At 55.9% G+C, this 52,909-nt stretch overlaps 1 protein-coding gene across 3 annotated transcripts; it reads left to right on the forward strand.

The window, feature by feature from the left end:
- Positions 1-4,321: 4,321 nt before the first annotated feature.
- Positions 4,322-41,649, forward strand: PDGFRB (platelet derived growth factor receptor beta). 3 transcript variants are annotated; one of them, XM_036314250.1, is made up of 24 exons: positions 4,703-4,771; positions 16,284-16,372; positions 20,095-20,140; positions 21,230-21,553; positions 22,071-22,337; positions 23,043-23,170; positions 23,286-23,451; positions 23,959-24,151; positions 24,827-24,942; positions 26,255-26,378; positions 26,754-26,965; positions 27,782-27,876; positions 28,823-28,955; positions 29,466-29,570; positions 29,933-30,043; positions 31,530-31,689; positions 32,529-32,686; positions 33,239-33,357; positions 34,740-34,862; positions 35,730-35,841; positions 36,254-36,353; positions 36,933-37,038; positions 37,896-38,128; positions 39,755-41,649. In XM_036314250.1, exons 2-24 carry the CDS (start codon positions 16,352-16,354, stop codon positions 39,936-39,938), a joined length of 3,336 nt encoding a protein of 1,111 aa, XP_036170143.1. In that variant the 5' UTR covers positions 4,703-4,771; positions 16,284-16,351; the 3' UTR covers positions 39,939-41,649. The 3 variants fall into 3 exon arrangements, with proteins under 3 accessions (XP_036170145.1, XP_036170144.1, XP_036170143.1); XM_036314252.1 differs by lacking the exon at positions 16,284-16,372 and having other exon boundaries at positions 4,322-4,771; positions 21,234-21,553; XM_036314251.1 differs by lacking the exon at positions 16,284-16,372 and having other exon boundaries at positions 4,634-4,771.
- Positions 41,650-52,909: the final 11,260 nt, after the last annotated feature.

Genomic DNA, 52,909 nt, shown 5'->3' on the forward strand with positions numbered 1-52,909 from the left:
TCCCCATTGGTCCCTGTGCTCAACTAGACAGCCACCATGCTTAGTGTCCAGGAGGGAAAGGGGCAGTTCCCCCTGCATGCTGCACCTGGCTCCCCAGCTGCAGGGATAAGGATCTTCCTGCTCAGGGTGTGCAGTGGGGAGCACACTGAGCTAGAGGTCAGGTGTCCTGCATTCCAGGCCCTTTCTCTCTCTGCTGACCTCATCTAAGTCCCCTCTGTGCACTGGGCCCCAGTTCCCATGCCTGTACAATGGACTCACTCTTAGGACTCTTGGGGCCCTGATATCTATCCAAGATGACTGTGCTGATGCCTGGGACATGTGTGCTGCTTCCTTGGCCCAGGAGGAGCCTGGGGTGGGGGGTGAGGGGCTCAGTGCTGGGAGCGTGGGAGAGACAGATGTGGTGGCCGCTGGCCCTGCCTGAATGAGTGCTGAGCAACCTCCTGAGAATTCTCCCACTCAGGCGCCCTTTCCGGACCCCTTGTCCGCCCCCCCCTCCAAAGCCCGCCCCACTGAGAACTGTGGCTTCCGGCTCTCACAGGGTCGGGGGGGGGGGGCGGGGAGATTGAGGTGGGGATCAGTTCAGCCTGGTTCCCTCCTTCAGGGAAGAGCATGGGCCTGAGAGTATAGACAAAACACTCATTTCCAGTCCTGGTGGCACACAGTCACTTGAGTCATTGGGCCTCAGTCATCCCGGCTGTAAAACAAGGGGTTGTCCCAGCTTCCGGAGGACTTCCATGACAGTAGCTACATAAGAATCCGTCACCTTGTGTGGATTTTTCTTGCTTTTCTCTGTCCCTTGCATAAAGTGCTTGCTGTGCATCAGTTATTTAGGCCTCTCAACAACTCTGAAGTAAGCACTTGTGTCCCCATTTTACAGCTGAAAACACTGAGGCTGAGACAGCTCAGATCAGGTCATTTGTCCAGGCTCCCATGGCTAGGAAAAGGCAGATCTGGGCTGGAACTGCCCACATCAGAGCTCCCCTTGAGCGTGCCACCGTGCAGTGGGGAGGGGAAGTACTGAACCCTAAAGCTCAGAGCTCCTCTCTCCCTCCGCTCCGCACCCCACTGCACCTCGGGCAGTGTTCCCCACACGCTATGCTCACCCACTGTCAGCCCAGCTTTCCCCAAGACAGGGCCCCTAGCATCTGGGCAGATGGGATACTACTAATGGCTCCTCCTGTTCACAGTGGGGCTGGGGCCATGCTGACCACCCCAGAATGTCGGTGTTGTATGGCCCATGGGCACTGCCCACTGCCCACCCTTCAGAGTGCACAGAGGAAACAGAGGCCCAGTGAAGGCGAGCTCAGCCCAGAGCACACAGTGATGGGCTGCAGCCAGAATGAGGGAAACCCACTATTTCAATCGTAACACTTCCAGACACTGTATTAAGCCCTTTAAATGCATTGCCGTTGCTTCACTTTCCGGAGGAGCAAACTAAGGCTCAGGAATCTAAATGACTTGCCTAAGACCATGCAGCTTGGCGCTGCAGAAGCTGGGATTTGAACCCAGCTCAATCTCTAGTTTCTGAACCTGCCCTGTCAGTCATGACCCTTCTGCCTCAACTGTCCAGCCCTCAGAGAGCGTCCTATGGTGTTCTGTGTGACTCTGCACCCCCCAACCCCATCTCAGCTGAGAGGAGGTGTAACCGCCCTGATGCCTGCCAAGGGTTAATGGTAATAGGGGCTAAGTGATTCCAGATGGGCCAGCCGGGCGGCTGGGCTGGCCGGAAACTGGCGGCCGCCAGCTTCCCAGGGGAGGCACCACCAGCCACCCCCTCCCCTCTCTGCTGCATCTCTGGTCCCCAGCTGTCCCCTTGCCCTGGGGCCCACAAGCCTCCTCTCTTTAGCCAGAGTCCAACTCTAAGGAAGCTGCAGACAGAGCATCCCAGGGGCCTACCAGCGCAGTGAGTGCCCTGTACAGTTGGGGAAACTGAGGCTCAGGGAGGACAAGGTACAGGCCACAAGACAAGTCCTCGGCTAGGTCTCCTGACTCCCAGACTAGTTTGGGGGGACTAAGGATTGAAACACCTCCTACTGCCCCTGAGCTAAGCTGTCCCAGCAGATGGACCAAGACTTCAGAGGTGAATGACCAAGGCAAATGCCAGCAGGGGGCGTTGTAAAGACTGATGGAGTTTTGGGCACAAGAAATCCCTGTGCGGGCTGACCCTATGGTCTTTAAAGTGCCCTGTATTCCCCTATGACCCCGAGGCCACAAAGCTGGGCCAGGCCCCCTTTCTTGGAGGCTGTCTTGGCCCCCACCCTGCAGCCTGGGGTCAGTCTGAGACCCCTCTCCCTGTGTGGCCCAGCCCAGATGCTCTGCTGGGCAACCCCCACTGGGACAAGACCAAGCAATGACTGTCCTGCCTTCTTTCTAGGTTATCCCTTCCGCTGTCCTGTAGTTGGCACAAAATCCCAGCTCAAGCAACCCCCTGCCCCGTGAGCAGGGCTCGAGTGAGTCCCAGGATGGGACGAGGGTAGGCAGAGGAACAGGCTCTGTCTAGTGTGACCGGGGACACTTCCTTCCCCTCTCCGGACTTAGTGTCCTTGTGTATAGTAGTGGGGTAGGGGGTGATTCAGATCAACTCTCTAAGCCAGTGATGGCGAACCTATGACATGCGTGTCAGAGGTGACATGCGAACTCATTTTTTTGGTTGATTTTTCTTTGTTAAATGGCATTTAAATATAGAAAATAAATATCAAAATATAAATCTTTGTTTTACTCTGGTTGCAAATATCAAAAAATTTCTATATGTGACACGGCACCAGAGCTAAGTTAGGGTTTTTCAAAATGCTGACACGCTGAGCTCAAAAGGTTCGCCATCACTGCTCTAAGCCCTTGTAAAATGGTGCCCGGCATGGCTCAGTGGTTGAGTGTCAACCTATGGACCAGGAGGTCACGGTTCAATTCCCAGTCAGGCCATATGCCTGGGTTGCGAGTTTGATCCCCAGTGTGGGGTGTGCAGGAAGCAGCCGATCAATGATTCTCTCTCATCATGGATGCTTTTATCTCTCTTGCCCTCTCCCTTTCTCTCTGAAATCAATAAAAATATTTTTTTTAAAAATTAAATGATGCCCTTTGGCATCTAAGGGCCAGGCATTTGTGACTAGAGTCATCTTATCTGAGGAGGTGAGGCTGGGAGAAGTGAGGGGACGAGGACCCCCAGCAGTGATCCTGGAGGAGACCCTGGTGGGGGGGAGGGGAAGGCAGGAGGATGGAAATGGAATATAACAGGTACTCGACATACCTGTTGAGTGACTGAATGAGAGACAGAGGAAGGGATAACCTAGAAAGAAGGCAGGGCAGGAGAGCTGGTCTACACTGCAGTGTGGGTCTTCCGCGGGGTCAGGTCACCGTGTCTGTTCCAGCGTGTCCCTCACGAGACCTGATTTTGCTCCAGTTCTGCCATTGCGGTGTGAGCTTGGGAAGCTCATTTCTCTCCTCTGGGCTTCAGTTTCCTCGTCTACCAAACGGGGAAAGAATCCTTCCCTGGAACGCCAGGAGCTTTGACATAATAGAAGGAAATATGTCTTGAAATCTGAAGTATGCTGGTGACCTTAGACAAGTATTTCTCCCTTTCTTCACCGGTTCGCCCCTGGGCCTTGGTTTCTTCTTTTGAGAAGTGATTGATAATCTTGGAAGATCTTTTCATCTTTTCCAAGTCACCCTTTCTCAGAAGCCCTCTCTGATTTCCTCCAACCTCAGTTAGATGCCCCTCTCAGCCCCCTGCCCTCCCTTGGAGTCCCTGCCTGTACGTTGTCTCTCTCCCAGCAGCCTGGGCGCCCCTGAGGTCAAGGACTGTATCCTACTGGCTACTGCATTCCCAGCACTCAGCACAGTGTCTGGCACATAGTAGGTGTTCAACATACCGGTTCAATGAATGGATGTTGAGTGAATCAACTGTATAAGTGATCAGAGCTCTCTTTATAGGTGGGGAAACTGAGGCACAGAGAAAGGACCCGCCCCCAGGTGCTGTGGCAAGGGGAGGCTGCCACCCGAGACAGGCATTAGGCTAGTGGGGCTGGGGCACTCTTTAATAAAAGTGACTCAGCGGCTGGCGTGGGCTGTGGAATTTCTAAACATCCCCTCACATCCTGAGAGAGCAGGCGGCGGGAGGGAGAAAGCAGAGGGAAAAGAGGAAGAAAAACAAGAAACTTGGGGGAAAAGAAAGAGAGGAGGAAAAAAAAACTAAAATTGAAAACAGACACACGCGGCGTCCACCCTCCCAGCTCCACCCGCCCCCCTCTTCTCCAGCTGGGCCAATCAGAGGCCGCCCTGCAGCCTTTCCCCCTAAGTGGGGAGGGCAGGGAAGCCCACAATGGTGTGAGCTCTGGGGGCTGCCAGCCGCCCGCAGTCCCCGCCCGCCCCCCGTCTGGGACCCAGGATCGCTCAGTGAGGAACTTGGACTGGGAGAGGAGGAGGACAAGGAGAGAGCTGGGCCTTTCTGACCAGCACCCCCCCGGGGCAGCAGCCTGTGTGGAGCGACACAGACAGCCAGACCCAGGGCGGCCCCTCCTGGCTACCCTGCTCCTCCCAAAGGATGCTTTGGGCGTGAGGCCACTCCTCACCCCGCAGCCCCCCACTCTCTCCCCTCTCCAGAGGCTCCCAGAGCCCACAACGGTCCTTTCTGCCCTCCTACCCAGCGGAGCGGCTTCCCCGCTTCTGGCCAGCAAAGACTTTCTGATAACAGGAGAGGGCAGTGAGGAGGACTTCCTGGAAGGGGTGACAGCCCAGCGCCTGGACCTTGCCCACACCAGAAGGCATCAACAGCAAGGTAAGTGCTCATACAGGGGGGAACCCCAACTCCTTGTCCTGTCCCCCTACCCCAGCCTGTGCCTTCTCAAGTAGGTCAAAAATGGAAAATATTTTTAACAAAACCAGATGGGAGGAGACTGGAGGCTGTGGGCAACATCAGGGATGGAGGAACCAGCTTTCTCCTCTCTCCTGCTTAGGTGCTTCTGCGGGAGAGTGGCCCAGGCCTCCTCAATCCTGCTGCCCCCTGACCTCATCAAATAAACCCCAGAAGTTTCTCGGTGCCATGCTGAGTGGGGGTCTCCAAAGCACAGCAGCGCCTGTTGGAGGTGGGGGCTGCTGGGAGGGGAGTGAGAAGGAAATTGGCAAGCAGGGCACACGGAAAGGGGACCTAGAAGGGGACAGGGGACCTCAAAGCCATAGCCGTGTCCCTTGGCCCAAGCCTTGTCCCTAAGAATCTGTCTGGCTTTAGGCCAGTAGGGCGCCAGGCAAACTCTGGGGATTTAAGTGGATTTGCAAATTTTCCAGATTCCTAAGATGTCCTTCCAAACCCCCAGTGGCTGGGAAAGTTCGAAGGCGAGGGGGCTGGGGCTTGGCAGGCCGTGTTCACACAGCTGGGGCTGGGGGTCAGGGACCGGGCCCTCAGATCTGGGGGCCCCTCTGTGAAGAAGGGGGATCGGCTGCTGGGCCCTTCCCCCTGGTCCCAGGCAGCTGCTCAGGCCTCCAGGCCAGCTGCCTCCTTCCACGGCTTCTCCACTCTATCCTAAAACAAAAATTGGATCACAATTCCGCTGTGCATCTTCGTGTAGAAAGGGCCTGTGGAAAGCCCAGCCTCCTAACGGTGCTGCCCCTGATGGACACTCACTGCAGGCCAGGACTATGTGGAGTGCTCTATAAGTGTGATCTCGTGCAATGCTAACCAGCAGCTCCCGCCTTACGTGCAGGGAAACTGAGGCTCACAGCAGCAACACGACTACCACACAGCAAGTAAGTGGCAGAGAGCTGGCACGTAGTAAGCTCCCTGCGCTGTCACTGCAAACTTGGTCCTCGTGTTCCTGTTCCTTCCAGTCAGACCCCAGGATTCCCCCCAAGGAACTGGCACAATCTTGCCTGTGGACACGTCCTGCACTTTCCCTTCAAGGAGCCTTCCCACTCCACCTCCTCCAGGCAGCCTTCCCAGGTTCTTCCAGTCTTCCAAGTGCTCGCCATGCCCTCCTCACTGGTGACTTGTTGCTTGGCCCTTTCTTCCCCTTTGTGTTCTGTTTGCATATCAGAGATCCTTCAGGCCCTGGGCTTCCCCATCTTGTGTTCTGTCCCTCATGTCCTCCTATCAGCAACGGGGCTAAGAAAATGTCCTGGTGAAAGGGAGGAGGGACTGGCTGAAGAGCCTCTGTTCTCAAGTGTGAGACTGGAACCCCAGGCCTCCTGCCCTCCCTCAGGTAGCCTTCCAGAACACCATGCAGATCCTCCAGACTGGGTTTGTCTATGTCAAACCTGGAGGGGTGTCCCTGCCCGCATCTGTGATCCCACAGCGCACAGAGGCCTCTAGCGACATCGTCTGAAGTCATATAGCCATCCTGGCCTCCACAGCACTCGGGGACAGGAGGACCATGTCGGTCACTGTCATTAAGTGCCAACCCCATCCAGGCACAGAGCAGGCCTTTGGATCAGTATTGTTCCCCCTGCTTTGCCGACAAGGGAGCCAAGGCTGAGAGAAGCTGAGTGACTTGCCCAGGGTCACACATTAGAGTTGGTATTGAGACCACGGTCTGTCTGAATCCAAAAGACTTAAGTCCCTCGCTACCCTGGTCAGAGGGGAGCGTCGCCCTCTTCCCACAGAACCTCTCCTGGCTCCAGCGCCAACAGCAGCAGAAAGTTCTGCATCGGGCCTGACCTGCTCCCAGGCCCACCTGGCCCTGGCTTGGTCCTGAATGAGGGCCATCTGGTCAACACCCTCCCTTCAGCAGTGCTCAGGCAGCCCTCCCTCCTCTGTGGGAAGAAGAGCTGAGACTTGTAATTGCCCACAGATGTGGGGCAGCGGGAAGCACCATGGATTCAGAGTCAGGAGACCTGGCGCTTGCCCTGGCTCAACTCAGATCCATTGTGCGGCCAACCTCAGGCCCGTGTCTTCTTTCTGGGCTGCATCCGTACCTGGAAGGCAGTGGGCACCGTGGGTAAACAGCGCCAGGTTTGGGCATCCGCTGACCATGCATCATCCCCCATTCGGCTTCTGGCTGACTGTGTGACCCTGGGCCAGTGCTCTGCCCCTCTGGCATTGGTCCCCAACTCTGTGAGCAGCAAGGCAGTGTGTGAGCTCCATGAGCTAACAGTGTAGGTAAGACTGTCAGCACGGTCCCTGCACTTCATGGGCTGGACCCAATGTCATTGTCTGGGCAAGGGCCACGCTCTCCTGCCTCCTGCACAGAACAACTTGGCTATGAATTTCTTCTGCAGTCTGCAAAGGGCTATGCCCCTGGGAGGGACCTGGCCACCAGTGGCATTCTAAAGGCTCATGCCATCTTCCAGGCACAGTCTGTCTGAGACCAGCTGCCTCTCGGCTGAGGGAAGGGACTCTGGGTGTTTTGCTCAGGACAGGCAACTGAGTCTGGTAAAGAGAGAGGAAGGAATGAGAGGGTCCCCAGACATCCCTGAAATACACCCCCTGCCGACCCCCCATTTTTTGCACATGGTTCAGACCCTGCAGTCAGTGGACCTGGGAATGGAGGAGACCTTCCTCCACTGCTTTCTGCCATCCCCCACCCCCACACACACCCCATGAGCCTCCCCAGAGGCTCCTTGGCTGGAAAGCAGTGTGTACAGGAGGATAGAACGGACGAGCCCTTTCCGAGCACTTCCATCATGTTTTACATCCATTCCCTCGAAGGTCACTGCCGTCTTTCTCAGCTCTCAGAACAGGCCGGCATCCAGTAAGTGCTTAAATATTTGCTGAACTAATTTAATCATTACATCAACCTCCAGGAGTAGATCTAAACATTCTCTGGGTTACAGATGAGGACATGCCCAGAGAGGTTAAGTCAGTTGCCCCAAATCCCACAGCGAGGAAGTTGTGGAGCTGGAACTTGCACCTGGGTGTTTCTCACTCCAGCGCCCTGAGGAGAGGCTGGGTGGGGCTTGGGTCCCCGCTACAGATCCAGCATAAACTCAGAATGTGCCTCCGCCGTGGGGGTGGTCACCAGACCCTGAAACTCACCTCGGATGCCGGTGGGGGAGTCAGTCCCTCTCTAGGCCTTCGTTTTCCCAATAGTAAAATAAGGAAGTTGACCGAGACGATCTCTAAGCTCCTTCCAGCCCTAAAACAATTCCAGGATTCCGGGCCAATGCAGCCCAGGTTGGCAGCCGCACCGGCCCTGTTGTGTACTCAGGGATCATGCATATTTAACTTCACGGTGGAAGCGTTTTTTCTTCCCCTTTTTCTCCATGTTACAGAAAGTGGTCGGGATCGATGACCACTAATGGAAAACTGTTACCTGCAATAACTAGGAGAACTTTCGGACAGTTAGGAGCAGCCTGTTAATGCACTCAGTTTCCCAGGGAGCAGAGCCCGCGTGCCCATTTTCCCGGGATACTGAGGAGGGAGGGTCGGAGGTGCGCCTGTTAGGGTGTGTGTGTGGTGCTGTGACCTCATATGCTCTGATTTCAAGCGGAAGTAAGGCTTTGGCCAATGGTAGATGGACACCCGGTGGGGTCCAGAGGCGAGGGAATGGATGCTGAGACGCACCTCTGGTGTGAGGATGGCAGAACTCACACACTTGTTGATTCCAGTGTAGAAGTCCACCTCAAGTCCCTCCTAAAACGTCAGGTCCACCTCACGTCTTGGGAGGTGGGGGCAGGAGAAGTCTCAGGCAAAGGGCTTCCTGAACCCTCAGGCCCAGGTCTCAGGCTCCATCCCGCTTCCCAGATGCTTTCTGGGCACCCCGCCCCCAGTCTAAGCAATCAAAGTATATTGCTTGAGCTGCATTGATACCTTCTCTTCGCCTCACTTCAGACTTCAGATCAGCGCTATTTGATGTCTCAGGTACCTTTCATCTGGAGGCACCAGCTTCTCCGCCCTCTGATGGGAAGGGCTGTCCCTTGGGAGGTGAGGGCAGCAGGGCCAGGGGGTCAGACAGTTCCTGAAGGTCAGAGATGAAAAGGATGTTTGTGGCCACTGTTCAACTTCCTTATTGTACGGGTGGGAAACTGAAGCCCAGAGAGGGGGAATGCGCCTCCGGTTATAGGATTGCAGCATAGCACTGAGCCTAGGGCCCAAGCTGCAGGCATGGCCTTTGCTCTGCCACCGAGAATGCTCAGGCTGCAGCTCTCCCGGCCACGGCCACAGGGCAGAGCTTGGGTTGAAGAGGAGCAAGGCCATTCTGACAAGTGGTGGGAATCGCCCTGGGTAGTTTTTGAGCCATACAGCCTTTGGTTACGTGGCTTCTCCATTCTGGCCATAATTTCCTTTTATGTAAAATGGGGGGAGGGCCAGGGAGCAGCAAGGTGACCCTAGAGGTTCCATCCAGCTCTGCCCTTGGCCCCTGAGAGCCCCTGGCAGGCACAGAAAGGGATAAGCAGACTGGTGGGTGGATGGAAGGCCTGATGGACAGGCGGCCTTCCCTGTAGTCCAGGGAGTAGGGGTGACTTCACGAGCAACCCACCAGCGCAGTCACAGAGGCCTCCATGCTCAGAAGGGTCCTGCACATGAAATCCTTCATCCTTTCTTAACAAGGGGCCCTGCATTTTTGTTTTGCTCTTGGCCCCCACAAATTACATAGCTGGCCCTGCCAGGGAGTTCAGGCTGGGTCTGAGGTGGCTTCATCCCCACACTTGGTCTCACTGCCTCCTGTCCCTATTCTATCCATGCCCTCTCACAAAATGCCAACCTGTGCCTGCCTCTCTCCTAGGGGAGCCCCCTCCCCCCATAGTACTTGGAGTTGCACCGTTATGGCTGCCCAGCCAGCAGCTAGCCCCCACCTTCACTATCAATGTCCTGAAAATTGGCTTCCTTGTACATTCAGGCAAAGCTCAAATCCTGGCTTGGCACCCCAAATCTTTCCCAAAGTGACCTCTGTCCTCTTCCCTGCCTGTCACCTACCTCTTCATGGAGAAGCCCCAGTTCTAGCCTAACAGATACCTTTCTGCCATTTCTCCCAGATGCCTTGAGATCGCCCACTTCCCTCACCCCTGTGGAATGCCCTTCCCTGGCATCATCCCCCCAAAAACCTAAACCTGAAGGCCACCCCCTTCTCCATTGCAGTCATCGTAATCATGCTAGTTACCATCTACCGAGCACCCATTATGTGTCAGGAGCATTTCATCACCGTCTTTAGCTCTCACAGCAACGGAAAGGGAATCTCTTCTGCCATTTTCCGGGAAATTGGAACTCAGGGAAGTTAAAGTCGGTGGTCACACAGTTGTGAGGCAGCAGGACTGGCACTTGGTCCTGGGTTAAGTGGCTTCAAGCTGGGGCTGCTGCCCTGACTGGGCTGGGGTCCCATGCACTTCAGTGTCCTGGGTGGCATCAGGCACAGCATGCTGGCATCAGGGTTCCATGTGTCTGTCTGCCCCCTCACCAGCCTGTCCCATCACCTCCCTGGAGGAGGAAGGTCACCCTCGCCTGCCCACCCCAGTTCCCCATCCTGGTGAGTTCTGACTGATCAGGGCAGCTGCGGCCCCAGGCATGAGAACCAGAAGAGCTGACCCTGCCTAACCATTTGACCTTTCATGCTGTGTAAGCATTGACTGAGCACCTACTGTAACCCTAATCCCTTCTTAGGAACTTGGAGACATCCCAACAAATTGTGAGGTAGGTTTCCTCATTTGTGGGAAATCAAATGAAGGGACTAAGACAAAGGTATAAGAAAGAGCTTGCTGACAGACAGTTGGTTGGAAGGTCGTTCGATGTGGGTTCTGGTCCTGGCCGGGCCTCTAAGCCCCTGAATACCTAGGAGGACTACCCTGCCCCCACCCGGCCGCGCCTGCTGACAACACCAATAACAACAGCAGCGCCCCTTCCTGAGGAGCCCTTCTGGGAGGGGTTTCCTGCGTCTCATTTATCACATGTATCCCTTTGCTGACAAGCCTAACCAGCAGGGTCTCGGCCGTGCACTCGGTGCCAAGTGAGTGAGTGAGTGAGTGAGTGCCTCTCCCCTGAGTGGATAAAGAATAATAATATCGTGACCACTGACTGCAGAGGGCTGTATGCCAGGCCCTGCTCTAAGCATTTTTCTTGTATTAACTCATTCGAGGCCTCCACAAGCTCCCACTTTCAGATCAGAAAACCGAGGCACAGAGAGGCTGAGGACGAGTGAATGGGAGAACTGGGGTGAATGACTGAAGAGCCGGGGGCAGGAACAGATGCCGCGAGACGACGAGAAGGAAGTGAAACATGGGAGCTTTCTCCCCTCCGGCTCTGCTGCCCAGGAGGGCTCTGAGGGGAATCTCAATGCTCTATAATTGGCACCAATTAATAGCCAGCTACCCGGGACCGTTTGCGGGCTCCGGGCTGGTGGGGGAAGGCCACGTGCTGGTGGGTCAGTCCCAATGGCCTGAGGCCTGCCTGCCCCTGCCCACTTGGCTCTGAGAACCCATTCTATTTGTGGCCCCCACCCCTGCCCAGGGCTGATCCGGGGCTGGCAGCAGCCCGGGGAACAGAAGGTTTGCTTGTCTGTGCCTGCTGCACCCCCACCTCCTCCCCAGCCTCAGCCTGGGACCCCTCTCAGGGGCTCCTTTGGCTGCCAGGGCCTGGCGCTCTCTGTTGCCATGGCACCGCCGGAGATGAGGCTCTGGGGGTGGGGTGTGAGGCAGGGCAACCGAGGGATGGCAGAGGCCTGGATCTCTGGAGCTACAGAGAGAGGCCCAGGCCCCCTGTGAACAGTGGTAAGGAGTGCTGGGGCCCAGCAGGGGCAGGCCTGGACCCCAGCACAGAGGGCCTATGGCAGAGCTGGCCACGCACCCTGCCCGACTACTGGGTGCTCCAGCTCAGAGGCCCTTGGAACAGGCCTCAAGGCAGGCCAGGGCCCCACCGGCACTGCCCCTGTGCCCCAGGCTGTCCTCAGGGAGGACTCCTCTCCTGCACCCGGGGGCTGACCCTCAGGCTCTGCGGTGAAGTTGCAGAAAGGTTCTGAGCTCTATCCCCAGCTTGACTTTCACATTCCCGGGTGAGCTGGAGCAGGGCCCTGGTCGCTCTGCACTGCAGTGAGGGGAGGGACAGGGCTCCGAACTCAGGGTCCTTCCATCCCTGAGAGCCTGCTTGAGGGTGAACCCACGTGGGAATGTTTCTCGGGACACAGACTTGCTTCTGGGTGGGAGACATGCAGGCTAGCATGGCAGTTAAGCATACAGGCTTGGAGTCAGACAGGCCTGAGTTTGCATCCCAGCTCCATTGCTTATTGGCTGTGTGACCTTGGGCAAGTTACCAAACCTTTCTGAGAGTGTTTCCTTCTCTGTGGAATGGGAACAATGATTGTACCCACCCCACAGAGTTGTTGTGAAGATAAAACAGAACCGCTGGGCCATCTCATTTAGCAGAGTGCTCTGCCCCAAATTAGTAGGGGCATCGGTTTGTTTTCAGATTGTGGGGCATCAGGACAATGAATGAGAAGAAAGATGTCCTGGGTTGGTGGGGTGGTTGGTGGACAGAAGCAGGACCCGTGAGTAGAAGATACAAAGAGACAAATTGTGCTCAATGTAATGACAATTTCTGAATAGCCTAGCGTCTGAGGACTCTGAGCTGGCCAAGAATGGAACGGGCCTCAGGTGAGGTGGTGAGATTCCTGTCACGGGGAGATGTGCAAGTGTGAGATGGACAACCTCTTAGTTTGCAGAGAGGGTGGGGGAGATGTGAATGGGGAGTACTTATGGCCCTCCCAGTTCTCAGGCTGTGGAGCTCTATGAAAGATGGCATGGCTGTCTGCCCCCCTGCCTGCCAGCGTTAGCCTCACTCAGATGAAAGGAGAGCCTCACTCAGATGAAAGGAGAGCCTCACTCAGCTGAAAACAGGGTTAAAGGACAGGGCTGCTGACTCGTGTATTGAGCTGGGACTGTGTGCTGGTCATCTTTGCCTCTTGCCTTAGAGAGGCTGTCTCCTGGGCGTTGCACCTGTGTGCTCTGAGGTCAGTCTGCTCAGGATCGAGCACTGGCTTCATCACTGGCCAACTCCGCAACCTTGGGCGAATGGTTTAACCTCTGTGTGCCTTACTTTCCTCATCTGTAAAATGGAGAGGCAACACTGACCTCATGGATTGCTCTGCGATCATTCCCATAAAGGGCCCAGCCCAGGGGTGGGTGAGATGAACTAAGTCAGCGGTAGCTATTATTATTCTTGTGGTTATTGTCAAGGTCTTTAAGTCCTTATTCTTTTTTGAAGGACCTGTTGGGGGCCTAGAGGGGATCCAGAGGACTCTGATCCAGGGATCCACTGGGCCTGGGCAGAGCCAGGCCATTTGGCCTGGAGGGTGGCCGCGGGGATGAGCAGGGAGGCCAGCGAGGCGCCTGAGGAGGCAGGAAGTGCTTGCTCTGCAGCAGGTGGACAGGGGCGTGCAGCTGGCCTCTCTTCCTCACGGACCTCCTTCTCAGGCTGGTTCCCAGCCTGTGTGGGAACCCAGGCCCCCTCCTCTGGGTCACCAGCGACCATGAGGCACACACTGAGTGCTTTCCCACGAACCGTTCCAAGTAGCGGGGGCCCGCACAGCTCCCCTACCCCCAGCGCTCACACTCTAGCAGTTGAGGGGGTGTGCAGCAGGAGGAGGGGGCTCAGGCTGGGGGGATCAGTCCGTTCTTTATCAGCCTGGATCCGATCCAGACAGATGTTTCATTTTATTCTGAACTTCCAGAAAATAGGTCATTTTTTTCCATTGTCTCCCTAGGGAGGCCTCCCGGGGAGAGGAGCACGGAGTGAGTGACGAGTGTGGGGGCCTCACATGGGCCCTGGGGAGCTGGGAGGGCAGCAACCTCCCTCCCTCAGTCATGATGAGCTGTCTGCAGGGCCAGGGCGTGAAGGTTCCTAAAGGCTGGGCTAAGAAGCCAGCCTCTAACAGTGGTCCCCCTTACCCACGGGGGATGCATTCCAAGCCCTCAAGTGGATGCCTGAGACCCCGGATAGTACCGAACCCTCTCTATGCTGTTTTCCCCTGTACATGTGTACCTATGAAAAGGTAATTTATCGATTAGGCACCATGAGAGAGTAACAACAATAACTAACAGTAAAGTAGAACAACTGTAATAATACACTGTAATGCAAGCTATGTGACTGTGGTCTCTCTCTGATAACTGATCTGAGGATAACGGAGGCAGCTCCTAAGTGACTAGTGGGCAGGGGGCACGTCCAGTGTGGATACGCTGGACAAAGCGATGATTCACGTCCTGAGTGGGATGGAGGGGGGAGGTGCAGGATTTCATCGTGTTACTCAGAACGGTGTACGATTTAAAACTTGGGAATTGCTTATTTCTGGAATTTTTCATTGAATATTTTCAGACTGTGGGTAACAAGCCGCGGAAAGCAAAACTGCGAGTAAGGGAGCCAACTGCACCTGGGGGTGATGGAGCGCCAGAGGAGGGCCAGGGAAGGGCATGGTCAGAGGGTGTTTCAGAAAGGCTGAGAGGTGAGAAGAGGTGGGAGGGGACGAGCTGGAGGTGAGGAGAGGGGTGCAGTGGGGCAGCCAGAGGCCACTGCGCTTATGCTGGAACGGGTAAGGGTAGGGGGTCAGAATGATGGTCCACGAAACTGGCACCGTCCTTATACCCACTTGGACTTCCAGGACAGCTAGAGTCCGTGCCAGGCTCCAACTTACCGATTTCTGCTACTTTGTTTGGGGGACCTGGCAGGTACCTGGCAACGTGAAGGGCCTCTGGCCCAGCCGCAGTGGGCAGGTCAGGCCTGGGTGACCGAGCTGCATCACTGTGACTGGACCACGCTGCTCTCCCTCTCTGGCCTCAGTGTGATCCTGGGGCCTGTGGGAAGATTCATGTGTAAGGGTGGAATGCTGAGCCTTCCCTACAGATAGAAGTGGGGCATAGGATTGAGGGGGGCAGGTGGGAGCCCCACAGCCTCAGCCCCTTCCCAGGTTTCTACCTCCCACCTGTCACCGAACCTGCTCTCCTGCCTGGCTCCCATGCTGCAGGCTCACACCTGCATCGCAGCCCACTCCGGGTAAAGCCACATGGGCCACATGCTGCCGTGTCCAGCCTGTGCCGCCGTCACTCCCGCACTCTCCCAACTGCTGGCGGAGGACTCCATCTCTGGCTCCAGATGCCTCTTGCCCCCACACACTCCCAGGCCTGGAGTTGGCTGCCTTCTCGGAGCTGAGTCATGACATCCTGGCTAGGGCCTCTCCCCAGCACCCCACCCCACCCCCACCCAGCATTCCAACTCAGCACAGCTGCCTTCTAGAGCAGGGTCCTGAGAAGTGCTCCCAGGACAGCCCTGCCCATCCCAGGTACAGATGGGGAAACTGAGGCCCAGAGAGGGGCAGGTCCACACTACAGGTGGGTGACAGAGCAGAGACTAGAACCCACGTCCCCTTACTCCCAGCCAGGGATCTGTCCCCTGAAGTTTGTCCCAGAGGCTGTGAAGTGCCCCTGGCGTGGAGGAGAGAGGACTAGCCTGCTGGTCAGGAGGCCGAGTCTATCCCGTTTCTGCCAGCATCTTCACAAGCCACTCCTCTGACACGTCTCCAATCCCCGCTTGGCTGGGATGGTGCAAGAAACGTGACTTTGATATAAAGGTCTGTGCATAGCAGAGCAGGGGGGGATCCTGCCTGGAAGGAAGGGGCAGCCGCTGTCATCTGAGCCCTGGGGCCTTGAGCCACCAGACTCACATCTGAGGCAGGGCTGGAGCAAGGGCTACCCAGTCAGGTGAGCTTCGGCTCCCCACCGGCCACCTGAGCCCAGTCAGAACACTGGGACCTGCTGCTGTCCTGCTCTCAGGCTCAGTTTCCCCATCTGTACAATGGGGCTGAGGAAGGGGGCTGGATCGGCAGACGATCCCCGCGGGCGTGGAGCTCTGACATTCCAAGACTAACCCCACGACCCCATGCCAGGCCTCCTCCTCCCTCTGGCATCTTATTTATTCAGAGCATCCCTGGCACCCCCTTCCTCCTCAAGGCAGGGCTCCCCCCACCCCCATCTCAAAGCTATTTCTGCCCAGCCTGTTCCCTGCTGCTGGAGTGAGTGTCCTTCTGTCCCCTCAGGTGGCCACAGCCCCTCCGTAACTTTAACCAGCTCACTGGCAGCTCTTCATCCTGCTCCTCCGCTTCATTCTCATCTTAGATTGCCCCAGCATGCACCCACCAAGCCAGCAGCAGGGGTGGGGCTCCTTTATGACACCTCTCCCTCCAGCCCCCCAATATCTCATCAGCAGGTCCTGCTGTTCTCAGCTAGATGAACCTCAAACCCATTTGTTTCTATCCGTCCCCCCCCCCTCCCCCCCGCTCCACCACCCCCGCCCCACCCCTCTCCCCCCGCCGGCTCAAACTAAGTCAATAGAGAAATGCTGGTAGAGCTCTCACCCTGGCTCAGTCTCTGCTCTCTGTTCCTAGGCAAGTTCCTTAAGTGCTCTCTGCCTCAGTTTCCCATCTAAAACTGGAATGATCACTGTATCTAGCTCATGGAGTCGGCCGAGGAGCAAGTGAGTCAAACGCATGTTGGGTGCAGCACATTCACAACACCCTGGCTTTGTGGCCTGTCTGCACACATATGGATGTGTGTTCAGAGGAGTTCAGGGTCCCGTGTGCACATGTCCTGTGTGCATGTTGTATGTGCACAGGTTGTTTGTACATATTTGATTGATGTGCCACACATGTGCACTGGGAGAGCACACAGGCAGTAGTCTGCTATGTGTGCATGTGCTGGGCACAGTGGGAGCTGTATGCATGCGTGTTTTGTGTGGACGTTGCGTGCACATGTTGAGGGTCTGCATGAGGGCGGGCACACACATGGTCCGCTGTGCACGGCTGTGTTTCTGAGGAGTGTGTGAACGAGTGCGTAGGCAGGAGTCTGTGCTGTGTGCGCACGTGCACGCGGTGCGCAGGCCTCTGCCACTGGCAGCCGTGCAGGCCCCCCTCCCCCCCGCCCCCGCCCTGCCTGTGTCGTGGGAGCCTCAGGACCCCGAGGGAGAGAAGCTGCTGTCGGCGGATGTGGCCAAGATGGACTGGATTTATTTAGATTAAGGCGGTGGGAAAGGAGTGGAGACTCATGTGTGCAGGAAGGAAAGAAGGCTAGGGCTCTGAGAAAGGCTCCCCAAGCTTGCTTGCTCCCCTGGACTTGGGGTCCTCACTTTGCTCCCCCAGGGGGTCCCTCTGATTCACTTTGAGGAGCTGGGCAGTTACTTACTCCATCCTTGGACCTCTGACCCCCAACCTGGCTAAAATAAAAGAAATCATGAGGGCTCCCTGGCACACGGCATTCTTCTCATGAGCAAAAGGGGCTCCCTCTCTCAGTTTCAGGGGCCTCCCTGGGCATGAGAGTTCGGCAAGTAGGGGGATGTCTGTTCCCTGACTGGGACTCCCACCTTGTCCCAGGTATCCCTCCCCCTGAAGAAGGGAATTATTGCAGGCAAGCCCCCCTCTCCCTCAAATCAGCTCTCTGGCTCTCTCTGGGTAGCTGGGCCCATGGCAGCCTCTGGGAAGCCCGACGAGGTCCACAAGGCGTTGGGTGGACAGCTAGGGGTGTCAGGGGCTCATCTGAGATGGCCCAGGAGGTCATGTCCATGTGCCTCAGGCCACACTCTGGTCTGTCCCAGGCCTGTGGCCTGTGGTCCATCCCACCCTTCCCCTGCCGCCTCCTGGATTTCCATGTCACCACTTTATCTGAAAAAATCAAGCCCAGAGAGGGAAACAACTTGTCAAACCTCACACAGCAAGCTGTGACTGAGTGGTCGGGGAAAGCAGTCCTTGAAGAGATGGTTACGAATTCTCACATGACTCCAGCCTCAGAAATGCAGCCCCTCCTTCTCCTCAGCCCCCAAACCACCCCGCTGCGGGAATTACAGTGACATGAGCCTCCTCCTGGCAGCTTTAGGGCAGGGTGGCTCTTGGAGATGGGCCTTTGTGAGGGCTGCTGGCTCCTTGTATGGATGGAGAAACAGAGTCGCAGAGCGAGCTAGAGACTTGCTCCGTCTCAGGGGGGTCTGAGGTCCCTGTGACCAGAGCCAAATGCCCATTTCATGAAGAGAGAAGCCAGTCCCAGATCCCCAGGAATCCACACTCTCTCTAAGGTGTCTCCACTTTCCCGAGCTCCTCTGACCAGCCTCTCTATCCTCTCCCCAGCGTCCAATTCTTCCGCCTTTTTGCTGTGTGACCGGGCCATGATTCTGTCCATCTTTGAACCTCTGCTGCTGGTTCAAGAAGACCCCTCCCAGCTGAGTCTCAGAAACTCTAAGCCGCCCCCAGCCCAGGCCCAGCAGGAGAGGAGCCAGGGTCAGGGGCTGCTGGCCCAGGGGGCCCAGCCCACAAAACCCAGGCTTCCAGAGCCAGGCCAGCCCCAATTGCAGTGACCTCCCATCTCCAGGCCAGCCGACCAAATTCCTCCTTTAGAATAATAAACAGTGCGGCCAGCCAAGGAGGCTGAGAGGGGAGGGGCAGGGAGGCTGAACTGACCCCCTCCCCCAGCCTCGGCTGCTAATGATTTTCTTTGGCTGAGATCTCTGGCAGGAAGGGGGGAGTCAGAGGGGCACCCACCGAGGGGCAGATGGGCCTCTGTGGGGGCTGCTGGCTCCACCATGGCGCTGCTCCCTCCCGTTGGAGGAGGCCTGGCATCCAGCTGGAGGGGCTGGGGCAGGAGGGATGGGGGAAGGAGGGGGTGCATCAGAAGGGCTGGGTTTTCAGCCTGGAATAATTGGGAGAGGGGAGCAATGAGGAGACCCTTAGGCAGGCTGCTCTGAAGGGATCAGGAGAAGGAGGAGATGAGTAGATTCACTCACAGAGCTTATCCGGGTGCTGGGCAGAGGGAGACTGGGTGTCCACAGGCCAGGATGCTTACCTCTGCCCCACCATTGAGTAACTGCAGCTTTGTAAGTGGTACACTCAGCATCATCTCATGTTGGGAGCTGGAGACGAAGGCTACAGAGAGAGTGATGGTGCAGAAGGTAGCCCTGCTGGGGCTCAGACCCGGACCCCAGCCTTGGACTGGAAACTAAAGGGGTGAGGGTGGGGGTGCAGTGGGGATGACCTGGGTGTGGGCTGAGGGGCAGGCCGGGCTGGGCAGCCACTCAGAGAAGTCAGCAGACCCACAGCCCCGGGAGGCTCCTTGTTGCCTCGTCACGTGGCTACTGCCCACATTTCTCGCTGTGACTCCCATCTGCTTCTGGGCTCCTTCCCGCCCATGCTGCAGGCGGACCCTTGTAAGCCTGGCTCTTGGTGGTTGTTTGGGATCCTTGGATGCGGCGGCCACAGGAAGAGACAGAACAAAGACGCTCCCAATTCAGCCTGTCTTTCAGGGAGTGTCCCGGGTGCTGTCGCTTTCTGTCTCCATCATTGTCTCCTCTCTCTCCACCTCTCTGCGTCTTCGTCTCTCTCCACCTCTATCAGTCCAGGTCTCTCTGTCTCTCTCTCAGACAAGCTCTGCTGTGTGACCTCGAGCAAACTTCTTTTTCTCTCAGAGCCTCAGTTTCCCCATCTGGACACTAGGGATGGGGTGGGTTCAGCAGTCTCCACAGACCTCCCAAGGCTTACTGTGCAGTGGGGCCTCCCCGAGTCCCAGCCCCCGGCCCCTCTCCCCTGGGCCTCCCTGGGCAGCTCAGGACCGAGGGTAGGGGGCCAGGTGTGGGGGTACTCCCCCCGCATTCCACAGCCCTGACTCCCCCGCTTCCCTTCCCACAGCCACCTCCACTTCCTGTTGTGCTTGTGGAGCTGTGGGAGTTCTCTGGGTTCTGGCTTACCCCCTCCTTCTCCTCCAGGCCTTTCATCACACTTTCCCAAATATTTGTCCTGGCAGATAAGAGCCTGGTATTGGAACTGTCACCAGGAGGACAGGCTGTTAGAGCTGGTGGGCCCCTGGACACCATCCAGTCCAAGCCCTCCTGCCCCGTGCTCCCCCGCCCCCGCCCCCGCGCCCTCCCCCCCCCCCCCCCCGTATATATAGAGACACTAAGGCCCAAAGAGAGGTGGGGGCTCAGCCAGAGTCACCACGGAGCGAAAGAAGGGTCCAGGCTCCTTGAGGCTGCGCCTCGTGCAGCGGGAGGGGACCCATGGGCAGGGGAGACCCCTCGCCATGGAGCACGGGCAGCCTTTGATTTCGGCACCATGGACACGAAGGCTCGGTGGCCCAGGCTGGGGCTCACTCTGCAGGGCCCAGGTGCGAAGATGCCCCTGCCCTCCCCGGGCTCTGACTGGTCCCTGTTTAACTCTGCAGGACACCATGCTGCTTCTGAGTGCCATGCCAGCTCCTGTCCTCAGAGGTAGGTAGACGGGGGCCTGGGAGGGGCCAGGGGGAGTCACTAAGCAGGACCCTGGAGCTGGCAGGGTGGAGCATCAGAGCCTGGGAACCCAGGGGCACTGCTGTGCTCTCAGCCTCAACGTCCTGCCTTTCTACTGCCCACCCCTCAGCTCACTAACCCCAGTGGGTGCCCTGCTTGCCCAGAGCCTTTGGCTCAAATCCTTGCTTGGCCTTCCACCCCCATGTCCCTTCACCAGCTTTCCCACCCAACTCACTAAGCGTCACCCAGCCTCCCATCTCTTCTCAGCACTTGCTGGTATTGGTCTGGCATCGGTCTGGCCGGCCTGCTTCCGGTCTGGGACTCCCCACCCTGCCTGGACCCCTCATTGGCTGTGCACTCCCAAGTCCTGGCTGGGCTTCTCTCAGCACACCCTTCCCTCACTGCCCAGTACATGTCCTCGGCTCTCCAGGGGCTGGGCAGCTGACCAAGCAATCAATGGGCATTGGCCATCGATGACTAGGTGACAGCTTACTGAGGATGGCTGACTGGCTGGGGGGTGTAGGGTGGCTGACAGAATCCTTCCCCAGGGGATGTCAGCATGGGAAGTGGAGCCAGTCACTTGGCAGCCCCCAACTCCCATCCGCCTGAGTTCCCAGGGGTCTCAGCATCTTTCCTGCCTCAGTCTGCCCCACTCTGAGCTACCTTGCCCCTCCCTCCCCAAGCAGGGCCACCTCTGGGCTTTGGGCAGAACCTGGGCAGCTGAGGCAGCTGTAGGGAAGAGGCTCCGAAAGTGACCTGGGAAATAATGCAGGAACTGGAGGCTGGGAACGACTTCCCAAGGATTTCCTGCTGCCTTTGTGAGAACAGGCCCACAGCCTGAGGCTGCCTGCTGAGGGACTCAGAGGCTGGGGGTGGACAGGCACTGAGGTCAGAAGGCCAGGAGGCCCTGGGCCCGGGCGCTGAGCGAGCAGGCCTCCGCACCATGGGTTCCCGGCTATGTTTGGATTCGGGAGGTGTGGTGTTCAAGGGCTGTGCGTATGTGTCAGCTCTGGGGAGAGGTGCGGAGGCTCCTGGCCTCTGACATCTTACCGGACGCCTCCTCTCCCAAAGGCAGGGCGCTGCTGCTGCCCCTGCTGCTGTTGCTGGGACCGCAGGCTTCCCGAGGTCTGGTCATCACCCCTCCGGGGCCAGAGCTTGTCCTCAATGTCTCCAGCACCTTGGTTCTGACCTGCTCGGGCTCAGACCCGGTGGTGTGGAAACGGATGTCCAAGCAGCCTCCGCAAGAAATGGGCAGGACCCAGGATGGCAATTTCTCCAGCATCCTGACGCTGACCAATGTCACTGGGACAGACACGGGAGAATACTTTTGTGCCTATAATAGCTCCCATGAGCTGGAGGCTGGTGAGCAAAAACGGCTCTACATCTTTGTGCCAGGTAAGGCCCCCGGCCTGTGCTCCCGCCCTTACTCCTCAACTGCAGGCATCTGGGAAGCTCAGAGGGTGCTTCAGTGACGCGGGGACATGCAGCCGGCTTAGAAATGCAGACGAATCGTGGAATCCAGCCTGGCTCAGCCCAGGAGTATGTTCATTCCCACCCCTTGGTCTGAATATCCATCTGCTCCCTGGCAGCCCACCCCATTCCCGGCTCCCAAGGACTCTGCATTCTCAGCTGGTTCCAATACACTCCCTCTTGGCCTCTACGTCCCATCGTCCCCATTCTCCACGCGCCAGGTACCAGCTGCCCTTCAACTGGGGGCTTCCCCACCCTGGTACTGTCCACATCAAATGTTAAAGCTCGAAGGGACTTCCGAGAGCATCCTTATTCTGTAATGGGAAAACTGAGGGCCAGAAAGGGAAATAGGCCTGCTCAAGGTCACACAGCAATTCTGGGGCTAGCCAGAAACCCAGCTCCCCCTGACCCTCCTTTTTAACCCCACCCCTACCCCTGGCAGATCCCACCATGGGCTTCCTCCCGATCTCCCCCGAGGAGTTTTTCATCTTTCTCACGGAAGTAACCGAGACCACCATCCCATGCCGAGTGACGGACCCACAGCTGGTGGTGACACTGCATGAGAAGAAGGTGGATGACCCACTGCCCATCCCCTACGACCACCAACGTGGCTTCTCTGGGACCTTTGAGGACAAGACCTATGTCTGCAAAACCACGATTGGGGACAAGGAGGTGGATTCTGAGCCCTACTATGTCTACAGCCTCCAGGGTGAGCCCCCTTTCTGGCCTCACAGAGGTATAGTAGGACCGTTCACAGAGGTATAGTAGGACCGTTCACAGAGGTATAGCCCTTCCCAACGTGTGTGGCTCCGTTTTCCACTGGATTATCATTACAGCCTTTGAAGGCAGGTCACGTTTCTCCGTTTTACAGATGAGGAAACGGAGGCTCAGGAAGAGGATGGAATTTGCCCAAGGTCCCTGGGATGTGTTAGTGGCAGAGCTGGGTGGTATATAGTTGTGGGCAAAGGCACAGGCTTAGGAGCCTGTGGGGTTTGAATCCCAGCTCTGCCACTTCCTGCCTCAGTGACTGTGCCCAGAGCACACCATCTCTCTGAGCCTGCTTCTCTTCTCCTGCTGTAAATGGGATGATTGGAAAGATGGAATAAAACAGAAGATGGAGGGGGTCTGGTACGCAGTAAATTGCCTGGGGAGACTTTGATTTCCAGACTTATCCCTTCTGGAATGTCAGCTCCGCAAGGACAGGAATTTTGTCTGTTGTGTTTACTGCTAAAGCCCCAGTGCCTGGAATAGTACTTGGCATAGAGCAGATATTTAATAAATGTTTGTTGGATAAATGAATCTTCCACATCAATCACCCCTTCCCTCTCTGGACCCTGACCCCATCCCCAAGCTGAAGTGCCGGGAGCCGGCTGGGGGTGACTTCCTCAGACCGAAGCCCGTCTCTCTCCACCAGCGTCATCCATCAACGTCTCAATGAGTGCAGCGCAGACTGTGGTCCGCCAGGGTGAGAACATCACCATCACGTGCATTGTGACTGGGAACGAAGTGGTCAACTTCGAGTGGACGTACCCCCGCGAGGAGGTAATGCTGGGCCAGGGGGTGAAGGAAGGGCCAGGCAGGGATGGCTACCTTGACTGGCAGCCTGCCTTCTTGGACGCTTCCTGACTTGGGGGACTTGTCCTACCTGTCCCTACAGAGTGGGCGGCTAGTGGAGCCAGTGACCGACTTTGACATTCCCCACATCCGCTCCACCCTGCACATCCCCAGTGCTGAGCTGGGCGACTCGGGGACCTACATCTGCAATGTATCTGAGAGTGTGTACGACCATCAGGATGAAAAAGCCATCAATGTCACCGTGGTTGGTGCGTTCCTCGGGCTCAGCCCCGGCCCTCGTTCTGAGCTGGATCCACACCCTGTCACAGCCCCGGGATACCTTCAGCCCAGCTCTAGCCACATTTCAAACCAAAGCTCCATTTCCAGGAGAAACCCAAATCAAGACGCAGTGCCAACCCCAACTCTAACCCTAATCCCATCTAGACTCTCCTCCTCGCCAGAAGCCTGGCCCCACCCCAGCGTCTAATCCCAGACTCCATCCCAGGCCCAGGCAGCCCCATCCCTAAATCCAACCAGGCTGCAACTCATCTCAGCCCCCAGCCCGGGTGAGAACGACAACGCCAGCCTCCATCTGAAATCTGGTCTCCAAACCAGTGTCAGCCCCAAATCTGGCTCAAGTCCAGCCCCAGCCCCAACTTCAATCCCAGCTCAGGTAGTTCCTAAAGCTGAGGCCCTGCCTCCAGAAGCCCCGCCCCCAGAGACACTGTCCTATTGGTGGCTGGGCACAGCCCTGCCCTGACAGCCGCCCCTTGCAGAGAGTGGCTATGTGCGCCTGCTGAGGGAGCTGGACGCTGTACAGTTCGCGGAATTGCACCGGAGCCGGACCCTGCAGGTGGTGTTCGAGGCCTACCCGCCGCCCACTGTCATGTGGTTGAAGGACAACCACACCCTGGGCGACTCCAGCGCCGGCGAGATCGCCCTGTCCACGCGCAATGTGTCCGAGACTCGGTAAGCAGCCGGCTGCCTGCTCCATTCTGGAAGTTAGGGTCTGCAGCTGCCAGACAGCCCACAGCCTTCAGCTACTCCACAAACCTAGGCCCATCCTTCCTGAGAGCCCACTATGTGTCAGGCACCCCGCCAGGTGCTGTGCTAGGCCCTGGGGATGCTGTGGAGAACCGAACACACAGTTCCATGCCTCCTAGAGTTTCCGGTCTAGTGGGGAAACAGACACTGGTCAGATGGTCTCCCAGTTGTGTAGTTGTCCTTGTGATGGGTGGAGCCATCAGGGGGCAGCTGAGGAGAAAAAAGCAGGATGGCTGAGGAAGAGGGTGCCAGGCAGGCCCCTGCCACCTATGCATGGTGGGAGCCCTGAGGCTGGAGATCAGCAGGCTGGCCTGAGCTACCAATGTTGGGATAAAGCAGTGTCAGACCCTTCTGTAAGACAAGAGATGCAGAGGAGGGCAATGGTGCTAGCCCTTCATCCCCAACCCTCCTAGCCTCCCTCTTGGCTCAGTGGAACTGCCTATGGGTGGGGAGCCAGGAGACTAATTCTGTGGGTGATCCGCAAGCCCCTCCCCGGCGCCCCCCCCCCCCCCCGCCATGTCTGTACAAGGAGGGTGGGGAGGGCTGTATGCATTATTCCAGCGCTGACAGCTGGGTCTCCTGGCCTGGCCTGCCCCCCAGGTATGTGTCAGAACTAACACTGGTGCGGGTGAAGGTGGCTGAGGCTGGTCACTACACCATGCGGGCCTTCCATGAGGACGCTGAGGCCCAGGTCTCCTTCCAGCTGCAAATCAATGGTGAGGAGCCCTGCACCCCCCCTTCCCCTCCCCTCCCACCCCCATTTCCTCTCCCTCCCTACACTGTCACCCACCCCTAGGAGGAGCAGGAGAGGGAGCCCGGGGCCTCAGGAGACAGGGTTCCAGTGTTAGCGCCAACGCTGACCCGCTGCTCTGTGCACACGCCCTCCCTGGGGCTCAGTTTCCCCAGCTGTACGAGTGGGCCATTGGGCTAGACTGGTGTTTCAAAACCTCAGGCATTCATGTGCCAATGCCACGATTTTCCCTTCTCACATGCCCCTTAAACTACACCACTCATGAAATAGGTATTTATTGAACAACTCCAGTATGCCCGTCTCTTCAAGGTTCTTGAGGCCCTGCCTTTGTGTGGCTGGTGGGGGAAGACAAACATTCAACAGTAGGGCTAAAATCCCCAGCAAATTATGTGGAAGGTTAGAAGGTAACAAGTGCTGTGAAAGGAAAAGCAAACGCTGCCGGGTGGGGTGTGGGGGAGGATTGAGAGTTCTGGGGGGCAGGGTTGCCCTTTTAAATAGCAGTGATAGGGTTGGCCTCACGGAGGTGACAGTTGCATGAAGACTTGAAGAAGGTGAGGGCATTAGCGGAGTGGCTATTTGAGGGAAGGGCATACCAGGCAGTGTAGACAGGAGTCACGGCAAAGGCCTGAGTGGCCGGAACAGCGTGGTGGGGAGAGTGGTGGGAGACAAGGTCAGAGCTGGGACGGGGCAGTGGTGGGGTGGACGGGACAGATTGTGCAGGTCCTCATGGGCTCTTGGGTGGACTTGGGCTTTTTCTGTGACTAAAATGAAGAGTCACTGCAGGGTTTTGAGCAGAGGAATGACATGACAGTGACTTAATGTTTTGCCCATTGACTTTCTAAAAACGTGTTTTGAAAGAGAATTTAACCTCTCAATTGTGGATGGGAAACACTGTTAAGCATCATAAATATAAAGCACCACTAAATCGACTCCAAGACAACAAAGCGATGCTATTAAGCTATTAAACTCGAGCTCCCTGCTCTTGCCTTCCCAGGGCCCTGAGGCCTGCTCTCTCTTTGTTAAAAGGGGAGATTAGCAAGTCTCTGAGAGGTGTTAAAGACAGACTAGCACCCTGCCGGGGCTTCCCCTTTGAAGTACCCCGAAGGGGAATCCGCCAGTTTTCACACGGGGATTCCTAGTATTTAACGTTCACCTGAAGTCTGCAGCTCCCCTCCCCCAGGGAGACTCTGGACCATGTCCTGCCTCCCAGAGGATCTTGCTCACTACCTGCCTGCTCTGACCTTCCCTCCGCCTGGCCCCATGCCTTCTCCATGCAGTGCCTGTCCATGTGCTGGAGCTGAGTGAGAGCCATCCTGCCGACGGGGAGCAGACAGTCCGCTGTCGCGGCCGGGGCATGCCTCAGCCGCACCTCACCTGGTCTATCTGCAGTGACCTCAAAAGGTGAGCAGAACACCTGCCTCAGTCTCCCAGGGAACCCACAGCTGGCTGGAAGGACCCACTGAAGGTCATCTAGTCCAGCCCCTTCCTCCGGGCACATTGTTCCAGGCTAGAGTCACATCCTAGAAGATGTGGCTTCGTGGAGATGCCCTGCATGACCTAAATTGCCCCCTTTTCCTTAACTTTATTCTGAGGGTCAAACGAAGAGAATGGAATTTGTGAATCGGGCTTCTCAGTTCTGGGGTAGGCGCGCCCCCTGCTGGTCAGTCAGTCGAGGGCCCGCAGAAGAGCCAGCTCGGGGTCCGGAAGCGGGAAGTAGCCGAGAGGCTCCTGCGGAGGGCAGGGCCTGCAAGCTGACCTGGCTGGCTCCCTGGGCAGGTGTCCGCGCGAGCTGCCACCCACGCCGCTGGGGAACAGTTCGGAGGAGGCGAGCCAGCTGGAGACTAACGTGACGTACTGGGCGGAGGAGCAGCAGTTCGAGGTGGTGAGCACGCTGCGCCTGCGCCGCGTGGATCAGCCGCTATCTGTGCGCTGCACGCTGCGAAACCTGCTGGGCGAGGATGTGCAGGAGGTCACCCTGGTGCCCCAGTGTGAGTCACCCAGCCTTAGTGGCCCTCCAATGACCCTTCACCCCCACCTCGAGCCTGCCACACTTGTGACTGTGCCCGTGTGCCCGAGTCAGCATGTCCATGGGCACTCCGCTCACCGGAGTATGTTCCTACGCTTACACAACAGCACAGTATTGCCACACGTGTACATCCACAAGCATATGTCTGTAAACCATGGCTATGAATAACCGTGTCTCCTTATGCCCAGTGTGTGTACACTATGTGTGTCGTAAGCCATGTACATGAGCATGCCTGACCCTTGGAGGGCATAAACCCTCCAAATGTAGGTTTGTAAACATGTAATGAAGAATGCACCCAGATCCATGTGTAAGCCCACGAGTGTTTGTCTATGCATGTCCTTGTGGGTGCACAATCCCATACAAGTGTGTAAGCATGCATGTACAATTCCTGTGCATGTGGGCAACTGGCATGGTGCATGTCTGTGAGCATGGAGAGGAAAGGTGAGCCACAGCGTGGCCGCCAGGAGCTTGCATCTGATCTGGAGCCATGGCAGACAGGCCACACTGACCCCTGCAAGGGCTGAAGGGATAGGGAGGCCGTAGCGATCTGAACAGTGGGTAGTTACTGAAGGGCATGGGTATTTATGGGAGAAGCTGAAGGTGTGGCCCAGAGGGAGAGGCTGAGGGTCTGACATTATAGCCTGTGGGAGGGAATGAGAGGGGGCTTCTGTTCTGGGCAGGGTGGGCAGAGAGGGATTTGTGGTACTGGAGGTGGGGTGAGAAAGGCAGCTGCCAAGTGCCCTGTTGGCTTATGGCCAGCTCTTGTCTCTACCTCCAGCCCTGCCCTTCAAGGTGGTGGTGATCTCAGCCATCCTGGCTTTGGTGGTCCTCACAATCATCTCCCTCATCATCCTCATCATGCTCTGGCAGAAGGTAAGCCCCGCTCTTGCCTAAGGGATACAGACTGATTGGCACACGATTATATTGTATGGACACGCCCCCGCCCTTCCTCCCCCCCCACCCCCCCCACCGTCCTTGAATCCCGCAGGATCTGGCCACGTCTGGGGCCCAGCACGGAGTTCAGGTGTAAAATGACATAGAGTGATGCTGGAAGTCTGAGCTACCTCTATCCCCAGCAGCCCGGTCTTAGGCCATCAGCGTTCCCTGTCTCTATTGCTCCCCTGTCCTGTCCTGCTCGGACATCACTCCTGCCCCTCCCAGACACAGGGTATGGGACCTGCTGGGTTGACTGCATGGGTCCCAGGATCCTTCCAACTCTTACCCACAGAGACTCCAGGATCCTGCTGAACTGCATTCTAATCCTGTTACTCTGCAATTTCCATGTTCTGTTCTGAGATTTCATCATTCCATGCTTCAGACATTTTAAGATTCCTGAGTTAGGATTACAGTGCCACACAGTCTATCTTTCTAAGATTCCAGTCCAGTGATTTCAACACTTCATGGTTTCAAGATCCCACTGTTACATCTTTCTGAGATTCCTGCTGTGACTGACCCAGTGTGGAGAGGGCTGTCCACATCCAGCAGAGTACCCCTGCCTGGTGTCACGTTCGGGGGCCGTGTCCTCCTTTATTCCCATCTGAGGAGCAGCTGAGGCCCTGAGAGAAGCTGGGGAGGAGGTTCTGATGAGCTGGGCCCTTGGCTGTCAGCTACTCCTCAGCCACTACTTAGCCCCTTGGCATCAGTTCCCACTGAACCCATGAAGGCCTTGGCTCTATCCATAACTTGCTGTGTGACTTCAGCTATGCCCCTGCCCCTCTCTGGGCCTCTGGGTCTCCTGCCCCATCCGTTCCATAAGGGGCTGGACCTAGGGGGCCTCAAGACCCCATCTCATGACCCACCCCCGGTCTTGGTCCTGCAGAAGCCCCGCTATGAGATCCGATGGAAGGTGATTGAATCTGTGAGCTCTGATGGCCATGAGTACATCTACGTGGACCCTATGCAGCTGCCCTACGACTCCACCTGGGAGCTGCCCCGGGACCAGCTTGTGCTTGGTCAGTTCGAGGAGACCTCACAGGCACTGTGTGGACATGGGGCGGGTGGGAAGATGACCTGAGGTCTGGTCCCAGCTTTGCCGTGACTAGCTTTGAGACTTAGGGCCGATGGATGTCTTGCCCTCTCGGCCCTCAGTCCCTTGTTTGTACAATGGGGACAAGACAATCCCCCAGGGACCATCCAGCATGGAGGTCCTATGATCCTATGACTGTGAGATGGGACCCTTTGTGACGAGAAAGGAAGTATTAATTGAGGACAGGCCTGTGCTTAGTCTAGCTGGGAGGCTGAGGGGTGCAGTGGAGCTGTGCTCCCCTCTGGGGAGGGAGGAAGGCTTCCAGGGACTAAGATGGGCCAGAAAGCAGACAGGACTTCGATGAGACACCAGGAAGGACCGTGAAGCACTGTGGTTTTAGGAGCCTCATTGGGGGGAACACCTTAAGTCCAGGGTGGTTGAGGGCGGGGATGCAGCTTCCTGGTGGGTCAGGAGCTGAGGGATCATCTTTTTCCAGGACGTACCCTCGGCTCTGGGGCCTTTGGGCAGGTGGTGGAGGCCACGGCTCACGGCCTGAGCCATTCTCAGGCCACTATGAAAGTGGCCGTCAAGATGCTGAAATGTGAGTCCTGGGAGCATCCCCCACTTCTCTCCTGCCCGTCCCTGCACACCAGGCACTCCCAGAGCAGGCCAGGCCTGATTCAGATTCGGATTCGGATTCGCTGGGCACGAGGAGTACCGTCACTCTGCGTGCGGCCAGCCCCACTCTGAGGAAAGAGGCTTCCAAACCCCGCTCCCACCTCTGGCAGCCTCTTCCCTCCCCTGCTCCCTCCCCCCACCTCTTCCCCTCTCCTCGCATGTGGGTCCTTGCCACCCTTGGCCACCTGTGTCTTACAGCACAGACTTGGGCCAGAATAGGCCCCAGTGGGGCCTCCGTGGGGCCCCCGTGACGGGGCCAGGCCTGAGGCCCCCTCTCTCCCTCAGCCACAGCCCGCAGCAGTGAGAAGCAAGCCCTCATGTCAGAGCTGAAGATCATGAGTCACCTCGGGCCCCACCTGAACGTGGTCAATCTGCTGGGAGCCTGCACCAAAGGAGGTACAGACCCAATTGCCCAGAGGATTCTGGGAAATGCCAGCGGCCAACGCCTGGCCCGCTCCACCGCTCCTCAGTCCAGGGACATCAGGACACTCGAGTTGGAGCGTCCAACCCCCTCACTTTACAGAGCCAGATGGATATGGGATTTAGAAACGCACAGCATCACAGCACTGACAAGGCCAGAGGACTGTTCAGGCCATCAGTCCATGGTTCCCAAATTAGGGGATCCTCTGATATTTTTAAATTTTTTCAATATATTTTATAATTGAATTTATTGGGGTGACATCTATCTATATAAAACCCTAATTTGCAAATCAACCAAATGGTGGAATGACCAGTCACTATGACACGCACTGACCACCAGGGGGAAGACGCTCAATGCAGGATCTGCCCCCAGCCTGCAGGTCCCGATTAGCTGTGGTGGGGGGTGGGACCGGCAAGTGGGTGGCGCCAGGCCAGCCAAGGCAGTTGTGAGCAGGGGCCCCGATCACTCCGCTTGTCACCCCACAGATTGACCCTGATTGCCAGCCAGGCCTCGGAACCTTACCCGTGCACGAATTTCATGCACCGGGCCTCTAGTTGGTTGATAAAACCATACAGGTTTCAAGTGTGCAACTCAACAAAACACCACCTACACACTGCATTATATGCTCACCACCAAAGTCAAATCTCTTTCCACCACCGTTCATCCCCCCTTTTTCCTCATCTACCTCTCCCTTCCCCCTTTTTCCCTCTGGCAATCACCATACTGTTGTCTGTGTCTGTATTTTTGTTTTATTTTTTTCTTGATACATTTTAACAACTGTAATAAAGGATAGCTCATGCGACACTGAGATGAGTTGTGTCCCCACTACTGGAGACCACCAGCCTGCTAACTGGGAGCTGCCTTCATTCATGTCATAGAATCAAGTCTTTCTGGCTAAGCATGTTTATTTGAAACTGTGATACAAGTTAGGCTGTTAGGCTGCAAAAATAATGTTATTGCCATTTACAGTTGCTTATTGTGAGGTTTGGGATTTTCCTCAATATTACACAACCAAAAAAATACAGAAGTACATTGCACACACAGGCCAGTTTATGTCTGCAGTGACCACCCCATTTCACAACTTTTGTCCCCATTAATATCTTCAAGTTCCCACAGATTGACTTTAAGTAAATGTACTGTATTTAAATTTGAGCAATAACCTGATAGTAAATAATTGCCACTATTTGCTTTATAAACTAGGGTCCAAAATAAGCTTCAGTTTGAAAACCTATCAACAACAGCTGGCCCCATTTAACAGATGGGGAAGGTAAGGCTCAGGGAAACTATGTACCTTGCTCATAGTTACAGAGGCAGGAAAAGAACCCAGGTTTGCCTGGAGCCAAAGCCTCTTCGCCTTTTTACCAAGCCGCCTTTCCCACGGGCAGCCTGTCATTACTCTCATGGCTCTTAACGGAAGCCGAGGCCTCCCTGGGGACTGTCCCTGAGCCTGTCCCTCCGCAGGGCCCATCTACATCATCACCGAGTACTGCCGCTACGGGGACCTGGTGGACTACCTGCACCGCAACAAGCACACCTTCCTGCAGCACTGCTCCGACAAGCGCCACCAGCCCGGCACCGAGCTCTACAGCAACGCTCTGCCGGTCGGGCTCCCGCTGCCCAGGTACCTGGAGGAAGGTGGGGAGGCCCGAGGAGCACCTGCTTGCTCCCTCCTTGTCCAGTACAGGAAGCTGAGGCTGGGGAGGGTAGAGTGGGCCCGGGGCTTGGCCACCCCAGAAGGCATGACAATAACACTGATGATAATGGTGGGAACTGCTGCCACCTACTGGCTGTCTGCAGTGTGCTAGGCCCTGTGCTAAGCACTGCAGATGTGACCCCTTGGTCCCTCCCATGGTCCCCAGGCCTGACTCCACGCCCTACTCCTCGCTGTAGCTCCCACACCCTCTGCACACCAGCCTCTCTGTGCCCTGAGGTCAACCTAGCCCCTTCCTTCTTCTTTTCCAAAAATAACACCTTCGTTCTCTTGCTGGTTACAAAAGCAATACGTAGTTATTGCAGAGACAAAGAGTAACTTTAGAAAAGCATTAAAAGACAGTAAAACTCTTCCCTGTCCTCCCCAACATTTTGATCCATTTTCTTCCAGTCTTTTTTCCACCTATAGAGACACGTGTCTGTAGTTCCCCAGCTCTTCAGGGAGCTGATGCTGCAGGCAGAGGCTTCATTCAGATCATAGCTTGGCCTGAGCTCTCTGAGGACACACACTGGGTCTTATGTCATCTTGGCAGGCCCAGGGCCCAACTCAGGGCCCCACAGGTTGGTTAAAAGGGCTCTCGAGGTCACTCACATGACCGTGACAGACTGGAGGAGGAGGACTGAGTGAGGTTGAGAAGAAACACCTGAGTGATGGGGCCTTGAGGCCCCAGTGGTGAGCAGAGGGGCAGGAGGGGGACAAGAAGGGAAAGCCTGTGACCTCTCCTTCTGTGACACTCCTCTCGCCCTCAGCCACATGTCTCCCGGGGAGAGTGACGGTGGCTACATGGACATGAGCAAGGACGAATCGGTGGACTACGTGCCCATGCTGGACATGAAAGGAGACATCAAATATGCAGACATCGAGTCCTCCAATTACATGGCTCCTTACGATAACTACGTCCCCTCTGGTGGGTGCGCGGGGTCCTCTCACCTGTATGGCCCTCGCACCTGCACAGTGACGCATTCTTTTCAAAGCCTTTCACATGTCCCGCTGGAGAACAGCCCTGGGAGGGAGCTGGCCTTGTGCCCATTTCATAGATGCAGAAACTGAGGGCAGCCACCTGCCCAAAGCTGCTGTGGTAGAGCCCCAATATGAACTCCAGTTTCTGGGTCCAGACTTATACATGCAGCCTACATGGAGGGGAAGCTACGGTCTGGGAGTACCTGGCCTCCTGGGCCTTGGGGAAGAGGGATCAGCTCAGAGTAGGCCCCAGGCTGAGCTGGCGCCCCTGTAAAGGGCAGGCCAGGCCGAGTGGTCCGGGGAAAATTTGCTGACAGTTTTTCTGGACAAGAAAGGCTCTGGTAAAGTAGGAGAGGTTAGATATTTGGAAACTGCTTTCCTTTGGGGGAGATGTAGAGGATCAGTAGCCCCTGTCTCGGACAGTTAGCCTCCAGGAGCCAAAGAGCAGAGGCCTGTGGGCCATGGGAACAAGACGTGCTGACCTTCTGCTCTCCTCTAGCTCCTGAGAGGACCTGTCGAGCGACCCTGATCAACGAGTCCCCGGTGCTTAGCTACACGGATCTTGTGGGCTTCAGCTACCAGGTGGCCAATGGCATGGAGTTCCTGGCCTCCAAGAATGTACGTGTGGTCCCAGTGGGCAGATGGAGGTCCTGGGGAGGTGGGTCACCCAGCCACCCAGGTCCTCCAGGTACACTGCTCTACACAGTAGCTTTGCCCCGTTGGGTGGATGAGGACAGTGAATGCCCTCACCACGTGGCCCCTCTCCCCTGTGTGGTCCCCACCCCACGTGGCCCCTCTCACCTGTGTGGTCCCTCACACCATGTGGCCCCTCCCCCCTGTGTGGACCCCACCCCACATGGCCCCTCTCCCCTGTGTGGTCCCCACCCCACGTGGCCCCTCTCACCTGTGTGGCCCCTACCCCACGTGGCCCCTCTCCCCTGTGTGGTCCTCCACCCCACGTGGCCCCTCTCCCCTGTGTGGTCCCCCACACCACGTGGCCCCTCTCCCCTGTGTGGTCCCCCACACCACGTGGCCCCTCTCCCCTGTGTGGTCCCTCACACCACATGGCCCCTCTCACCTGTGTGGTCCCCCACCCCACGTGGCCCCTCTCCCCTGTGTGGTCTCCACCCCACGTGGCCCCTCTCACCTGTGTGGTCCCCACACCACTTGGCCCCTCTCACCTGTGTAGCCCCCCACACCACATGGCCCCTCTCACCTGTGTGGTCCCCCACACCACATGGCCCCTCTCCCCTGTGTGGTCCCCCACCCCACGTGGCCCCTCTCCCCTGTGTAGCCCCCCACCCCACGTGGCCCCTCTCCCCTGTGTGGTCCCCACACCACATGGCCCCTCTCCCCTGTGTGGTGCTCACACCATGTGGCCCCTCCCCCCTGTGTGGTCCCCCACCCCACGTGGCCCCTCTCCCCTGTGTGGTCTCCACCCCACGTGGCCCCTCTCACCTGTGTGGTCCCCACACCACATGGCCCCTCTCACCTGTGTAGCCCCCCACACCACATGGCCCCTCTCACCTGTGTGGTCCCCCACACCACATGGCCCCTCTCCCCTGTGTGGTCCCCCACCCCACGTGGCTCCTCTCCCCTGTGTAGCCCCCCACCCCACGTGGCCCCTCTCCCCTGTGTGGTCCCCACACCACATGGCCCCTCTCCCCTGTGTGGTGCTCACACCATGTGGCCCCTCCCCCCTGTGTGGTCCCCCACCCCACATGGCCCCTCTCCCCTGTGTGGTCTCCACCCCACGTGGCCCCTCTCACCTGTGTGGTCCCCACACCACATGGCCCCTCTCACCTGTGTGGTCCCCCACACCATGTGGCCCCTCTCCCCTGTGTGGTCCCTCACACCACATGGCCCCTCCCCCCTGTGTGGTCCCTTACACCACGTGGCCCCTCTCATCTGGACATGATGCATTTTTCCCAAAGCACTTGACACAGAGGGTCTTTCCCCACAATTGCCCAAGACCTAGCTCCCATCCTCCCCTCCCCCAGTGTGTCCACCGAGACCTGGCAGCCAGGAATGTGCTCATCTGTGAGGGCAAGCTGGTCAAAATCTGTGACTTCGGCCTTGCTCGTGACATCATGCGGGACTCTAACTACATCTCCAAAGGCAGCGTGAGTACCTTCCCCACCCCCTGCGTCTCTGCCCCTCCCGGTCAGCCTGGCTGCGGCTCAGAGGGGATCAGGTCAGGGCTCCTCATGGTCTGACCTGCCCAGCAGTGACGGCTCTGCCTGCCCAGCCATGTGTGCAGGGACAGGAAGGGAGCCACGAGCTAGGCATGAGGTGGAAGCGGGCAGAGATGCTGAGGCTTGCAGGGTGAGCTCGGGCTCAGATTTGCTGGTCATGACAGGGGGCAAGGGACCAGCTGTAATGGGTCCCGGGGAGTTTGGAGGGGGAGCAGGCCAAATGTGTTGTCCCAACGGTGGCTGGAGGCAGAGGAGGAAGCCGAGGTGTCAGCTGAGACAGGTGGATAGGTGGCAGGCAGGATCTGGTTAAAATATGACCACCTGCCTCCCATTCATATCCCCGCTTTCTACACTGGGACAGTGAACCCCAGAGCTGGAGGGACGCTAGGCCGCGGAGATCGGAGGCAGCCAGGATCAGAGCCGGGTGGACCTTGGCATGTCCCTGGCTCCCACGCTGCCCTGCTAGCTCAGTCAGGGGATCTCCAGGTCAGGGAGGAAGCCTGCTCCATGAGGAGCCTCAGACCCTGGGGTGACCATGACCGCAGCTGTGGGAAAAGGAACTCAGCCGCCTGACCCTCTGGCCAGCACTGGGATGGACATGGGAACTGTGTGCCAGCAGATAGGCCCTCAGGAACCAGGGAGGGAGAGGAGCTGGGTGGGAACTGCCAGGTCTCCCCCCTTCCCCCCACCCCCGGCCCCATCCCCCCACCCCCCACCCCACCCCCGCCGCCTCCCGTCCAGGTGCAGGGTGGGGCTCAGCCCCTCCTCGCCCTCAGACGGACCGCCCTCCCGCAGACCTTCCTGCCGCTGAAGTGGATGGCCCCCGAGAGCATCTTCAACAGCCTCTACACCACCCTGAGCGACGTGTGGTCCTTTGGGATCCTCCTCTGGGAGATCTTCACCCTGGGTATGCCTCCTTCTCCCCATGGTCCTCAGCGGCCTGGCAGGGCACCCTCCCTGACCACTCACACCTCCAGCCTGGCAGGGCTGTGATCAGACTCTGGGACAGCGATCAGGGCTCAGGCTCAGGCTCAGGGCCCAGCTCTGCTGCTTTCTTACTGCTGTGTGTCCTTGGCAAGGCTCTTGCCCGCTCTGGGCCTCTTTACCTCCCCATCTGAGCGTCCAGGGGTTTGGACAGTGACGTCCGAAAGCCTGCCTGGCTCTGGGAGGGTCGCAGCCTGTCCAGAGCCATGAAGGAGCCACAGTTCTCAATCCCAAGGTCACCTTCCCCACCACCCAGCCCTGGCACGAAGGTTTCTCACCACTTTTCAACACGCCTGAGCCCGTGTATCTCCTCTCTTGTCTTTGCTCCCTGGCAGGTGGCACCCCTTACCCAGAGCTGCCCATGAATGAGCAGTTTTACAATGCCATCAAGCGGGGCTACCGCATGGCCCAGCCTGCCCACGCCTCCGACGAGATGTGAGTGGCGCATTTGGGAGAACGTTTTAGGCGCAAACCATAGATACCCCACTTTACCAGCTTAAGCCAACAGTAGCTTGATTGGTGCAGAGATCTAGAAAAACCGAGGTCTGGCTGGATCCAGGTGTGCAGCTGAGGTCATCGGCAATCTCTCCTTCTACCCCGGGCTCCGCTCTCTCTGCCCGGCTTCCTGTTCAGGCTGGCACTGCCCAGTGGCTGCATCCTGGCTGCTTTCACCTCAGTTCCAGCAAAAGACCAGAGCTGATAGTTGTGGCTCAGCTGGGGTCATGTGCCCATCCAGAATCAGCCACTGAGCTGAGGGGATGCAAACTCCTACTGGTCAGGCCTGGGTCACATGCTCACCCAGGCATGGCCAACCCCACTGAACCACTGAGCCGGGGCTGGAGGGAGGGCTTCCCAAAGGGATATCCAGGCGCGACTACGGGAAAACAACACCTATCCACCCCCCTTCCCCAATCCTTCATGGCTCACCTTTCCGGGGTGGTAGCCGCCTCACCACCCCCCCCCCCGCCCCCGTGCCCTGTGTCAGAGACCCTGACCCCTTGCGCCTCTCCCCAGCTACGAGATCATGCAGAAGTGCTGGGAAGAGAAGTTTGAGATCCGCCCCCCCTTCTCCCAGCTGGTGCTGCTTCTGGAGAGGCTGCTGGGCGAGGGTTACAAAAAGGTATGTCGAGGCAGCGTGGGGGAGGGACGGAGAGTTCTGGTCCAGAAGTCAGACACCGGCACAAGGCTGCTGTAACATGCCGGTATTTGGGGGGCCACCCTGTACCCTCACCTGACCTCAGTTTCCCTGCTGGAACCAATAAGGGATGGGCTGGAGACAGGAGTTTATTTTAGCAGCCCAGAGAGTTCTGAAATGAAACCCACGTGGAAGCTGATGGGTTTAAAGTAGAGAAGGGTGCCCAGCGCGCCCGTCATCCTGCATCCTGCCTCACGCCGTCTCACCTGGGCCAAATCTTGCATCTCCATCAGAGGCCTGCACTTCCTGAGGCTAGATGACTGCTGAGGGCCTGGCCACTTGGGCCCCATCCAGGCTCAGACACGGCAGATGGAGCCAGCTGGTCCACACCTCCCTGCCCACAGCAGGAACTAGAGCAGGGAGATGCCCATTTCCTTTGGCCCAGACACAGCCCCTTCCCTAGGCCCATTCCTAACCCCGCTCCCGCCCCGGCTCTGGTTATACTCAGGGACCCGTGAGCTGGAGTCGGGTGGTCCCCATTCGAAAGTTTGGGAAATGAGACCCAGGAGGTTGAGGCAGGATGAGACAGCACCTGTCTGGTCTGAAGTGGGTGACGTGTTAGCGTCTCGGGTGCTGGTCCCCTGGCAGCCCCCTCCCTGGGTGGCCCTAAGCTCACCTTGCCTTGTGAGACTTTGGACAATTGTGCTTCCTCTCTGAGCACCAGTTGCCGAATTTCCCAAGACGCAAGTGGCTGGGTCAGACTCTAACTATTGGACGACCCCTAAAGGCTTTCCTGACCCGGCCTTCCCTGTCTCTTGGGTGCCCCCTGCCCCTCGGAGCAGAAGTACCAGCAGGTGGACGAGGAGTTTCTGAGGAGCGACCACCCGGCTGTCCTTCGGTCCCAAGCCCGCTTCCCTGGCTTCCATGGCCTCCGATCCCCGCTGGACACCAGCTCAGTCCTCTATACGGCTGTGCAGCCCAACGAGGGGGACAATGACTATATCATCCCCCTGCCCGACCCCAAACCCGAGGTTGCTGATGAGGGCCCATTGGAGGGCTCCCCCAGCCTTGCCAGGTAATCACTGTGGCCCAGGGTGTGCAATACTGTGCACAGTGTGTGTGTGTGTGTGTGTGTGTGTGTGTGTGTGTGTGTGTGTGTGTCTGGCATCAGGCTTGCCTTAGAAGTAAGTTACTAGAGTGAGCGCTTATTCCTGCCAGTGAATTGAACTCATTTGACCTCTGATGCCCTCAAGTGGAAAGGGCAGGTTGGTGAGAGAAAGCATGGGCTGGGATTTATCTGCAAAGTAGATGTTTCCTTTAAAGGAGCCTTCATAGGCCCAGCCAGCGTGGCTCAGTGGTTGAGTGTCAACCTTTGAACCAGGAGGTCACATTGTGATCCTGGTCAGGGCACATGCCCGGGTTGCAGGCTCAGTCCCAAGGGAGGGCATGCGGAGGCAGCCAACCAGTGATTCTCTCATTATTGATGTTTCTCGCGCCCTTCCTCTCTGAAATCAATAAAAGTCTATTTTAAGTTGACTGATTGATTTCAGAGAGAGAGAGAGAGAGAGAGAGAGAGAGAGAGAGAGAGAGAGAGAGAGAGAACGAACTTGCAACCTGAGCACGTGCCCTGACCAGGAATCCGACTTGACCTCCTGGTTCATAGGTCAATGCTCAGCCACGAAGCCACACCAGTCAGGCTCTCTCTATATATTTAAACAACAAATAGGCCATCTGCTCTCTCCCCTCTAGGCCCTGTCCTAGCCATAAGGAGGAGAGGAAGAAACCTAATTAGCACCCCAGCTCCCATGTGTTCCCATGGGGCATTGCCAGCCCCAGGCCTGAGGTCTGTTCTTAGAACCACGCCTTGGGGGCTCTGGGGAGCTGGCGCGGTTGTAGGAGGGAGAGGTGCCTACAGTTCAGGCCAGAATTCAGACTGGGAAGCAGGTTTGTGCTTTCCTTGCCTTGGGATGTGTTGAAGTTAGAGAATGGGGAGGGCTTTGGAGGAAGTCCCAGCTATTGCCTGGACTTGCTGTTCAGACAGTGTTCCCCCTTGGCTGGAGAAAAGGGTTCCCCATGAGGCCAGACCCAGCCCACAGTGAAGTGGCAGGAGCCCCACCTGGGTCCCACCTCTGCTTGGAGACCTGCAGGCGCCTGCTCTCTCTGAGCACAAGGAGCACACAGGACTTAGAAGGCCCCGGCCTGTGGAAGCAGCTAACAGCCCAAGGCTCCGGTAGACAGTGTGCAGAGGACTTAAGCTCAGGGCAGCTTGGGGTGTGAATGCCACCCCCCCCCCGCCCCCCCGCCATGTGTGCCCTCGGGCAAGTTGCTTGCCGTCTCTGAACTTCATTTTCCTCATCTGTAAAATGAAAACCATAAGCCCCTCAGTTTGGAGGTTGCTGTGAGGGTTAAATGAGGCAGTGTACACCTTCAGGGGAGCAGGAGATGGCGACACTGATGAGTGAGGAGTAGGCTTTGGAGGAGCCGGATCGGCTATGAAGCGCTGTGCGGTGCCGGACAATGACCGAACCTCTCTGAGCGGCACTTTCCTCGTGGTGCCTGCCCTGCATAGTCCTTACAAGGATTAATGAGCCAAAGGGCATAACGCGCACAGTGCCAGGCCGGACACAGAAAGCTCTTGAACGCCATTGTTGTTTTACTGCGGTTTCCTTCAGCCTCTCGCTCACTGGCCTTCTCCCTCTAGCTCCACCCTGAATGAAGTCAACACCTCCTCGACCATCTCCTGTGACAGCCCCCTGGAGCCCCAAGAGGAACCAGAACCAGAGCCCCAGCCTGAGTCCCAGGCGCAGCCAGGAGCAGAGCCGGAGTGGCTGCCGGATTCAAGCTGCCCCGGGCACCAGGCTGAGGCAGAGGACAGCTTCCTGTAGGGGGCTGGCCCCCACCCTGCCCTGCCCGAAGCTCCCCCTCTACCTCCCAGCACCCCACGCCTGCTGGCCTGGCCTGCCGGGCCTCCCATCCCTGTCCCATCAGCTTTTGCTCCTGACATGCTGCACCCCAACCCCTGGGGCTGGCTTAGGAGGCAGGAGCCCTGCAGCGGCCATGACCAGCCCTCTGTTCTGGGGAGGCCATGTGACTCTGAGCCAGAGTTCTCCCAAAGGACTCAGTTGGCCCATCTGTAAGATGGGGAAGTCGGACTTGGTGACCCACAATCTGGGGTTCTCCCCCTGGCTGACGGGGGGAAAGCTGGAATCCTGGGAGATTCTCAAGGTTCATGAGGTGGTAGAGGAACTGTTTTCTGTTCTGCCAGCCACCCCCCAAGGAGCTCAGCTCTCTCCTTGTATTTTATCTGCCCCAAAGCTGGGGAGGGGACCTGGTGTTCCTGGCTCCTGGCTTAGCTGGGACCTGGCCTTGGACAGTGTTGCCTCCTCCCTCAATGCCAGTCTTCACTCTCCCAGGCCCGAGCTGGTCTGGGGCCGTCCATGCTTAATGAGAGCTAGGGGCTGAGCCAAAGCCAGGACATTCGGGCCTGTAGCCCCTGCCCCAGGCACATGGAGCCACCTCCCCATGGCTCCTGCGTCCTCATCACTGCCAGTCTTATTCCATCACCAGTCTCCAGGGCCGGCCGGACCCACATCTGTGATGAGTGTGTGACGTGCCTGTGCGACGTATCCACACGTGAGGACCAGTTTGTGGACCGTATGCGCACTGGACCCGCCGAGAGGCCGTGCAGGAATCCCTGGCCCTCTCTGGGCCCACTTTCCCGGTTGAAATGAGCAGGTTGGACTCATTGACTTCTGGTGCCTGCCAGCACGAACATTCTGAAATATTCCTAGGGTGCACACTTGCCCGGATAAAGCAAAGCCGAACACCCCAAACCTCCATCCTGGGGGTCAGCTGGGATCTGAGATTCCAGTCCACATACACACTCCAGGCATTCAGCAATGTGCCCTTCCCCAGGCCCCGGCAAGTCCCAAAAGACCAGCTGCCCAGGCCTGGACTCGAGGGACAGCAGGGACACGGGAAGACCACGGGAGCCCTTCAGCACCCACAATGACCTCTGGAGCTGCCCGGGGCCACGGAGGCGGAGAGGGCCAATCAGAGCGCCCGGTGCGCCTCCCGCTCCAGCACCTGCTGTCCAGGTCTGTGCTGAAGACAATGCACAGTTAGGGCCCCCAGGGGCTCTGGAAACGACAAGAAGACTTGGAAGGGAACCTGGGAAAGGGGTACAAGAGGTGGGTACTCTGAGGGTTGCCTTCTCACCTGCCAGCTGCCCCATCCCTGAGGTCTGGCTTGTCACTGCCCAGGCCCACTCACCGCACTGTCTCTGCCAGCCACCCAGCCCAGTGGGCATTGAAGTGCTCAAGGAGTGAGGGCTGTGGCCAAGACGGCAGGGGGTGAAGGGGGTGGCACCACCCCCTATGCTGTTGGCACCTCCCTGCCCTGGGCCCCTGAGGAGAGGGACTGGGCCCTCACTACGGTACCAAAGATGTAATCACCTAGGTTTACAAGTATTTTTAGGACTCACATTAACTCACATTTATACCACAGAAGTGCTATTTTATATGCCAGCAAAATTTCCTATCTGTGTACTTTTTTGTAAGGGAAAGATTTTAATATTAAACTGGTGCTTCTCACAGACTTGGTGATCTCTGGCAGCTTTGGGAACCTGTGTCTAGTAGGTGGCGGGAGTGGAATGGGGCCAACAGGCCTCACCCCAGCCACAGGGACCCCACCCAGGTCCCTTCAGCACTGAGTCTGGTTCTATGGAAGATGGGCATTTTCACACCCCACCCCACCTGACCCCACCCCTTGCTAGTAGCTGGGTGACCTGGACACTGGGCTTCGGTTTTCCAAGCTGGGAAATGGGAGGGCTCCCCTGGCTCTGCAGGTGCCTGGCCCCAGGGTGGGCAGGACTGTTCACAGGCTCAGAAGCCTGAGGCCCTCCTGCCCTCCCACCCCACCCACCCCACGCCACCATGTGCTTTGGCTTTGGCTATTAAGCTTCCTCCCGCCCCGCCCTCCCCATCCACTCTGCCTGGGGCCAGGTTGCGTCCGCAGTGACTCCTGAGAGGCGCGGTGTCCACTACAGCCCAAGATCCAGGCCCCATGAGCAATGGGTCCCAGGTAGGAGGAGGGCAGACAGAGCACCCACGGGGACAGAGGGGGAAGAAGTGAGGAGACAGGGTGAAGGGGAAAGGAAGAGGAATGAAGAAGGATGTTGGGGCGTGCAGCCAGGGCAAGGCCAGGGAGGGAGAGGGGCTGGCTCTGAGGGCAGGGTCGCCAGGCTGGGCAGAGGGGTGCACACCTGGTAGGCCCCCCGCCCCTCACGACTGCAGGAGTTCAGGGGTGTGGGGCTGCCGTGAGCCAGGCATCCTGGTGCCTGTTGGTCAGCTCGGTTCCTCCCACTGACTCCACTGCCCGGTCCAGCTGGGAGACCCTGGCAGGAGCAGGGGCCAGAGGCCATCGAGCTACCAGGGGCAGGGGGCCAACTGCAGGGGTCCTGGGCCCAGGTTGGACCTTCCTGGGCCTCCCACCTGGGCCCTTTGGGAGAGGTCATCTGAGGTGGAATCAGGTTTGTCACAGCTCACGGTGTGACCTTGGCCATCCCTTGCTCTCTCTGAGCTGGGGAGGGGCATCTTGCTGGGGGAGGGCACCTTGTTTTGGAGCCTTTCCCTCGACTGCCTCCAGGAGTCTGGGGCTGTGGCTGCTCTGGGGAGAGGAAGGGAGACGGGGCAGCTCTGACTCACGTCCCAGCCCAGCCGCCAACTCAGGAGCAGCTGAGCCAGGCCAGGGGAAACCCCGCCAGAGGCAGGGCCCAGCCAGGCCAAGCCCACCCTCCCGGGATCCTGACTTCAGAAAACAACAGAGCCCGTGACCCTTCTCTGCTGGCTGTGGTAGCCGATGAATAAGCCAATCCCGTATCCACCCTGTGACCCTGTGAAGAGAATAAACAAGCACATTCCAGACGGGGGTTCTCCTCCCTCACGGAAAAAGCCTCCGTCTGGAGGGCAGGAGGCTTGCTCCTGCCGCCTCAGGCTGCTCCATACTGGACCTGGTGGATCAGCACGCAGGCCTCCATTGCCCCAGCAGTAAGTGGGGCTAATGCTGCCGTGCAGAGATCAGGGATGATAAAACGCAGCTGAGCACTGCTGAGCCGTTACTAGGTGCCAGGGCTGTCCAGCTTCACGCACGTTTTCTCATTTGACCCAAACAAGAACCTTATGAGCCAGGTACCACTATTATTCTCATACTAGTGACCCGTGCATGGATCCGTGCACACTGAAAGGAAATTAATTAGAAGAAATATTTTAATATCGCTATTCTCCCTTTCTCTATAATAGAAGCATCAACCAAATTCACGATCGACCATGACAGATGGAAACACACGTGTGTGATTGGCGCCAGCGAGAAATTTATATGTATCGCGCGTGTGTGAGTCAACTTGGCCTTTTATAGATATAGAATAAACTTGCTTAATTAGACCTGCTTTCTGACTTAGCTAAACTTTTTCCAGCCCAGTGGAGCTGGAAATTAATTCTCTTTCAGGTCACTGTTAGCAACACAGCAGTAAATATCAACACAAAGCACATTATTATTGTAGGTCACACAGGGAGAACAAAGGGTAAAATATTTAACTGCAGCAGTGTTTGACTATATTCTGTGCAGTGAGAAAACCTGAAGTCATTTTCAAGATCTACTATTTCTTACTTCTTTTCAGTCGGGTCAAGTTTCTAAACTTTCTAAATCTCCGTTTTCTGGCTAATGAAAAGAAAATAGGATTCTACCGAGTCTCCTGTCTACCTGATCCAGGACTTCTGTGAGGATCAAATGAGATGAGGCACGGGAAAATGCTTCACAGACATTTGGTTAAAGTGTAAAATGTTTGCACCTGGCTATAAAGTAAGTCGTGTTCCTGGGCTGAAGAAACTGCAAGGAGGATAGTCCCTAGGGAGAGGAAGTCCGGCATTGCTATGTGACGTCATTACCCAGTGCCCACAGCCACCACTTCTGGGTTAGGCTGAGCTGAGGGCCGCATTTTGCGCCATGGGGTCTCGGCAGCGTTGGCTGCGATTTGGTGGGGTGCCGCTCCAGGGTGGTGGCAGGGCCTATGTCCCACTTGGGGGAAGCTGAGTGTTGCTTTGTGGGCACCAGGTCCACGGTGCCGTTTCTTTGTAAATGGCCAGTGCACATCATGGCAGCTCCTGCGTTGAGCTTCTGCCCCCTGGTGGTCAGTGGATGGTCAGGGGGACACTTAGCATATTAGTCTTTTATATAAATAGACTAGAGGCCTGATGCACGAAATTAGTGCAAGAGTAGGCCCTCACAGCTGCGACAGCTGCCTTGGCCCTCGCAACCCCGGCTTCCTCCGGAAGATAGTCCAGACGGTGGTTCCGCTGTTCGGACATTTGGTTGATTTGCATGTTATGCTTTTATTATAGATTACAAAGGAGAAACCAGTTGAGGGAGGTTGTGAAGTGTCTTTCCAAGGTCATCTGGTCAATATGACAGGGATGGGATAGGGGCCTGGTCCTGGCCAAGTCCCACGTCATTGCTCAGGGAGGGAAAGCACCCAGCCAAGGTTAGAGGGCCGGGGAGTGGGGAAGCCTGGGTCCCAACCCGTCTCCTGACTCCAGGCCTTCCTGGCGCTGTGTCCCCAAGAGAGAGGTAGGAACCTGCTGATAAGAGGAAGAAGCTAAGTGAATCTGAGGGTTAGATGAAAGAATAAAAAAGTGTTCGCTGGTGGCCTTGGACCTCACAGTTCCCTGTGCAGCGGGGATGGGAGCTGGGGTGCGGGAAAGTGTAAGGGTAACCATAGGTCAGCCCCGGCTGGCTCCTGCCTCCCCACCTCGCCACTCAGGCAGGCCCAAGGGAACGGGTGAGCTGGCATTTTCCTCCCAGACAGATGAGCCACCTGAACTACACTGTTCTTCCGCCGCCCTATTCACAGCCAGGGCCCTTGTTCCTGGAAAATGAGGGAAAGAAACTGCTGCCCCCGGGCCCTGACCTCAGTGGATAAGGTGCCTTACGACCTCCCATTCATGTCCTTCCTTTGAATTAGGGCACTGTCTCTAAACGTCCTCTTTTATTTTAGTTTCTTATTCAGCATCAAAATAATTAAAAGTTGTCTTTATGAAACGTGCAACATCTGCCTGCACTTAAAATATCCACTACCGAATACATACTAGAGAAAGAGAAAGTCTGTATTTTCTATTTTAGGCTCCAGTAACATTTCTAGCGCTTGCCTTCCTTATTCTGCAACTCTGTGTGTAGGACTTTATCTATGGAGACTCACTGTTAATCATTTAGTGATATGCTCCCAGTCCCCCCATCCCTTATACCCATACTAATATTTGCATTTTGTATCTGTAGTTAGGTATACAGAGACATAATTACAATTTAAAACACAATCAGCACTACCTTTTTGCTGCTTTTCGATTTTCACTTAATACATCAGGAACACACTCCCAGGTCAGTGGTACATACAGATAGTCATTCATTCATTCATTCATTCATTCTGAAAGCTGCATGTAATTTAAAAACGTGCCTGTGCCATAAAATATTTCACCAACCCCCACTGATGCACGTTTAGTGTTCCAAAGTTATAGCTTATGCTGGAATGGCCACTGTTTATGAAGTATATTTATAATTGCACATTTTTTTCCGTGGGACAAATACCCGGACACAGAGTTGCTGAGTAGAGAGAATAGACATTGAAAATGGTACTGGAGCCTAAAAGTTCCCTTTTTAAAAAAACACACACAAATTCATAAGAGTTTCTGGGAGGCTAAGAAAATCAAACACAAAAATGCTGAAAATGGCATTATTGAATTCTAGAGAGGTTCTGTGGCCTTCTGGAAGTCTGGAGCCTCTTCTGCCTGCTAAAAAAAAAAAAAAAAAACACCCCAAAAAACAAAAAACCCCACAAACAAGTGGTAGAGAAGACGGAAGGGCGCCTGGCGGAACCAGAGGGCTTCCCAGGCTTCAGAGGCGGGGGCTTTCCCGAGAGTCAACTCTGGAAGGTGGGCTCCCAGCCCCACGCCCAGAGAGGGCATCACACCCACTGGGAACCCCAAAGTCCCCTCTCTACCCTGGACCCTCACTGTTTCAAACTTTAGAGAGTGCGTTTCCATGGGTGGCCCCAGGTGACACAATCAACCTACGAGACCAGCCAAGGGGAGATCAGTTCCCCTCTGAGGTGAGGAGGCTGTGGCTCAGAGCCATGGAGTGCTGGCCCTCGGTCACACACAGTCTGGTGTCCTGGCAACTGCCTCCCTTAGGGAGTCTCGGCGGAGAGCAGGAGGGGCCCTGGGGTCAGGGTGTCGGCTGCCTGCTCAGGTTGCGACTCCTGAATTCCTGTGTGTGTGGGGGGGTTCCTCCTGGAAGTAGGGCTCTGGGGTTCTCTGAGCTGTGACACATTCCCACAGCTTAGAACCGATCTGCCACTGCAGCTCAGGGACCTGATGAGGGGCCCGGCCTAGGCCAGGGACTGTCTCTTCTCAGGATCCAGCAGAGACTCAGGGACATCACAGATGCCAGGCGTCTCCCTGTGACCCCTCCCGCCGGCTCGGCCCCTGCCCTGCTCTCTGGGCCCCCTTCGCCTGCCCTGCCAAATGGTTCCCTTTGGGATCCTTTCCTCCTAGCGGCTTGGAGGTAGTCCCATAGTCTCTGGTTTGGGGTTTCAGGGTAATCACGGCAAGGAACTAAAAAGATACAAACGTAGGGAAGTAACAGCTTCTGTAAAATCACAGAGTTCTCAGAGGGCTTGTTCCCTTTCTGCGGGGACAAGATGGAAGCTCCCACACATGAGCATTTCTCTTCTTCGTTGCTGACCTTCCTGGAGCAATCGATGATCTTGGCCCTCTTCCGCTCAAACACTTTCAGTGGCTCGCCATGGCCCAACAAAGTCCAGACTCCCTCGTGTGGGCTTCAAAGCTTCCCTGACCTGACTCACACCTCACCTCCCATTGCCGGCCAAGGCCTGCCTACCCCTGTGTGGGCCGCAAGCTTGCCAACCCTCCAGCAGAGCACAAGGGTCCGCTTCTCTCCACATCTCGCCAATCCTGTCTGGCTGATGCAGCCGCCCTGACAGGTGTGAGGCGCTGTCTCATTGCGGGTTTGGATTTGCATCTCCCTGATGCTGTGCATCTCTTCATGTACCTGTTGACCATTTGCATATCTTCTTTGGAAAAATGTCTATTCAGTTCCTCTGTCCATGTTTAATCTGATACGTTTTTGCTATCAAATTGTATAAGTTCCTTCTATATTTTGGATATTAACCCCTTGTCAGATATATGATTTGCCTATATTTTCTCCCATTCTGTAGGTTGCCTTTTCATTTTGGTGATCATTTCTTTGGCTGTGCAGAAGCCCTACCTCTGCACTTCTGTTGGTGCTGTCCTTATTACTTAGAATGCCCAGCTCCCTATGGCTAAAGGGCAAACTCTTGCTCTAACTTCCAGGCCAGCACAAAGCCACCTCCTCCAAGAAGCCTTCCTGATCTCTCAGCTGGAACTGATTTCTTTGCCCAGTCCAGTATGTGTGCCTTTGATGGGCCCTTTTGTTTGTTTGACACCCTGAGTCCCTAGATGTCCTATGCACTCTCTCACCTCCAGGCTTCACCATGCGTCTCTCCTTCCTGGAATATCCCCCACTCCTCCCTGTACCTCCCCTCAGCTCCTCATTCTCCAGTCTCAGCTTAGGCAGGCTCTTCCTCGTCTCCCCTCTTCCGTGCTCCCAGGATGTCCTGCATCTCCCCCTGTCCTGGTTCCTCTCCTGGCTCTGGTATCAGGCTGTGAGCTCCAGAGGGGAGGGCCATGCCTGCCACGTTCACCACTGTGTTTCTAGGGCCAAGCACAAAGTAAATGCTCAATCAATGTTTGTTGGCTGTGCATCACCTGCATTATCGTCTCACTGGAACTGAGTCAATAACAGATGAAGAAACAGAGAGGCCAGGGACCTGGCTGGGGTCACACAGGTAGTGGGGAGTGCAATTCCTGGTCTGTCTAGCTCCAAAGCCTAGGCCATCCCTCTCTACCTTGACCTTTGAGAGCCCTGGCCATTGCCAAAGGCAAGTGGTTAAACACATGGACTCTGGGACTGGGATCCTGGATTCAAGTCCAGCTCTGTCACTTATCAGTTCTGTGGCTCTGAGCCTGTCTTTTGTCACCTGGAGCAGGGGATAATTATAGTGTCCCCTAAGGTGAGAATCAAGTGAGAGGATCTGTGCAAAGAGCTTAGTCCAGAGACTTGTGCACAGAGAGTGACCAGTGGACAGGGTGGCTCAGAATGGTCCCTCTTTAGGCCCCGGAGTTAGTGCAATTATTAATAGCATCCCTTTTGGCCTCAAAGGTCCCCATTTTGATGATAAATTATGTCAATATCAATCCACGTCAGGGTTATCACCTGCAATCTAGTCCCACCACCGCGGTGCCTGTCTTACCTCCCAACAGGACAGGGAGGGCCCTGCCAGCAGGGAAGAGCCCTGAGCCTTCTCCTTCCTGGGCCCAAAACAGGGCCCAACCCACAGAGCATTTGCCCAATGTTTTCTGAGAGCAAAGAATTCCTTCTACGTGTTCATCCGTTTGCCCATTTATTCAGGTGTCCAGCACTGACCGAGTTCCCATCTGCCAGGCATGGGCTGTCCCCAGGGCAGGGGCGGGGCTAAGATTGAAGGATCAGAAGGGTGGGCCTAAGCTGGCCCTTGGGGTCTGGAGTTACCAGGAGCCAGGCAGGGAGGTGAGGGCGGGCCTCAGTCTGTGCAGGAGCGTGACATGGCCCACACAGTCGCCTCGGGATTTCCTAATCCTTGGGCTGACATGCAAACCCTTTCGGAGTTCCTCTGCCACAGGAAAGAGTGATGTCAATCTGGGGTCCCTGCTCGTCACTATCCCGATGGCATCGCTGTGGCTTCCTCCGGCAGGAGTCACTGGCCCCAGGGCACGTCCACCCATGTCGCCTGGTGGTCATCATGCTTGCTGCTGGGGAAGATCCAGGTCACCCTGGACAGCATGGTGGTCGTTAGCACAGGCCAGTTCTGTCATCTGCCAGCTCTGGGATTTGGGGGCAAGTGGCCTAAGCTCTCTGAGCCTTGGTTTCCTCGCCTGCAAAATGGGATAATTAATAGAACCAGCTTCATGGTGGACAGAAGTAGAGGAGGTAAATATGCAGAGAGTCTGGCATGGTGCCTGGCTCAGAAACAACACTGAGGCAATGTTGAGCCTCCAAATGCCATATGCCCAGGAGGACCAAGTACCTTCCTGCTCAGAGAGCTTTGCAACACAGCATTCATTTGTTCATTCATTCATTCATTCATTCACTCATTCTCTCATTCATCCTTCAGACAGCTAAAGTCAGTGGATCAGAACAATCAGGTACACCACGTTCTCAGGAGGCAGAAACACCCTCCCCACCTATGTGATCTCGGGGAAGTGACTTAACGTCTCTGAGCCTTGGAATAATAACCACATGTACCTCCAGGGTTGAGGATTCAATGAGAAATCTCCAAGGAGCATTTGGCACACTGCGTGACACACAGTGAGGCTATGATTGACCTTTGAGGCCTGCCGAGTGAGAAATGTACTGGAATAGGGGTGAGGCTAGGCCTGGAGTGCACCAGAAGGACACCTGTCATCTGCCAGAGGCAGGGAGGCCTCCTGGAGGTAGGGAGTCTGAGGAGCTCTAGGGTAGACAGGTATAACAGGGCGAGCAGCTTCCTCTAATCTTGGGGACAAAGGTGGGTTCTGCTGAGGTGGCCTGGGCCACCCCTCAGGGCCACTGTGGCCCCACCCTCCCCTTCCAACCACATCCTTTCTTCACCTCAGCACTCTCCGCCTGAGAGGGAGCTCTGCCAGCCTGGGCAGGGACTTTGTGAGAATCCCATGAAAGCCAAGCATCCTGTCCTGAGATCAGACACAAACCTCATCTACATGTTAGAGATGAGCAGGCTTCCTTGGGGCCATTGGTGAGCTTTTAAGGGCCGTGGCCTCGGCCAAGAAATGAGCATCAGAGTCCCCTAGAGCCTGCTACCTGTGCAGGTTCCCACCTTCCAGCCCTAATTCAGCCAGCCTGGAATCTGCATTTTAGCAGTTTCCCCTGTGATTCTGAGGCTGGAATCTCTGGACTATACTTGGAGGTCCCCCCTCTAGAAGCTCCTATTAAGAACCACAGCCTACAGGATGCAGCCTGAGCTCCCAGCCAGGTGGAAGCCCTTGGAGCTCACCCCCTTCTCACCTCCACCGCTGTTCCATTCCTCTGGCTGGCCACAGGGAGCCCTGACTCTTCACCTTCTCTTGCTCCCACTCCAGTCTCTCTGCTGGATTTCTTTTTGACTAGAGGTCTCAGCCAAGGCCCAGCTCTAAAGCCGCTGCTCTGAAGCCCTGGCAGACTGTCCATCTCTGTCCCCCTGTGGCATCCAAATGTGCCCCTGTCACCACACAAAGGAGCTCCCTCCAAACGGGTTGGACTTGAAATAGTGAATGTCACATTGATGAGCCTGCACATTGCTGAAGATCTGATGAGAGTGATGATGACCAGATGTGTTTGGGAGACCATGTTCTAGGAGGACCTAAGAAATCAGAGTGCTCAACCTGGAGAGGTGGTGCCCTGCAGGGTGCCCCACATTGCTGCGGGCCTTTGGAGGGACAGGGAACAGAGTTGCCTGGGAGTCCAATGTGCAGCAGGCAGGTACCCCAGGGAAGCAGATCTGTCCCCCACAGGGAAGCAAGGGCCCCAGCTCTCCAATGACAGGAGGCACGCAGGTGACCTGCCAGGAATGCTGTGGGGCTGTGGGGAATGGTATTGCCCAATGACCCAGGCAGCAGGAAGTAGTGACTTGGGTGTGAGACTCCAAGATTCCCAATTCAGCTCTGAGTCTTCCCCGAAGTAGCTGTGTGACACGAGATGTCACCCTCTCTGGCCTTCCCTTTTCTTATCTCTACAGTGGAGACAATATGTACTTCACTGAGTCCCAGGCCCATATGAAAAAATGAAAATGAAAATGCTGGATAAACAATAAAGGGCTCACTCCTCCTAAGCCAGTCACGAAATCCAGACGCCAGAAATGAAAAGACAACAGATTTGACTACATGCAAAGTAAAATCCTCTGTGTAAATAAAGACACCAAAAAAGAAAGGTAAAAGAGAGGTCATGGACTGATAGAAAATATTTCCAACACATATGATAATAGGGTTAATAGACATGATGCAGAATAGAAAAGATCCCAACAAATCAATAAAAGGCAAGAAACAAATAGAAAAATGGACAAAGGATATCTGTAGAAGAAATCCAAATAGCCAATACATACATGGGGAAAAAAAGTTCATTTCACCACTAATCTGGGAAATGCATATTCAAATATCAATGAAATAAAATTTTTTCTATCAGTTTTGGAAATACTGTAATAGTCAATAATATCTGATATCAGCAAGAATATAGTGAAGCTAGGTTTCCCACACACTGTCTACATTCATACAGTCTCATTTTTGGAGGGCAATTTAACCATGCTCCACATTTTAATGTACTGACCCTTTGACCCAAGAACCCCCCTTCTAGGGTTGGATCCTGCTCAAATGATGGCACATGTACACAGATTCATGTGTAAGGATGTTCACTGCAATATTGTTTACAAGGGGAGGAAATCTAAAATAACAAAGGCATCCATTCAGTAGAGGAATGGTGAAATAAATTATGATATGTTCATACCATGAATACAGTGCAGCAATTTAAAAAACAAGGTATATCTCTATGTACTGACATGAAAAGATTTCTAAGATGTGTTGGTAAGTGATAAAACCCAAGCCCCAATGCGATAAATAGCATATGATAAAGTATGGATATGTGGGTGGATGGATGAATGCATGAATGGATGCATGGATGAGCCTGCACATGCAGTGCAAACTTTGGGAAGGCTATATACATAACTTCTAGCAATGGTTGTTGCTGGGAAATGGGCTGTGGTTGGAAGGAGAAGCATTTGGGGGGGACTTCCATTCGGGGGCCTGGATCCTCTTTATAGATGAGTATCTTACAGTGAGCATTCGTGTAAAAAAAAGGGGGGGAATGTGAAAGCAAATAGTACTATAGAATGGTGTTTGCTGCTGCATCCTAAAAGAGTTTGTGTAGAATTGCTATCCTTTATTTCTTAACTGTTTGGTAAAATTCACCAGCAACATCACTGGGCCTGGAATTTTGCGGGGCTATTTTTGTTAGAAGCTTTTTTATTATAAATTTGATTACTTTAATAAATATAGGACTATTCATGTTATCTATTTCTTCTTGAGTGAGCTTTGGCAGTTTGTATCTTTCAAGGGATTTTTCCATTTTATCAAACTTGTTGAATTAATTGGGCTAGAGTTCTTCATAGTATTTCCTTATTATTCTTTTAGTGTCAGTAGGTTTGGTAGTTGTTAGGGTCACAGAAGGAGGAATGCATGAGGCCAAAAGGGGTAAAGAATTATGAATTTGTTAGGTCATCTGAAAAATTAGATGACTGAGCCCCAAACTGGCACCAGCACCCAGGCACAGGGAGTCAGAGATTTTAAAGGACTCTAGGCGGGCTTTTTCTGGGCAGAGAATTCTCTGGGTGGGTCTGCAGGGGGAAGATAATGGTCTTAGCAAGTGGAATGTGGACTAAGCGAAAGGGAATGTCAGTTGTGAAGTGTTCTAAAGGTCCGTTCTCAGGGGAGGGAGTATTGATTCAATTATTTGGATTCAGTTATTTGATCAGACCTAACAGTAGTGATGTCAATTCTTTCATTCTTGGTATTTGTAATTTGTGTCTTTTAAATTTTTTCTTAGATATTTTCTGATTTTTTTTAATGAAACAGGTTTTAGTTTTATTGATTTCTCTCTTTTTTTGTTTGTTCTGGATTTCATTGATTTCTGCTCTTATCTTCATTTC

The sequence above is a fragment of the Myotis myotis genome, unplaced genomic scaffold (genome assembly GCF_014108235.1).
Source record: "Myotis myotis isolate mMyoMyo1 unplaced genomic scaffold, mMyoMyo1.p scaffold_m19_p_6, whole genome shotgun sequence".
NCBI classification, from domain to species: Eukaryota; Metazoa; Chordata; class Mammalia; order Chiroptera; family Vespertilionidae; genus Myotis; species Myotis myotis.

Coding starts and splice junctions, on each gene's coding strand:
- PDGFRB (XM_036314250.1), top strand. CDS start 16,352: ATGGAGTCGGCCGAGGAGCAA. Junction 29,571..29,932: donor GGCCGTCAAGATGCTGAAAT/GTGAGTCCTGGG, acceptor TCTCTCCCTCAG/CCACAGCCCGCAGCAGTGAG. Junction 35,842..36,253: donor CTGGGAGATCTTCACCCTGG/GTATGCCTCCTT, acceptor GCTCCCTGGCAG/GTGGCACCCCTTACCCAGAG.